The 72089-nt window shown below is 37.5% G+C and overlaps 2 protein-coding genes across 8 annotated transcripts; both read left to right on the forward strand.

Moving 5' to 3' along the window:
• Positions 1-17555: 17555 nt before the first annotated feature.
• LOC142556499 (uncharacterized) lies at positions 17556-56472 on the forward strand. 7 transcript variants are annotated; one of them, XM_075667951.1, is made up of 21 exons: positions 17556-17777; positions 17867-18159; positions 28007-28121; positions 28332-28414; positions 28955-29166; positions 29250-29394; positions 30356-30438; positions 30721-30927; positions 33344-33700; positions 33862-34033; positions 34245-34436; positions 34602-34799; positions 50995-51087; positions 51799-51968; positions 52106-52660; positions 52762-52842; positions 53119-53204; positions 53888-54634; positions 55276-55426; positions 55519-55658; positions 55957-56472. In XM_075667951.1, the coding sequence occupies exons 1-20, from the start codon at positions 17666-17668 to the stop codon at positions 55589-55591; spliced, it is 4125 nt and encodes a 1374-aa protein (XP_075524066.1). In that variant the 5' UTR covers positions 17556-17665; the 3' UTR covers positions 55592-55658; positions 55957-56472. The 7 variants fall into 7 exon arrangements, with proteins under 7 accessions (XP_075524066.1, XP_075524065.1, XP_075524062.1 ...); XM_075667950.1 differs by having other exon boundaries at positions 17557-17777; positions 53873-54634; positions 55925-56472; XM_075667947.1 differs by having other exon boundaries at positions 17557-17777; positions 53873-54634.
• On the forward strand, positions 38179-39160 carry LOC142554979 (uncharacterized; the record flags this gene model as incomplete). The annotated part of the gene is given in 2 exon segments (XM_075665602.1): positions 38179-38495; positions 38497-39160. Coding segments are annotated over 2 exon segments (966 nt in total), but the record flags the coding sequence as incomplete, so codon positions are not given.
• Positions 56473-72089: the final 15617 nt, after the last annotated feature.

Here is a 72089-nt window from a genome sequence, read left to right on the forward strand (position 1 = left end):
CAGTTACACGATGTTGCTAAGGACTGGTGGATTACTAGAAAGAGAGCCATGGAGCATAGAGGTACGACTATTACCTGGAATATATTTAGAACTGAATTTTATCAATGATTCTTTCCAGTGTCGTACCGGAAGGACAAAGGGGCGGAGTTTGCTAATCTCAGGCAGGGACAGATGAACATAGAAGAATACGTGTCCAAGTTCTCCACCTTGTTGAAATTTGCTCCACATGTGGCTGACAGCGAGGAAGCTACTGCTGATCAGTTCATCAATGGCTTGAACCCAGATATTTTCACATTGGTGAACACAGGGCGACCGAATAACTTTACTGACGCCCTGAACAGAGCTAAAGGAGCAGAAGCCGGTCTGTTGAGACAGAAAGGGGCTTCATTTGTGCTTCCAGCACCGAGACCACAGCAACCACCTCCCAAATTCGAGGGTGGCAGCAGCAGTGGAGGGAAGAAAGAATTTTTGAAAGCCAGAGGAAAGCAATTTAAGAAATCTGGCAGCAGTTCTTCTAGCTCCGGTGGTTTTCGACAGAGCCAAAGTTATACTGGAGTTTATTGTAAGACTTGCGGAGGAAGACATGCAACTGAGCAATGCCAGGGAGTAACTGGTAGTTGCAACATCTGTAAACAGCCGGGACACTTTTCTAAAGTGTGTTCACAGAGAGGGTCCCAAAGATCTCAGGGAGCCGAGTCATCGGGATCAGGAGCACAGACTGAGAGACGATCAGCTACCGTTCATACATTCCAGCCAGCGCCAGCTCAGTCACAGCAGAGGCCAGGAGGTAGCCAGACTGTTAGCCAGCCTCCTAGACAGCAGGCCAGAGTATTCGCTTTGACCGAGGAGCAGGCCCAGGAAGCACCAGATGACGTTGTGGCAGGTAACTGTTCTTTATGTGGTTACCCTGCTTATGTATTGATTGATACCGGTGCTTCACATACTTTTATTTCTGAACGATTTGCATTAAGTCTTGCATTGCCTGTAGAGTCTTTAGCTACTGTAGTGTCTGTCTCTTCTCCTTTAGGGACAGGTTTGGTATCCGTAAATTCTGTAAAACATTGTATACTACAGTATGACGGGCATGAGATTGAGTTAGAGTGTATTGTACTGGGGTTGTCTGATTTTGACTGTATTATCGGTATTGATATGCTGACCAAGTACAGAGCTACAGTTGATTGTTTCCACAAGATAGTGAGATTCAGACTAGATATGACGGAAGAGTGGAAATTCTACGGTAAGGGTTCAAGATCGAGAATTCCTTTAGTATCCGTATTATCTATGACTCGATTGTTACAGAAAGGAGCAGAGGGATTCCTTGTATATTCAGTACATTTACTGAAGTCGAGTCCATCATTGGCTGATTTGCCAGTGGTACGTGAGTTTGCTGACGGCTTTCCAGATGAGATCCCGGAATTACCTCCAGTTAGAGAGATAGACTTCAGCATTGAATTGATGCCAGGTACAGTTTCGATTTCTAGAGCCCCATACAGAATGGCACCAATTGAATTGAAAGAATTAAAAGATCAGCTGGAAGATTTACTGGCCAAGGGGTACATCAGACCGAGTGTTTCTCCTTGGGGTGCTCCAGTATTGTTTGTAAGAAAGAAAGACGGTTCGATGAGACTCTACATCGACTATCGGCAACTGAACAAGGCAACGATAAAGAATAAATATCTTTTGCCTCGTATTGATGATTTGTTTGATCAGTTGCAGGGTTCTTCTATATATTTCAAGATCGATTTGAGATCTGGATATCATCAGTTGAGAGTCAGAGATTCTGATATCTCAAAGACAACATTCAGAACCAGGTATGGACACTATGAATTTATTGTCATGCCGTTTGGTCTGACGAATGCTCCAGCTGTATTTATGGGATTGATGAACCGTGTATTCCAGAAATATCTCGATGATTTTGTGATTATTTTCATCAATGATATTTTGATTTATTCAAAGAATATGAGTGAGCATGCTGAGCATCTAAGAACTGTGTTGCGAATTTTAAGAGCTGAGAAATTATATGCTAAACTGTCGAAATGCGAGTTTTGATTAAGACAGGTAGTATTTCTGGGCCATATTATATCCGGAAATGGGATATCTGTGGATCCCAGTAAGGTTGAAGCCGTGATTTCTTGGCCAAGACCGATGTCAGTGCCCGAAATTCGCAGTTTCATGCGTTTAGCGGGATATTACCGTCGTTTTATTAAAGATTTCTCAAGTATTGCTAAACCAATTACTCAGCTGACTCAGAAGAATGCTCCATTTGTTTGGTCTGAAGAATGCGAGACCAGTTTTCTGGAATTGAAAAAGAGATTGACCAGTGCTCCGGTGTTGACTATCCCATCCGGTACTGGTGATTTTGTGGTTTATTGCGACGCCTCTCACAGAAGGTTGGGATGTGTTCTGACGCAGCGAGGGCATGTTATTGCTTATGCCTCAAGACAACTTAAACCACATGAGACCCGTTATCCAATTCATGACCTGGAATTGGCAGCCATTGTCTTTGCATTAAAGATATGGCGACACTATCTTTATGGTGAGAAGTTTGAGATATATTCTGATCATAAGAGTTTGAAATATCTGTTTGCACAGTCTGAATTGAATATGAGACAACGAAGATGGCTTGATTTGCTTAAAGACTTTGATTGTGAAATCAAATACTATCCAGGAAAGTCTAATGCAGCAGCTGATGCACTAAGTCGAAAGGTATGTTCTTTATCCTTGTCGAAGATCGGTGTTTCAAATTTGATAGAAGACTGCTGTTTGTCTGGATTAGCATTTGAAACCGATTATAGACCGTTGAAACTTTATACGGTGCAAGTGGAACCAGAGCTGATCTTAAGAATTAAGGCAGCTCAGAAAGTTGATCAGAATGTACAGAAATCAGTATCGATGATCGGAACAGGACATCGATCGGAATATCAGGTACGTGATAACGTCTTGTATGTAAATAATCGTTTGGTTGTGCCGAATGTTTCAGGTTTGAGACGACAGATATTGTCAGAAGCTCACAACAGTCGATTCAGTATTCATCCTGGTGGCAGAAAGATGTATAATGATTTGAAAAGACAGTTCTGGTGGAAACAAATGAAGACTGACATTGCCGAATTTGTTTCCAAATGTCTGAATTGCCAGCAGGTGAAAGTAGAAAGAAAGAAACCAGGAGGTTTATTACAGAGTTTGTCCATTCCTGAATGGAAATGGGATAACATTTCCATGGATTTTGTGACGCAGCTACCGCGTTCTTCCCGAGGTTGTGATGCGATTTGGGTCGTGATTGACAGATTGACCAAATCCGCATGTTTTATTCCGTACAAGATGACGTACAGATTTGACCAGATGGCAGATATCTATGTCAGAGAAGTGGTCAGATTGCATGGAGTGCCGAAGTCAATTGTATCAGACCGTGATCCTCGATTTACTTCGCACTTCTGGCAGAGTTTGCAGCAGGCTCTCGGTACGAAGTTACATCTGAGTACCGCATATCATCCACAGACCGACGGACAGTCAGAGCGGACTATCCAGACACTGGAGGATATGCTGAGAGCAGTGGTGCTTGATTTTAGCACTAATTGGCAAGATGCATTGCCACTTTGTGAGTTTTCGTACAACAACAGCTATCAGACGAGTATTGAGATGGCACCATTTGAAGCGTTGTATGGAAAGAAGTGTCGATCCCCTCTCTATTGGGATGATATCTCTGAAGTGCCTGAGATTGGACCTGATATGATCAGAGATATGACAGAAAAAGTGAAGCTAATTCAAAAAAAAATGAAGGCAGCACAAGACAGACAGGCCAAATATGCCAATGTTCGACGTAGACCGTTGGTATTTGAGGCAGGAGACCGAGTATTTTTAAAGATTTCACCTTTCAGAGGAGTTGTCAGATTTGGCAAGAAAGGAAAACTGTCTCCACGATATATTGGGCCTTATGAGATTCTCGAAAAGATAGGAGATCGTGCATATCGACTCGCGTTACCGCCTTCATTATCCGGGATACATGATGTCTTTCATGTATCGTTATTAAGGAAATACCTTCCTGATGCTTCACATGCTATTCATCCAGACGAGACCGAACTGGATGAGACGTTGAGCTATGTTGAAAAACCGATTCAGATTATTGATCGTAAAGAAAAACAGCTCAGAACGAAGACCATTCCACTTGTGAAAGTGCAATGGACTCGTCATGGCACTGAAGAAGCAACCTGGGAAACTGAATCAGATATGAAACAAGAATTCCCAGAGTTGTTTCGATAATGTAAATTTTATACAGTTTCTGTATATACTCCCTATTGATATAATTGAATGCCTGTGATTTCGAGGAAGAAATCGTATCTTAGGGGGGGAGAAATGTAATGCCCGAGATTTTATACCGTGTTAAATTACGATTATTGATTTTTAATCGAGATAATTATGAAAGGGCTAACCGAGGCACGAAATGAGATCGCGTGTGAAAATTGATGTGCGAGGACAGTAGCATCAGTGCACATGCGCGACCGGATGCGCGCACATGCGCCAAACAGGCAGAAGACCTCGCGCATATGCGCGGAAGATGTCGCGCATATGCGCGAAGCCTATGCGAGGAACTCCAGAGAGTCTCGCGCATATGCGCGGAGATGAGTCACGCATATGCGCGAGGCGATGTGCAGGATACGCGCGGAGATCGAGTGTCTCGCGCATATGCGCCGATTGGGGTCGCGCATATGCGCGAGACGTGTGCTACAAAGTTTAAGCCACTTGGCTTATTGCATGAATGTGCATATATATATATATACAAACGTTATAATCCTTCAGAAACGGGAAATCGAGAGAAATGCTATCAAAATTTTCCTGGAAGCTTAGAATCGCGATTGTGTAAAATCCGTCCGTTAGATTTTAAATTCGAATTCGGTACTGTGTTCCTATCGACGCAGGCTATAACTGGAAGTAAGTTTTACTACGTTTTGACATGTTTTGAAATTATGATATTGTTGGAATTGAATACATGTCATATATGTTGTTTTTGACATGTAAGACAGTGTAGAATCGAAGTCAGATTAAGAAACGGACTGAATATGGAATTGTTATGAATTTCAGAATGAGATTGACTAGAATTGATATTAGTTTTTGTACGGTGGTTGATTGTAAATGATTGGAATTGGTATAGACTGATTTAGTATTATCAGTATCGCAAGATTGTACGGTTGTACCGTCAGAATTTGATAAAATAGAGATGTTGTGATTTGATTAGAATATTGATACAGAATATTGATATTGTCATTGCCAGATTGAACATTGACTGAATTTGAGTCGAGACTTCGATGGTATCAGAGCGACAGAACGAAAGGTATAAATAAATGTGGATTCGGTATTGCACAACTCGAGTTAGGTTTGACTTGAGTTTCCCAAAATCACATACTTTATTTTATTGCATTGATATTTGCAGATTATCAGATTGATATGTTTAGTCTATTGAATTATAGCAGAGCCAGAGTTTAAGTCTAGGGCAGATCAGCCTAGCTAGGGCAGAACCGCCGAGTCTTTGTCAGAACCGCGTAGACTCTAGACTTACGGTGTATCGATGAGCTTAGATGTAGATCGACGTCTATTGTAGACATTTGATACAACATACCAAATCTAAATTAGATCGGGATCCCTAGGTTAGAAATAAGTTGAGATAAGATAATAAGTCATTGACTTAAATACAGATTCGTATTGGTTCATGTAGTCAGATTGGATACAAGTTTTAATGATTGTTTATGCTTTTATATATGTTTTATATGATTGCATTGATACATTGTTTATACTGGGATATTTATATCTCACCGGAGTTATCCGGCTGTTGTCTTGTCTGTATGTGTGCATGGCAACAGGTGGGACAGGGTCAGGGTCACAGAGGTGAAGTAAGATCGAATTAGAGTGGAGACTACGGACTTGGACTAGAGTTAAGGTTTAAACACTTGTTATATAGTTGTTAAACCTTAGTTGAGACTGATTGTATATAGTGCAAGATTTGTACTTTTAATACTGACGTGTATGTTAAGATGTATGTCATTACGTTCTGCATTTTAAAAAAAAAAAAATTAGACACTGTTTATTATAACTAATTAAATTAGTCCCAATGACGATTAATAAGATGATTAGCGCCCGGGTCCCCACATTATGGGTTTCAATTGTTTTGCTAGCAGGTGTTGCAACTCTTAATGGTTCACTAAGACTTTCATGCTCAAGTTTTAACTTTATAGAAAATCGTCTGGACACGAATGAGTGAGTAGCACCACAATCAAACAAGGCATAAACAGGCATTTCATTGAGTAAAATTGTACCTGCCACCACATCATTGGTGTTATCCGCTTCTTCTTGAGTTATAGTGTACACACGAGCGTTAGTCTTGTTTTCATTTGGTTTATTTGGTCGAGTCCCTTTATCTTTGTTCTCAAGACATTCTTTAATATGTTGTCCCAATTTTCCACATTTGAAGCAAGCTTCCGTATTTCTATAACATTCTCCAATATGATTTTGCCGACAAGTATAACACCAATTTCCTTATTTGTTGACAGCATTTTTAATGGTTCCTGACAGGATCGATTAGGGGGATCATCGTTGAGCTACAATAGCTCGGTTCTTGAAATATTGAACACCGATTAATTAAATTAAGTTTGATTTTCAAACCAAGCAGAAGACACTCGAAATAATCCTTCATAGAAACCGATAAAATATTTTGTAAAGCATTTAGAATATTTGCAAGTTGAATAAGTAAAAATATTTTGGTTGAATCATTTTATCAAACACTTGTATGCAATATTTTGGTATTTGAAGAACACATAAAATGCTTCAACAATGCATCTTTAAAACTATGAAAATGATAACTAAATGCAATAAATAAATAGACACGAATTTGTTTATGGATGTTCGGAGACTTCAAATGCTCCTACGTCACCCCTTCTTCCCCTTGGGAAGGATTCACTAGAAGACTTTGATTTATACAACTCTTTGTACAAACCCACTCAGCTTAGGACTTACACTACTGCCTAACTGAACTCCTAGCTCTCAAGATTGTAGGCAGCACCTCACAATCAGCATATTGTTTAGTGCCTCATATGCAAAGACTACATACACAAGTTTATTGTCTTTGTGCAAGACTCACTCAACTAATCATTGAAGTTCAACTTTCTTGTATATGTGTGAGTTATTGTGTGTGAGGAATTTTCCTTTACAGTGTACATCTCAAATGTATCCTCACACAAGGGCTTGTGCTCTCAACTAGCTGATTTATTCATGTTAACTGCTCATGCTTTGAATCCTCTTCAAAAGCTCTTGTTTGATCTTCAATATGTTGTATTTATAAGCCTCAACAATGATATATACATTAGACACAAGAATATGACCGTTTGGAAAGTCTATGTACTGTTTCTGAGATTGCAACAGTCAAATTCGTCTTGCTGGACAATTTCCCGACTGGTCAACTCTGGTTAATTCAGCTGGTCGTTCAGTTCTACTGGTCAGCAGCTGGTTCAGTTCAGTTGGTCTACTGCTGGTTCAGTTCAGTTCAGCTGGTCAGCAGCTGGTTCAGTTCAGTTCAGTTGATCAACTGCTGGTTCAGTTCAGTTTCAGCTGGTGTGCTGAAATCAGCCTAGCTGATTTCAGTTTGTGCAGAACCAGTAGTTTCATCGTCATTTATCAGCAACTTAAGCTTCGCTTCAGACTTTTACTTCTGAAGATGATTTGTAGATCATCATCTTATCTTTCTAACGCATACAGAATCGCTTAATTTCAATAACTGAGCTGAGAGATATGACCAAAATACCGCAACTGCTCAAACCCAACTGATTGTTGTTTTCGTGCAATCAGTTCCGTAATTCAGCGATCCGTTAGACAATGATAACATCCGATTTTGCCCGACTGACTTGAAATACGACTTGTTTCAAATTGAGTTTTATGATCAATCCAGTTGGCGGATTGTCATTTGGATTATCCAGCTGAGAGATATCTTCAAAACACTGAAGCTCGCCAGAAATTCAGTTTGGCTGAATTCCGTTTCAGTTTGCTTCTTGTATTTGCAACTTCACACTTGAGTAAATATATCAGAAACACAATAACAAATTTTGTTAACATCAAAATCAAGATTGAGAACATGAAATGTTCCAACAATCTCCCCATTTTTGATAATCACAAAACTTGGATAAACAATCAATTCAACTAACATATTTCTCCCGCTTTTTGTGTGAATCGAAAATCATATTTTCATAACATTTTAAGCACAAAATTTTCTCCCCCTCAATATTTAAAAATAATCTCTCCATTAAAATTATAATGAGTTCTCCCCCTATATTTTTGAAATTTTGAAAATTATAAAAGAAGAGAAATAACTAACCAATTTTGTCAATTGCTCATTTTCTGCCGCAACACATATGCTCTACCTTCAACGAATAAATTGATTTTTCTCGGGCATAAGTAGGATGCAAATTTTATACCGCTGTAATCCTATACAAGTCTAGTTTGCAACTCAAAAAGCGGTTTGTCGTTTGGACACTCGAGCAAAGAGATATGTCGTTTTTCCTACAGTCGCTGCAAGCTGCACGAAAATTCAATTTTGCATGTATATGTTTAAAAAATCTGAAATTTTCAAATTTTAAACCTCAAAATCAGTTTCAATGTTCTTTCAAAAACATCCGCTCTGATACCAATTGAAAGGATCGATTAGGGGGATCATCGTTGAGCTACAATAGCTCGGTTCTTGAAATATTGAACACCGATGAATTAAATCGAGTTTGATTTTCAAACCAAGCGGAAGACAGTCGAAATAATCCTTCGTAGAAACCGATTAAATATTTTGTAAAGCATTTAAATTATATGCAAGTTGAATAAGTAAAAATATTTTGATTGAAGCATTTTATCAAACACTTGTATGCAATATTTTGGTATTTGAAGAACACATAAAATGCTTCAACAATGCATCTTTAAAACTATGAAAATGATAACTAAATGCAGTAAATAAATAGACACGAATTTATTTATGGATGTTCGTAGATTTCAAATGCTCCTCCGTCACCCCTTCTTCCCCTTGGGAAGGATTCACTAGAAGACTTTGATTTATACAACTCTTTGTACAAACCCACTCAGCTTAGGACTTACACTACTGCCTAACTGAACTCCTAGCTCTTAAGATTGTAGGCAGTACCTCACAATCAACATATTGTTTAGTGTCTCATATGCAAAGACTACATATACAAGTTTATTGTCTTTGTGCAACACTCACTCAACTAATCATTGAAGTTCAACTCTCTTGTATATGTGTGAGTTATTGTGTGTGAGGAATTTTCCTTTACAGTGTACATCTCAAATGTATCCTCACACAAGGGCTTGTGCTCTCAACTAGCTGATTTCTTAATGCTAACTTCCCATACTTTGAATCCTCTTCAAAAGCTCTTGTTTGATCTTCAATATGTTGTATTTATAAGCCCCAACAATGGTATATACGTTAGACACAAGAATATGACCGTTTGAAAAGTTTCTGTACTGTTTCTGAGATTGCAACAGTCAAATTCGCCTTGCTGGACAATTTCCCGACTGGTAAACTCTGGTTAACTCAGCTGGTCGTTCATTTCAACTGATCAGCAGCTGGCTCAGTTCAGTTCAATTGGACAACTGCTGGTTCAGTTCTGTTCAGCTGGTCAGCAGCTGGTTCAGTTTAGCTGGTCAGCAGCTGATTCAGTTCAGTTCAGTTCAATTGGTCAACTGGTGGTTCAGTTCAGTTTCAGCTGGTGTGCTAAAATCAGTCTAGCTGATTTCTGTTTGTGCAGAATCAGTAGCTTCATAATCATTTATCAGCAACTTAAACTTCGATTCAGACTTTGAATTCTGAAGATGATTTGTAGATCATCGTCTTATCTTTCTAACACATACTGAATCGCTTAATTTCAATAACCGAGCTGAGAGATATGACTAAAATACCGCAACTGCTCAAACCAAACTGATCGCTGTTTTCGTGCAATCAGTTCGGAAATTCAGCGATCAGTTAGACCATGATAACATCCGATTTTGCCTAATTGACGTGAAATAAAATTGTTTCAAATTGAGTTTTCTGATCAATCCAGTTGGCATATTGTCATTTGGATCATCCAGCTGAGAGATATCTTCAAAACACCGAAGCTCGCCAGAAATTCAGTTTGGCTGAATTCCGTTTCAGTTTGCTTCTTGTGTTTGCAACTTCACATTTGAGTAAATATGTTACAAATACAATAACAAGTTTTGTTAACATCAAAATCAAGATTGAAAAAATGAAATGTTCCAACAGTTCCCTTTGAGGGGCCACTTGAATGGTTTGGCCTTTTGAATTTGGGGCCACTCTGAGCAGACGGATTGATGAAGAGTGTCTTGTTTTTGTTTTCCTCTTCACAGCGCTTGATGTATGTTTCTGCATTCATTGCCACTCCCATTAAGTCCACAAAATTACTTGGTCTGAATACAGCCAAAACAGACTGAATTCGGCTGTTCAGCCTTTCTTAAAACGTGCATTTTTAGGGTTTCATCTGACATGATAGTTGGAACATAGGTTCCAAGATAATTGAACTTTGATGTGTACTCCATCATTGTCATGTCTGATGTTTATTTAAATCATTCGAACTCGCTTAACTTTTGCAGACAAAATTCTGCTGGGTTGTATTGCTTCAAAAATTCCTTTATGAAGATTTGCCATGTGATTTGCTCAATCTTATCCAAAGATGGTGATATCGTTTCCCACCACTTGCATGCCCGATCTTCAAGAAATGGTGTCACTACTTAAACTCTAAGTTCTTCAGGTATTTCCAGTAAATGAAGTTGGGCTTCAACATTCTTAAGCCAGATATAACTAACTTCTGTATCAGGGTTCCCATCAAAGGTTGGGACCTGATTTCGTCGGAAGGATTCGTAGTGATACTTAATGCCACAAGGTTGTGGTTCTGGTGGTGGCTGAATGACGTTAGCGTTTGGGTTCACAATTCCTCGTAGTGTTGCAGCTACTATAGTAACTATTGCCATCATATCCTCTTGGCTAAGATTCACCCTCGGTGGTGATGGTGGATTTTCGTTTTGATTGGCGCCACGTGGGATACGGTTGTTTCTGGGTGGTCTTCCCGCCATTTTCTATAAACATATATTTTATTATTTGTTTGTAACAATGCATAATCAAAGAAATGTTTTCATCAATTTTTTAAAATGCATATAATCAGTCTTTTAATAACAAAAATGATTATCATAATTGGCCTAAATACAATCAATGTTTATCATAGGGATCATTCTACTAGTCCAGTATTTCACCATCCCCTACAGCTTCGTCAATTTCTTCTTCCATAAGGTTTCTTCCTTGCTTTTCTTCGAGTTCTCCCATTAGATCTTCCATATTGATCATGTCATTTTGGAATTGATGGATGTGGTGTTCCAAAGAGTGTTGTGATTTGTCAATGTTTCAGCTTCTTCTTGTAGCTGCTGAATTGTGGATTGATTTACGCTCTCATTGACTTCATGCTCTTCGATATGTTCTTCAAGGCGGCGTTGTGTTTTGAGACGACTGTCATCCCGAATTTGGAGCGTTAAAATCTTATCTTGCTCTTCGTCCAACTTTCGTTTGGTGATCTCGTGTTGTCATTTTGATTCTCGATGGTAGGCGGTATAGCGGCTGACGTCTTCTCATAACCTTTTTACTTCTTCACGTTTCTCGTAGGGATCATTATCTATTCATATATTATTTCAATCTAGTTGGTAGTTATCTCTCTCGAGCTTGTCATTTCTTACTTTCAATGTTTCAATTTCTCCTTCTTTTGCTTGGAGTTGTTTTTGGAGTTCGGTTATAATGGTTCGAGGGTCCATATTTGATTTTCTATAAAGGTTAAAAGAGTATTAATTTAATTGATAAATACTCATGCGATAATTTAAGGACAATAACAAAGTTTTTATTTAAAAATAAGTTATTACACTTATTGTTTTTCAAAGCTTAATTTTATTATAATCATAATTCTAATATAGCGTAGTTTATCATGTCTCCATCATCACTATCATCGTCAATCACATCCATAGGTGCTTCATCCCCCTTTTCCATGTTCTCCACCACGAGATGCAAATAATTATTCTGATCCTGGAGCCTATCCATGGCGCTATGAATCTTCAAGATGTATCGTTCTTGCTTGTTAGTGATTTTTTCTTGACGATGACGAGCACGAGTAGCACGGTCTCTCTCGGTCTCAACTCTCGCTAGTAACTCCCGGTTCAAGGTAGCTAGGCACTCTATACGGACTGAGTCGGTAGGGACCAAAAGAAGTTGGCTTTTGGCCAAGTTTAGGTGATGAATGAGTCGCTGCACATCCGTCTGTAGTAGGTTTTTGATCTCTATAAGTTCCTGTTTTTCTTGTTTCTCCCTGGTAAGTTGAGCCTTCAGAGTAGCGATTTCCCTAGCTTGATTGTCAATCGTGAGCTGTCGCATGCGAAGGGCGGCTTGAGAACGAGTTCGTGGAGCAGCCATTTCCTAGAATAAATTGAGGCAAAATTTTAGAACGATATTAAAATAAAGGATAGAAAGGTACAAAATCTGTATTGAAACAAAGTTTTTGTGGAATTTTCTATACTAGGAATTTCAGAATGATTGAAGGAGATAGACTTTGAATTTCGAAGGAAAATTTTGAGACGGCGACATAAGACGTGAATGAATTTGATAGGTGAGTTTACTTCAGATATGAATGCACTAGGATTTTGCTTCGTCAAATTTTTTCAATTAAAATCCCAGCGGGATTATGAACTTGACGGCTCTGATACCACTTAAATGTCACGCCCCGAGACCGAGGCGTCGGTGACATCCGGCATTGTTTATCCATTTTTATGAAAACAATTAATCCTCGTAGTAAATAGCCAAAAACCAGTCTTTTTCATAATAAATATTGTCTTTACAATGATGGGGGCCAGACAGAACACGGTTTTATACCCACTGATGGGGGCCACACATAACTTACAATCGTCGTTCCATGACCAACTCAAATCATAACAGTGAATTACAAAAAATCAGATTTATCAAACAGTTCGTATCAGAATTTTCAAAGGACTCAGGGGAATCAAAGATTATCGAAGACAGAAAGCATAAAACGTACATCGATCGAGATTTTAAAATATATGGTCATCAATTTTTGAAAATAACTAGACACATACAAGTATGTCATGATATTCTTACACAAGTTTTAAAATACAAATAATTACATAACCAAAAACCCACTTACTGTGTTCTCGAAGCTGTGGTTCGAAGCTCGCTTAAACTTGGAGGAATCGTGACCGAACTCGGACAGGAACCTAGCGACAATGTGGACAGCAATTCAAAGTATTGAATGGCTGGAACAACTCTTCCTTCTTCTTCTTTAGTTGCATCGACCGGGAGTTGTTTTGATAGGGAGGGGGCCGAATTTTAAGGGGCTTGTGAGGGATTCTTGGAGTGCAATTTGTGTGAGGCTTAAGGTGATATTTATAGGAAAAAAAAGTGGTTGTTGATCTCCCTCCATTCAGCCAAAATCTTGAAGCCCAATCATGTATATAAATGTGGTCAAAACTCTATCCATGGTCAAAATTTTATCCATCCTCAAGAGACACCTTGGTTTACTAAAGGGACAATTCTTGCACAATAAATTTGTCCAAGCCTCCTAACTCTTCTCTTAGCTACCTTTTTGGTTCTTTAGGACAATAAAGAATGAGCTTTCTTGAGCTAAAATCTTGGGTTCATGAGCTATGGATTTACTCCTCCGGTGGAGACACTTCGATTATTGCGGTTTTTCATAGCATAGATTCCCTTGAGCTAATCCTCGAGCTTTTGAGTTTCTCCCTCGAGCCGTGTTAGCTGAAATTTTAAGTTTATTGTTGAGTTTTATGGTTAAGTTTAAAGTTTTAAGATTCATGTCGAGTTTTATGACTTACATGATTTGCTTCAAAATTCCGAATCCTCACATAGGGTGCCGTGTTCTACAATCTCAAGACTATGGTTCGCCTATAAAGAGTGTTTAGGCCATAGCACGGACCTTCGCACACACTATGCCAACTCAACTATAGCTCCATACGTCCAACAAATCAAGGCGACCTCCACCATATCAAATCTGAATCGAAATGTGGCTCAAGATGCAATGCAATGGTGTAAATCAATATCATCAACTCGATATCATAATAAGCTTATCTCAAGACAACTATCATCAACAAATTACAAGAAATATTCGAGCCATAAAATTTAAAATTTAAAATAAAAATGATATTTTTACGTCGAATATTACCAACCGTAACATACCTTTCAAATATTACGAAAAGAGATCGAAAGGTGTGGTTGAGAAGACCCCCAAAGTCTATTATAATATCAACAAAAATACAATATCAACTAACTTCTTGTTCCATCCAAGATTTCGACCCAAAACAAAGTAAAAATATGATATACCGATAAATAAACCTAGATTCGCTACTAACCAACTTAAAGTAAATAATCTTGAGCCAATTCAAGTAAATACTTCAACCGAATCTGAAAATACAAAAGTCAAGAACTCAGATCATTTATCCAAATAGAGCAGTTTTTGTACACAATTCATAGTTAATTCAGCACTTCTTCAAATCAAGATCCGCAAATTGGATATTCAAGAAAACTCAAAGCCCGACAATTACTCTTCACAAAGTTTTGTAAATATAGTCATTTATCTAGTCGTTCATAACTTGAAACATATAACATAATTCTCACGAATTCTGCATCAGCACATATCTGGCACATTTTAGTATTTTGAGCATAACTTCCTCAATACCTAATGGAATCAAGCCAATCTGGTATCATTTTGAAGACAAGACAATGTTCTATAACTTTTGTTGGAACATAAAATCAAGAACCCCAACCAATTAATCCCAAAATTCGAATAAACAGAACGAATGGACGCAAATCTGCACTAACTCGAAATTCCAGACCAATTTTAGTAAAAACCACATATCTCTTTCATTTCTTCCTATAATTGAGTGATTCAAGACCAAATCGAAGCTAACTCGATGCTCTAAAAGTTTGATGAAGACCTTAGCATCAAAATCCAAATACAACAGTCCCATATACACGAAAATCAGAAGCTACAAAAGCTGTTTTTGCACAGAAACAAGGAACCATGCTCATATCCCTTTTTAATTCAAACCAACACAAATACATCTCCAACATCTTCATATCTCAAATATCAACTCAAATATCAATTCTAGACTTCAGCTCATTTTCAAACTTGAACAAAATTGGGAAATAGTTACCTCATCTTGAAGTCTATTGTGAGAGGATTACAAATCTGCCTTTATTTCATATTTTACTTGAGCAAATCACCCATAAAACAAGGAAGAGATTTCAAAAATGGAAGGAAAAAAAGGATGAGGGTTTCTTACGTGAAGAAGAAGGAGAAATAATGGTGTGGTGGAGGTGGGTTTACCTATTTTTTAATTGTGTAGTCAAAGTGTACACTTTAGTGGTCGAAATCCCCATCCTATCAGGTCCCACAACCGGTGCTTCAGATAAATCATCCCAGTACAGAGGAGATCGACGCTTTCTGTCATATGGTGCTTCATATGTTGATATTCCAATGCTCACTTGATAACTGTTGTTATAAGATAACTCGACAAATGGCAACGAATCCTGCCAACTAATACCAAAATCCATCACTACTTGACAAGTGACATAAATACATTGAACTAAAGCCTCATCACTAGATTTAATATGTTAACTAAAAATACATGCAATGTTGCAACAATATGTTAAAACTAAATGAAAAGGTAATAAACACCTGATAATTGGTCACTAACATCGTTAAAAAATTTCAAAATTTCACAAATAATAATGCATATGTTCCATTGATTCAAAACCAAATAAATATCACGTGTTTGAACATGTTGATGAAAAATACATAATAAATCTTTATATGTAAAAGATGATAATAAAAATTTATTTGTTGAATTTCAATGAGTTAGAATGTCTCGTGCAAACAGTTTAGGTCTCATACCATTTATTTTGCAAAATTTTCCTAATTGTTTCATAACTTGATAATGAATATCGTTCCTAATTGGTTGAATATGCGATGCTAAATTTTTTAATTCATCTTGAACACATAAATTTAAAATATTACATGTGCACCTAATATAAAAAATTTACCACCTAATGACGATTTACATATTTCAATAAGCTCACTAATACTAGAAGTATTTGCAATAACATTATCAAGATAAATTGAAAAAACTTGAGAAGTATGACCATCTTCTTCTAAAATAACAAACATAAGTTGAGAAATATGTTGTGTCATGTGTGTTATGTTAAAATATCTATATGCAATCAAATTTTTTTTAATATTACAAGAACTATCAATCCAATGACATGTAATACTCATAAATGAACAACTTTACCAATGATTACTCTAAAATATTAAAAGACAAAGAAACTTTGTTATTTAAACTAGCAAATTATTTAATTAATTATTTTTTGTTCAACGACTAATTTTTTAAGTGTGTTTTTGAGTGTATTTCATGGGATACATCTAATAGATGGATTTGCACTTGTAGAAAACCAATTTTAAATAGATAATTGATCACTAAAACTAAAATAAAGTTGTTCAACTGCATAAAATTTAGATGTTCTTCTCTAAATTTAGCTCCGGAAAATTTAAAAAGTTGAGAATCGTTAAACGATTGAGAAGAGAATGTCAAAATTTGAGTTTGAGAATGATCAACACCAATTTCCACGGGATAATTTTTCTCGACATGCCGCATTAAAATTCCATAACCACCTCCTTATTGAAATTTGTAAGTTATTGAACAATATTTACATTTGGCTTCCATATCACCGGAGGGAAGCACAAACTTTTCTAAAATTTGGTGAAGATATCAGATGTCGGGCGATGCACCTCTAGAGTTTTACTTTTAGGCGCCATCGGATTCTTCATACTTTCTTGACTTTGATGATGACGTGTTTGTTGATCCTCTTGTTCTCGTTCTTGATGTTCCTTCATCGGAAAAATCAAGATCATAGCTGTAGACATTGAATAAAGGAAAATTGCGATGCTCGAACTTGGGTGGTATGATGTATTTTCCCTTTTCTTTGCCACCCCTACAACTTGATCCGACTCCGATCATTTATGATTTGTATAAATATGAAATTGAAGAAATTATGAAAATAAATTAACAATTGACAACAAATCAATAATCGAGACTTGATATTTTGAGAATCAAAAGAATTGTAAATTAGAGATTGAGACAAAATTGTGTGAAGAAAATGAAGGGGGTGGAGGGTATTTATTAAAGAAAAATCGAAAAACAAAATTGCAATGATCCGCTCGTTGGTCCAGGTCGACTGTTGTGCAACAGCTGTGTCACAATGGCCACAAATCGTGTCCGTTGATTTCAAATACAATAATTTTTCAAAAAATTTATTGTCCGACCCGTACAACCTGGCGGATCACGTGTTTTTTTTCTCATAAACCGTAACCAGGCCTCCTCAGAGCGGTTTCGATAACAGTTTCGTGTCAACAGGTTAACCTAGTCGTTGAACGTGGGCCGCTCCGGTCCGGATCCGGGTCAAAGGGCTTGGAATAGGAACGAAAACGAAAAGTTGACCAAGGTTTTAGATTGGGGTTAGTCAGGGTTTAAGAACAATCCTTTAGATCGGAGCAGCGGAAACTTCACGAGGGGCATGGAGCAAAGCCACCGGGAGCTACGCCGCGGGCACTACCTCGGGGAAATATCAGCCCTCTGTCTTCTAAGCCTCCCTCCTCATCTCTCCTCGAGCCCTTTCCTCCTTGCCGGTTGTTTCCTCAACACTTGCGCTTAGACTTATTCTCACTGTTATCTTTCAAATGGATTCTGATTAACTTATACGATTTCTTTGCTGCAGGAACCGGTTCTCAGATCCTGGTGTATGACCTGGTGGATAGAAAGGTAACAAAGTCGTTTGAAGTCTTCCAAGGAATTCGCGTTCATGGAATCTCGTTGGACCCTGGTCACGAACAGTTGGCGGACTCTAATATCTCTTTTCGAATCGCTATATTTGGGGAAAGGAGTGTGAGAATTTTTAAGTTGCAAATTGGATCAGATAATCCTCGTCAACCATTTCTAAATACGCAGCTTGATTTTGTTCACTCGCTTCCAAAATTTGGTCACTGGGTCTTGGATGTCTGCTTCTTGAAGGTGTGGTTACTTTTACATTCATAAAGGAGGTTTTTTTTTTTTTTTTTTTTTTGTAATCACAAAAGGTTTTAGTTTTCGCATATGGGATTGGCTGGTTCTGATAGTTTTATCAGAATGTAAATTCAACCATATACGATGAAACTTCAGGAAACAAGCAGAGAGAAAAGTTTATTTGTTGATGTTACTCTCTTGAAGAAGAATTCATTTATGTGCAACAGTCAAATATAAATAGTAATTGGGTCATGTAACCCACTAACTAACCAGCTAAGTCAATATTTACAGCTCATCAATTATGCTAATACATTGTTAATTCTAACACTGCCCCGCCAGATGGAGTGTGGATATCTTTGACACCCACATTGGCTAGTAGTAGAATGAGCACTGCCAAAGATAATGGCTTGGTAAATGCATCTGCTAATTGATATCGTGAGCGGATGCTCATGAGTTTGATGATCCCATATGTAACATTGTCCATGATGAAATGACAATCGTTTTCAACAAGCTAAGTGCGTTGGGGAAATGTGGAGTTGAGGCAATATGAAATAGTAGCTTGATTGTCACAATATAGATGAGCTGGAGTATTGATGTTGATGTAAATTTTGTGCAGAAGCTAGTGAAGCCATATTAATTCAGCATCGAGGGTGGCCGTGGGCCCATGGCGTGACATTCAGCTTTGTTGGATGATCTAGCAGTGTTGGATTGCTTCTTTGCCTTCCAAGAGATTAAAGATTCACCAAAGAATGCACATAAACCTATGGTATACATTTGAGTGAAAAGACATGAACCCCAACCAGCATAAAAATAACTATAGTTGCAATGTAGAGAAAGCGGAAAAGAGTAAACCTTGACCAGGGTGTTGGTTGAGATATCGCAGAAGCTGGAACGCAACCCGAAGATGAGATTTACTTGAGTGCACAAAAAATGACTTAACTTGTGAACCACATACATGACGTTTGGCCTAGTTTGGAAATCAAGTCTTCAAATAATAGAGAGCTCTTGTAAAGATATCAGCAACCTATAACTTAGTAGGATGTAACTGAGGCTAACGATTCTTTCCTCAACCTTTTCACTTATGAAATGGCGATCAATCCCAATGTGCTTTGTTCGATCATGATGAACCAGATTTTTGGCGATGCTTATTGCTGCTTGATTGTCACACATGAGTTCCATCGATTGATGTCCTTCCAATTGTAATTCCTTGAGTAGCTTTTGAGCCGCATTTCTTTGTAAATCCCTTGAACTAAAGCTCGAATTCTGTTTCTGCACTACTTCGAGCAACTACAAATTGTTTCTTGCTTTGCTAGGTTACTAAATTTCCCCACACAAACGTGCAATAGCCAGAAGTGAAATGCGTGTGACCAGGAGAACCAACCTGAAGAAGTGAGTGAAATTCTTTATTGTTTTTATTCGAAGACAGTTTGTACAACTCTAATTTAAAGACATAGATTAAGACAAATAAGGACAGATAAACTATCAAATCTCCTGAAAACAGAAATGATGTAATATACATATATAAGGAATTATCGGCCCATATTCTCAAGATTTGATGGGAGACCGATTTGTTAATGAAACATTCTCAATATCCTACGTTCCCCCTCAACCTGGGCTGTAAATGTTGATTGCACCTATCTTGGAGCTCAAATCTTCAAAATTCATCCTTGGAAGTGCCTTACTTAGGATGTCGGCAGTTTGAAGACTAGTAGAAAGATATATTAACTTGTTTATTCCTTCCTCTATCTTCTCTTTTATGAAACAACAATCAATTTCAACATGCTTCATCCTATCATGATGCACTGGGTTCTTTGCGATTATAATAGTTGACCGATTGTCGCAGAACAACTTCATAGGTTCTTCAAAATTTTTTTTAGTTCATTCGTAAGTCTTTGTAGCCACATCCCTTCACCTATGCCGAGTGTCAATGCTCGAAATTCAGCTTCAGCGCTACTTCTTGATACAACCAGCTGTTTCTTGCTACACCAAGTAAGTAAATTTCCCCAAACATACATGCAATATCTAGAAGTTGACCTTCTATCCACCGTTGATCCAGCCCAATCAGCATCGCTCTATAATTTGATGTCGTTGTATGCTGATTTTCCAAAGTATAATTCTTTTTCCAAGTGTTAGCTTCAAGTATCTGAGGATCCTATAAATTGCCTCCATGTGCTCTTCATTTGGATTATTCATAAATTGACTTACCAAGCTCACATAGTAAGTTATATCAGGCCTCGTGTGAGTTAAGTGTACGAATCTGCCCACAAGTTTTTGAAAGCTCCCTCTATCAACTGGTGCACATTTTTCTTTGGTTTTTAGTTTCCTCGTTGAGTCCATAGGAGTGCCTGCTGGTTTGCACCCAAGCATTCCTGTTTCATCTAGAAGATCCAAAGTATATTTTCGTGGGGAAACAAAAATTCCTGATTGTGACCGAGCTATTTCCATCCCTAGGAAATATCTAAGGCTCCCCAAGTCCTTGATTTCAAACTCTTTGGCTTTGAGAGTACTTATCTCTTGCACACGATCCTCCGTTAAAATAATGTCATCCACATATACAATGAGGATAGGAATTTTCACATGTGGTGTGAGTTCAGCAAAGGAGGGTATCATCTGCCTGACATTGCTTGTACCCATACTACTTGATCACTTTTGTAAATATGTCAAACCAGGCCCTTGGGGATTGTTTAAGTCTATATAATGACCATTTCAGCTTGCAAACTTTGTTGGCCGTGGCTTGAGACTCAAATCCAGGGGGAATGCTCATGTAAACTTCTTCCGCAAGGTCTCTATCGAGGAATGCGTTCTTGACATCTATTTGATGTAGTGACCAATTTAAATTTGCAGCGAGAGATAGGAGAACTCTAACTGTATGTAGTTGGCTACCCGGGTAAACGTTTCTTCATAATCAATTCCGTAGGATTGTGTGAAACATGTCGCAACAAGACGGGCTTTTTATCTATCAACACTTCCATTTTCCCTATATTTAATGGTGAATACAGCCAACATGCCGTTTTCCACAGGGCAACTCGGTGATTTCCCATGTCCCATTTTTCTCCAGTGCTCGGATTTCATTCTGTACAACAGCTTTCCACTTTATTATTGCAAGGGCCTCTTGTATGGATTTAGGAATCTGTGCTTGATCCAAGCTTGCCACAAAAGCCCTGTATTTGTTAGATAATCCCCGATATGATACAAATTTAGAAATTGAATGCTTTGTGCACTCTCGGACACCCTTCCTCAATGCAGTAGGTAAATTAATATCTTTTGCACAAGGATGAACGGACTTACTTTGCGAATCTTTTGGTTCCATTTTTGATTCCAATTTTTGGTTATACTCAAGTGATGCTCGATGCCTATCTCTTTTTGGTTCCTGATTCTCCTAGAGTAGGTAATAAGTTCGTCATTTGCATTGGGTTGGGTAGTGTCATCGTGGGGAACATCTAAGTCACTGATAAGGGATCTGGAATTTTAGGACTCGAGAAGGTATTTTGTTAATAAGATAGGCTGCAGTGAGAATGGCTTCTCCCCAAAAATGTTTCGGTACATCTGTGGAAAACATAAGAGATCGAGCCATGCCCAAAAGGTGTCGTTTTTTTTCCCTCGGTCACCCCATATTGTTGGGGTGTATCAACACATGAGCTTAGGTGAACAATACCTTGACTTGTGAGATAATCCCTGAGGATGGATGCAAAATATTCCCTGACATTATCCATTTTCAGAATTTGTACTTTAGTGTGGAATTGACTTTGAATCATAGTATTGAATTTCTGAAATATCGGACTCCCCTTAGGTTTTTCTTTCATTAAGAACACCCATGTCAGCCTGGTGTGATCATCTATAAAGGTTATGAATCACCGAGATCCAATTATTTTTTTTTTCCTTAGAAGGTCCCCATACGCCACTGTGGATTAATGCAAAGGGTGTAATTCTTTGTAAGGTAGGATAGGATAAGAATTTCGAACATGTTTAGCATATTGACAAATCACACAATGAAACTCATTGAAAAAGTTTCTCGAGATACATAAAATTGGGATGTCCTAACCTATAATGTCATAACATGAAATCGTTCTCCCCTTTTTGGAAAATAGAAGTTTGATCTTGACTAACAGAAACTAGACAACTAGGGTTATGACCTTCCCCTTTGGAAGAATTGTTTGCCTCAAGTAGATAGAGCCCCAAGCATTCTTTAGCATTTCCAATCACCTTCCCCGAATAAAAGACCTGAAATTCACAAGATTTTGGAGAAAAATTAGCAATGCAAGTGGGGTTCTGTCTGGGTCTACTAACAGATAGTAAATTGCAATTCAATTCAGGCACCAAAAGGATAGCTTAAGTGTAAAATCCTTTGAGATTATCACTGCACCAGTTCCAATTACTTTGGAGAATGATCCTTCTGCGATACTGATTGTTTTATTCTCATGGCAAGGGCTGAACTTAACGAGAATATCTCCATCTCCAGTCATGGGATCTGAAGCTCCCGAGTCTACAACCCAAGAATTCAGCATATTCCTCTTGACACATGGGGCATTCAAGAAATTACTTTTTTGTGCTAATGTACCCAGTCCCAATATTTTGAGTAGAATTGGCTGTCTGAGATTGGTTGATCATCCGCTTCAAAATCTCAAGCTGCTCTTTGCTAAGCAGATTAAACTCTGGATGCTGAATTCTCTTCCTTTACTGCAGTATTGCCACGGTTTTGCGGGCGTAGAGGTTTCCAATTCTCTGGCTTCCTATGAATTTTCCAGAAATTTTCAATTGTGTGGTTTGGCTTCTCGAAACGTTCACGATATCGGCGTTCCTTCTTTTTGCATTTGTCTTGACTGTAATTTTTAGGGACACGAGCAGCTAGGGCAGAATTTTCAGGCTGTGAATTAATGGCAGGACTCGAGTCCCAAGCATCATTTTCTTTCTACTTTCCTCTCTTCGGACCTCTTACAATGCTTCTTGCAGGCTCATTTGTTGTTTCATTCCTTGAATCTTTCCACAAATGTCATCAAGATTTTTTTTGAGCCCAAATAGAAATTTGTAGACTCGCTTCTTCTCAACAATCTGCTGATATGTTTTGCCATCATCAGGACATTTCCATGAGTGCTCTTCATACATATCAACCTGCTGCCAATAGCGAGTGAGAGTATTAAAATATTGGGTCACCGTCAAATCACCTCGCCATAGATCATGAAGGATACTCTGTACTTCAAATAATGCTGAGGTATTTTCTTTATTTGAGTAGGTTTCCTTCACTACATTCCAGATTTCTTTTGCTGTACTCCTGTACCATAGAGAAGAAAGTTTTCTCCTGTTTTGTTGGTCGAAATTAATTAACCATGTCATAACCATGCTGTTTTCTGCTTTCCAGATCTTGAACTTCGGGTCATCTGCCTTTGGACGAGCCGTTGGCCCAGATAAGTAGTCATCTTATCCTTTTCCACATACAAGCATCATTACTGATTGAGACCAATGGATATAGTTATTTTCATTAAGTTTATGGCCAGTAATGAGAATTTGAACACTGTCTTGAGTTCCACTCGAGTTGGAGACAATGGAGTCTTGAGGAGAGGTGACATTGGAGTTTGATGAAGAACTCGACATTCCGAATTTCACCATAGGAACAATCGGTACGCAGATTGTAGAACCTCTCTGATACCATGAAGAAGTGAATGGAATTCTTTATTCTTCTTTATTCGAAGGCTGTTTGTACAACTCTAATTTAAAGACAGGTATTACAACAAATATGGAAAGATAACCTATCAAATCTCCTAGAAATAGAAATAACCTAATATACATATTAAGGAATCGACTTCCCATATACTCAAGATTTGATGGGAGACTAATTTGTTAATCAAATATTCTCAATATCCTGCACAAGCCAATCAGGGGCGAAACCAAAATCTTGTTTCAGTGTAGCCAACGATATACTATAATTAATAAAGCAAAAAAAGGGCGTTGGTTAATCGACAACCATAAATAACGTATCATAAGGTTCGAACACAAGCTACACATGGCCAGAATCACCTATCAGTTGATGGGAAACGCCATAAAATTGCGAAGAACTCGTAAAGAACCCAAAATCGAAAATAAAATTTGATAAAAAATATAAACTCTACAACACGAATTCGTTCCCGAAAGCAAAAAAGACACAAAATTTAAAAACAATCGAATTATCGAAAAACGTTGAAAGAAAAAGCGAACCTAAATTTTTTTTAATTTGTGGATTTGTAGAAAATATGGAAGATGAAACTGTAAATAGTTTGAATTGGAATGCCTGTTGATCAAAGCATATGAAGTTCGTGGCTCATGAGGAGAAAACACTGTATAGAAGGTTACAGATTGTCTGCCTGAGCAGTAATAGCGAATATAAAAATTTAAAGATTTGAGTCTAAAATTTGGGTCAATAAATTATTATGGAAATTTTTTTTATTGTTTTTTTTGGCTTTAGAGTGGGGAACTAGACACGTAATATTAGCAGATAAAAATTTAAAATTGCTAGTCTAAAAATTATAATGTATTTATGTGTGTGTGTGTGTTTGGGCCTGAGCTAGCTCCGCCCGTGAACCCAATCAGCATCTCTGTAAACTCTGATATTTTTGTGTGTAGTTTTTTCTGAAGAGTAGTCCTTGTCCTGGGTCTTTTTTAGATACCAATGTTTGGAACCCTTCCTTGTGTACTCTTGATCACCATTCACTTCTCCAAGGTTATGATTGGGATCACTTAGAGTAGAAGCAAGTTTACATGCTAATTATTGGTTTCCTTCAAGAGGTCAACCACATACTTCTCTTGGGAGATGAAGATACCTGCCAAGATCGAGCCATATACCGGAAAGTCAGCAACTTCCCTTGAATCCGTTTTTTTGATAAATTGATAACCTAGACTCTACTTGTGTCAGATATTTGATCATTGTAGGGGTGTTCATCGGTCGGTTCGGTTATGTTTTCGGTTTTTTAATTCGGTTTTTTCGGTTTTCGATTTTAAAAATATATAATCCGATATCCGAACCATTTTCCTTCGGTTCGGTTCGGTTTTCTACCAAAACGGGTCGGTTAATTCGGTTTAATATAATTATTTAAATTAATAATATAAATATATTGTAAAATATAATATGTTAACTTTTTACATGTTTTCTTAGTGAAATATTTAAATATAATGTCTAAATTAATTAAACAAACAAAAATCATCTAAAAATTGTTCAAAATAGTTCTTCGTTCACTAAATATCATATCAAAATATATAATATCAATAAAAATATAAAAAAATTTATTAATTTAACGAAATTTTGGTTTTTTCGGTTTTAACATATATAATCCGAAACCGAACCAAATAAACTTCGGTTTTAACATTTATATCCGAATTACTAAATTCGGATTTCGGTTCGGTTCCATTTTCGGTGTTTTCGGTTTGGATTTTCGGTTTTTTCGGTTTTATCCGAAGTTTGAACACCCCTAGATCATTGCCTTCCCAAAACCAGCCAAAGCAATATCTCCGAGTTTGCTTGAATTCGTATAATGCATCGTTTTCAGTATGCAAACCTTAACATTCTTCACATCAAACTTTTGTAAATCCTAGTTGAAATTTGCGGCCAAGTATAATAAAACCCTCACTATATCAATCTTAGCTACCGATGAAAATGTCTTTTGATAGTCCATTCCATTGGTTTGTATATAGCCCTTAACAACCAACCTCGCCTGTTATCCCTCTAGAGGCCCGTCTGATATGTAATTCGGTTCAAACATCAATTTGCTGGCAGCTCCACGATTTCCCATGTTCTGTGAATCTCAAGTGCCTCCATCTCTAGTCTCATAGCTTCTCTCGACTTCTCATCAGATAAAGCCTCAGATAAGGTATTAGGAATTGGGACGTCGTTTAAGTTGGCCAAGAAACTTTTGTGAGATGGAGAGAACCTGTGGAAAACACGGATTTGGCCAACGGATACTTTGGATGTTTAGTGCAATCGCTTGTCCCTTTTCTTAGGGCATTGGGGAAATCATAATCAGATGAAGAAGAAATTGAATTTGTGTATACCTCATTTTCATGAGTAGGAGTTGAGTTTCGGGTTGGAACATTATGAGATTCTCTTTCTCGATTACACCTGTGTATACCTCCTAGTGTCAAGCAGGTTATTGGTAGGGACTGTTTCAACTGTTCGGGGTTAGGTTCTTGTGGGGATATTTCGGGCTACAAGGATACCTTCTGAGATGAGTATGGGAGATGTGTATGTCAAGGAAGAATAAGTCTTCAGCTTTATCTTCCCAATAGAGTTAGATCCCCCCTGATAATTAGGTTGAAAGAAAAAAATTTGGCCCCTCTCAAGTGTAACATCAGCAGTGGTGTAAAATTTTCAGGTTGGTGGGTGATAGCGTTTGTAGCCTTTTTGTGTCGGAGAACACCCAACAAACACACATTTGATTGTTCATGGATCTAATTTACCTCTGTTGTGGTTAGACACATGAACAAAAGCAGTAGTACCAAAGACTTGAGGAGTGACAATATTTTTGGTTCAAATATTAGGTTAACACTAAAAGATAATTTGCATAGGGGTTTGATTGCCCCGGGTTTTGGATAATGTGGGTTGCAGTAAGGACAACTTCCCTCAGTTTAATTTTGAAACTTGGTTTTGGAAGAGCAAAACACGCGTTGAGATCCTTTATTCCTCCGTACATTTGTCACAAGATTGTGGTGGTCGGTAATCACTAAGCTCTTCTCACAACGCTTTCAATTTCGAAAAATACTAACCGACATAATCTTGATGTAGATTGGTTAGTTCTCTGCGTAATTGAAATACATGTGGTTCGGTGCTATGTTGAAATTGATCCCTAAGATCGATCCAAATGTCCACGGTAGATTCTGTGAATGTGATGCTTGTGGAAATCTCCTTGGACACTGAATTCAACATCCATGGTATCATGACATTGTTGTTCGTGATCCAAGAAGAAGAGCAACATCAGTTCCTTCAGGCTTCTTCGCTGATCCATCTATAAGCCCTATCTTGTTTTTAACTGGGTCTGCTTAATTTTCACTCATAAGAAGCTGTGAGATGAGGATTAACCTAGGGTGTCTGAGTGATGGAGAAAATAGTGACCTGTTGGATCATCATCGCGGTTTTGCCATTGGAGGAGCTCGAAGAGCTTGTATTCGTCAGCTCCTGACATTTTGACTGCAGAATTGATTGAAGAAAAATTCAACAATCAATCAATGATAAATCTAACTGATCGGAGTGAGCTTTGTTTCGCATGGACCTTTCCACGAAGGTCCCGGGATTTATTTATCATGGAGCCTTCTTTCACAAACGGCAACAGGAACAACAGCTTCTGGTATTTGGTTGTTCACGGCATCTTTTGGTCGCTTTGGTTAGAGAGGAATAGTAGAATTTTTGCGGATTCGGCAGAGTCTTTGGACAACGTATGGTCAAAGATCAAATTCAGGGTCGCGACTTGGACAACACTGCTGCCGGAGTTTAAACATTTACTTATTGCGGATGTAGTTAGGGATTGGAAGTTTGTATGCTGCTGATTTAAGCTTATAAGTTTTCTTTTGTTCTCTTTTCGTAATCTAGTTCTAAGGATTATTATCCTTTGTAATCCAACTTAATATTTTAATAAAGCAAAGTTTCGTATAAAAAAAAAGATAGTTGATCCAATGTCAAATTATAAATTCGACCATATTCGATTAAAATTCAGGAAACCAGGAGAGAGAAAAATTCATTCATTGATGTTAATCTCTTGAAGAAGTCAGTTATGTCCAACTGTGAATTATAAGTAGTAATTGGGTTGTATAACCAGCTAACTAACCAACTAAGCAAATATTTACAATTCATTATTTATGCTAACATATTTTTAATTTTAATAAGTTTTGATTCTACTAGGATAGTGCAACTTCAAGCTCGGAGACATCCTATCTTGCCATTGGGTGTAGTGACAACTCTTTGCACCTGTGGGATATTTTAAGAGTCAATATACTCTCTGAAGTTGAGTGCTCAGGTTAGTTGGTTAAAATATTTTTCTTATTTTTGAAATATAGTTACAATATATTGATATTCCGAAAAAGTTGAAACAAAGAGGCATAACGAAGGGATATTTAGAAGCTACACATTTGATTAAGAAAGCTAATAAATCCTTATTGTTTTTAAGTTTCTTAACATAATACTTTTTAGATTCACTTAACTCTTTCTCTAACCATGCGATTTATAGAGAGATGCCTGTTGTTTTCCATGCGAATGATTGGGAACGAAATTGAATCTCTCCTTATTGCATCTGGTACGATCTTCAATGAGGTATCTTACCTTCCTTTTCCTCATGCATATATACTGACCATGAACTCCTCTATGTGAAAGCGACAACATGCATTTCCACATGTTTAGATTGTTATGTACTTAGTTTTGTTTTTCTATTGTTTCCCCAACTTGTCCTTTTTCTCCCACTGTCATTTAATTAAGTTCTTGCCTTCTTGGGTTCATCCAAGTTTCATCCCAGGTATCTCGAAGGTACTTACATGGCCTCCGGGTTAGATTCAATGCTTTGTGCATAGAAATCTGTGCGACGCGGATCTCACAAATTTTTGCCTTGAGAAATTGAAATTTCATTGTGATAAAAGTTTCATGAATGGGCTTTGCATGAGTTATGTTACAAATTATCTATGTACCTCTTTCTCCCATTGCAGTACCCTTTGTTCATAATATAATTTTTTTCCACCATTGCTGTGACTTCCAGTATTTTTTAGAATTTTTATGTTGCATAAAAATTATTTATTTCAAGTTTCATTTGTTAAAAAGCTTATTGATTGTGAAGCCGGAGAATCTATTTGATATTGGCAGATTATTGTATGGAAAGTGGTTTGTAAGAAATATGCCACAATTCATGGAGATAGCGCCGAAGAACTCGTTCAGATCAATGAGGACTCCCTGCTTCATGGTGTGGAGTATGAGGATTATCTCATTACCAGGCTTATTGGACATGAAGGTTCAATCTTCAGAATTGCATGGTTCTCTAATGGATCAAAACTTGTATCAGTTTCTGATGATCGTAGGTATATAATCTCTTAGGTTCATACTCTCTATTCAAGGAGCTAGATACCCATGACATCCGTATGTGATCTCTTCATTTGTGCAGTGCTCGAATTTGGGAAATTCATGCGGAAAAAGGACCTCTTGGATTTATTTCTGACTGTTCTGTGCAGAATGGGGCCAATCAATCTGGAGGCCTTGTTCTATTTGGCCACAATGCCAGAATTTGGGACTGTTGTATATTTGACTCTGTAAGTTTGCGGTTATAAATCTGTGATTTCCTGTATGAAAAAATTTCTTATTTGTATGTTAGTTGTCCCACATCGGTTGGATAAAATACCTGGGAGTTGTATATATGGTCTTGGACAATCTTTCCACTTTGAGCTAGCTTTTGGGGTTGAGTTAGGTCTAAGTTCCAATCTTAACATGGTATCAGAGCTCAGGTTCCACCGTTATGTGTTGGACTGCCCATAGTTGGGTCACCCGTTCTGCCCATAATTGGGTCATTTGTAAACTTCACGCTCTAGATGTTCATTCCTGGGCGTGAGGGGGTGTGTTAGTTGTCCCACATCGGTTGGATAAAATACCTAGGAGTTGTATATATGGTCTTGGACAATCCTCCCCCCTTGAGCTAGCTTTTTGGGATTGAGTTTGGTCCAAGTTCCAATCTTAACATTTGTATCATGGTTGCCGCGAAAAGTAAATCTTTACAATGTATGAACTCCTTTAACGAGTTACCTCAGTATTTTTTTACACCTTTCAATTTCTTTCCTTTTTCATATTGTGTGAATTCAATAGCCTTTCACTGACATTCGTATTATTTATTCTTATTGCGTTGACTCTTGTGTTTTTATTTTGCATCAAGAAAGTAAGCCAAAATTCTTGCATGTTCTGGAGTTGACTGAAGTAAGTTTATTAAGTGACATTTCAAATTGAAAATTTGTGTCATAAGCATTCATATCTCGTGGTTAGGAGAGTATATGAACGGACTTAGCAAAGGAATTGACCAAGGAGGCTTGACTGGGGGTGTTCAAGTGTGCCCAGTCTGTAGTTTGAACTCAATCAGTTGGATCTTTGTTGTACTGCATAAAAGCTTCTAGCTGTAGGAAGCAAACTGGATGCAATAACTTCATGATTTAATTGCTTACATTTTGCATATGGAGCAAAGGATTTTTATAGTCCAGATTTATTTACTTATTTAATTGGATTCAGTTCATCATCACCGCTGGTGAGGACTGTACATGCCGAGTCTGGGATCACGATGGTAGAGAACTTAATGTGATCAAGGAGCATACGTAAGTTTTGCAATATTGATTAAAACTTGGTCGTTATGGATACCTATTCATGGTCCTTTATTTGTTTTATTTATAATCAATTGATTTATTTTATTCTTCGTGCAAAGCATTTAAATTTATTGCACCTCAAGTATTCTCAACACATCATGCTCTTTAAGTCAAATTTCATTGTTTTGTTTGATTTTGTGAAAGAGGTTTGTTGGGACTGGCACCTACTTGTTCACTCGATACTTAATAATTAGACTCATCAACCAACCTTAGACTCCTATTGTATTTTTACAGTGGGAGGGGAGTATGGCGTTGTTTGTATGAACCCAGCTCTTCGATTCTTATCACAGCTGGTTTCGATTCTGCCATAAAAGTCCGCCATCTTTACGAATCTCATAAAGGTTCGGATGCTACCATGGTCACAGAGGATTTCAGTGCGGGGAAGAAACTCTTGGCTCTTTCAACACCCAGATCTTCTGGGCATGCTGGCCTCACTGACAGGTATAATTTTTAATCTCGTTATCAAAGTTCTAGACATTTCTCATGCACTTAAATCATATTTGTATTGTAAAGTAAGTGTTGAAATGATGATCAACCCACCAAATCAATTATCAACTCAGTTGAAGCATATAATACTTATTTTCTATTGAAGTGTCTGTGTTCATTGATGCTGCTATCTTACTCTAGTGTGATTAGAGCAAGATTGCCCTTTTTTACCGGATTTTGTATATTATGTTTGGATTTGTTAGTTGGGAAATTTTAGGCTAGTGAATGCCTTCGGTGAGGCTTTTTGAGTTGTTTATGATGTATTTTGATAGTGTTATGCGTAGTTGTAAATGAGAGGCGCCACTAGACGAGACTACCGCGCCTGGATATGCACCCAAGCACGCGCCTGGACTTGCCTGGGAAGCTTTTCTCTGGCACACCTGAGGAAATACATTAATTGTTTACTTTTTTTAATTTAATTAATTGAAGGCTTTATTTCCTAAAATATTGGATCGCGCCTGGGAAGCTTTCTTAGGCGCGCTCGAGGAACCGAGTTAAGTTACATTTTTTAATCTTATCGAGGCTTTATTTCGAGCTTCCCAGGCGTGCTTGAGGAAAGGCATTAAGTTCCTTTTTTAAATCTTATTAAGGATTTATTCCCTAAAATATTCAAAATACATACATAGAGATAGGTTGTTGTCCTGCAGCTATAAACTAGGATCTAAATTGAATGAGAAGACAAATTACTGGAGAAAATTCCTACACTAACTACGTAAGAAAGAAATATAAAAGTAAAGAAGAAATCTGTTGGTAATGGCAGATTCCCTTATAACATACTCAAGTAAAATTCCAATAAACTGGATAAGAAAAATAAAAGTAAGAAGAGATCTGCCAATAATGAAAGTTTCGATTAATTTCTGCTTATTGAAAATATGTATTTCTGCCATAAAATAGCAGTCGATAAATATATTTTTCTAAACAGTTATTTTTGCCATATAATAGTAGTTGATAAATATATTTTTGCCGTATAATATATTTGTGCGAAGCTTAATAGCCGTAATTGTTTCAATAGAGTATTTTCCCCATAGAATAATAGTAGATAAATATATCTTTCTAAATTTAATAGTGCACGTTGCTTCGATAGGCGTGCCTCGGGTTCCAAGAACCCTTTGCGCCTATTACAACTATGGTGTTATTTCAAGGCAAGATTTTGGGAAGACATTTGGTGGAGAGATTATTCCTTTAAAGACCTTTTTCCTGCTTTATTTCAGCTATCCGCGGTTCATAATTTGCCTATATCACACTTTGTTCAATTTGACAATTCGTCTCCTTTCCAATCATGGGATTTGCATTTTCGAAGGGGTGTGAGAGATGAGGAGTTTTTAGAGTTGACCGAGTTATTAGGTTTGTTAGATAGGATTAGATTGATTGAAGGGGTAGATGACTATCGAGTGTAGAGTGAGGATCTTTCTAGTCTTTTCTCAGTAAAATCTTTCTTTGAGTTTTTTTCCCCAAAGTCGTTTTCCCGTTTTTCCTTATTTCCATGTTAGTTGGAAGGTCCCGGTTTCAACAAAGATTCAAGTATTCTCGTGGACAGCGATCCTGGGTAAGCTGCCGACCTCGGAGATGATGCAAAAAAAGTAGCCCTCAGTTGCTATGAGCCCCAATTGGTGTGTGTTTGTGTAGGAATGATACAGAAACACAGGATCATATGCTAATTCATTGTGCATTCATGAGCGGCTTGTGGGCTAGAGCTTTGAAAGAAATGGACTTGGTTTGGGTGGTGCCTAAGTCAACGAATGATTTATTCGCTAGGGATCTAGAACAATTAACTGGTAGCAGACGAAAAACTTTTTTGGCAAGTGGTGGTTCAAGGCGTATGTTGGACAATATGACTGGAAAGAAATCGAGAATTTTCGAAGACACGAAAGATAATAGTGACGAGTGCTGGAATAAAATCAAGATCAAAGTTGTTATGTGAATTGACGCTTATGATGAATTTAAGAACGTGCCGATCTCAGATATATTGAGAGTTTGGGCTTATGTGTATCATGTACTTTCTGTTGAAAGTGGACCACTAGCCCACTGATTGTAATTAACTCTTATTATATTATTAATAAAATATCGTTTCTTATAAAAAAAACTATGGTGTTATGCACAAATACAATTAAACCTTTTTGTTTATGTTAAGTATTTGTTTCGGAGTTAAAAAAGCGCCCTTTCAATTTAACTGGAGCTCTTTCATGATTCTATACGTGAGCTATTTTATGATTTTATAATTATACAGGCATTAGTTTCATGCCCTTTCCTTTTCCATTTCTGTATAACTAATGTTTTAGTTCTAAAACTACACTCAGATATTTTGGTGCTTTTATTCTGCTGTTGCTACACCCTCACATCGATACTACTTACCTCCTATGTGTTGTTGCAGCAAAAGTGAATATGTGCGATGCTTGCATTTCTCCCGTGAAGATTCTCTTTATGTTGCAACCAATAATGGTTATCTGTATCACGCCTGTCTGTGTAACGATAGGGCCGTCAAATGGACTGAACTTGTGCGTATCCGTGAGGAGGCGCCTATCATTTGCATGGACTTGTTATCAAACTGTTCGGACCTCTCTGATGGATTTGAAGATTGGGTTGCTGTTGGAGATGGTAAAGGAACTATGACAGTTGTCCTGGTTGTTGGATGTGTTTCAGGGCCAAATGTTGAACTTACTTTTAGTTGGTCTGCTGAAGAGGAGAGACATCTCTTGGGTATCTTTTGGTGCCGGTCTGCAAAAAATAGGTATTGATAATTTAATTACAGGTAGATTTTGAGATAAGCCAATATTTGCTTTTCTTCAAATGTCAAGCGTATAAAGGATTAATGTTGATCACAATGTTCTTTATTTTGATTAATACATTGAAAATATCAGACTTTATTTCTTTGGTAACTCTGTTACCCAGGTTCATCTTCACCACTAATCATGGAGGTAGATTGAAGCTCTGGAGTATATACCAAAAGATGCCTTTTCCGATTCTCAATGGTGCAAGAAGTTATGATGTGTGCTTGTTTGCAGAATTTGTTTCATGCTTTGGATTGCGAATAATGTGTGTGGATGTATCATTTGATGAGAAGGTGACTTTTCTTTCATTTCCCCGTCAGTTTTTGGTGATATTATGCCCCATCGTTTATGGAAGGTGTTAGTTTTTTCAGTTTAGTTACTATGTCACATCCTATGAATGCTACATGTACAATGGCCTCTACTGGGATGCCTAAACATGAAAGCATGGGCGCATGCTACTACCTACAATATGTTTTTCCACGTTGATCTCTTAATTGTCTACAGGTTCTAGTTTGTGGGGACATACGCGGTAATTTGCTACTGTTCTCTTTGCCAAGGAGAGAACTGAGTGGTCACTCGGCTGCTGCAGATATAGACATATCTCCAGTGAACTATTTCAAGGGAGCCCATGGAGTATCAAGTGTATGCAGTGTTTCTGTTGCAGGTTTTTGTTATGATCAAGTGGAAATACGTTCGGTATGGCATGATTCTGGAGTCCTGATACTGAATATCACGAATTTAAGAATATTATATTATTCTTGCGGTCTTGCGTGTGAGATATAAATGTTGTACATTTATTTTTTACTTTTGTGTGGGAATTTGATTCACTTGGTTATTCTCCTTTTTGCTTTTCATCCACAGACTGGAGCAGATGGATGTATATGCTACTTGAAGCATGACAAACATCTTCTTAATTTGGAATTTCTAGGGATGAAACAAGTGAAAGAATTAAGTGTCATCCGAGCAGCTGAGCAATTTGATGATTCTACCTTTGGCAACTATGCAATTGGTTTTGTGTCAGCAAAATTTGTAATATGGAACTTAGCTGCTGAGACAAAGGTGCTCTTTCTTCCTAGCTTCCTCCCTTCTCTCCCAATGTCTCAAGTGCTCGTGCAACTTCCTTATTTTGTCTGTATATAACTGGTAACCTATTGTTATCTTAAAGAAATGTCGATAAATTAGGAATTTTCATATTTTTTGTAAAATAGCAATTTACCATAAAATCAGAATTTGTCACTACTATGTAGGCTAGAATTGTTCCATGAATTACTCTTTTTTGGCCATTGTACACATCTTTAACCGACGAATAATAAAAAATAATATTGTCTTACCCATGTTTTCTCCTCTCTATTCGACATGGTATCAAGAGCCACAACTCAATTAAAAAAACTAGGGTTTGCAAATTTGCAAAGCAACCGCAGAGTTGGTGTTCTAAATGACGGCCGCGGTGCCTAGGCGGTAGGCGGCCCTCGACCGCACCGCCTATGCATGAGGCGAGTGTTTTAGGCGGCCCAAGCTATACGACGTTGGGGAGGCGGGTCGAGGCGGCGAGCAGGCGGGGCGAGGTGGCGAGCAGGCAGTCAAGATTTTTAAGTTGTAGTCAACATTTTTAAAAACCTGGTCAAAGTCAACTAATTTTAAATATTAAAACCCTAACACACCTCACTTTCTTTATTTTATTTTTGGTTTTCACTCTCAACTTAACTCTCAACCACCACACAATCCGCCCGCCGCCGCCGCCGCCTACTGCCGCCAGCAGTCAGAATATTTAGGTTAGGCATTGCATATTTATTATTTATCATACTTTTTTTATAATATTTCAGATTTTGTGATTTAAAAAATCAATTTTTTTTCCTATTATTAATTTTTTATTGATTTATTGTTGAAGATTAATGGCAGAAAAAGATAAACAACCGGAGTTGTAATTTAAGCCAAAGTCTAATGATTTGTGGTCTAGGGCTTTGGAAGAACTGAAATTGGTTTGGGTCATACCGAAAACAACACAAGATTTGTTTATTGCGGATCTTGGACAGTTGGTTGGCAACAGAGGAAGAATTTTTTGGAGGGTGGTGATCCATGGCATTTGTTGGGGTATATGGTTAGAGAGAAATAGAAGAATTTTTGAAGAATTGGAAGACAGCGCAGAGGAGTGTTGGGAAAAAATCAAGATTAGGATAGCAAACTGGATTGGAAACATTAAAGAGTTTCAAAGTTTATGGGATAATACCCATTTTCATCCTTATTGTTTACCGCTTTTCCCATTTCAGTTCCTCTCATTTTTGACTGCTTAATTAATCCTTCAAGTTTTCAAAATCTTCCCGAATTGGTCTCTGTCGTTATCTTGACGTTAATATTAACGTTGACCCACATCATGTGCCTCTCACATGCTCATTTCTTTGTGAAGTCAGTCGATTACTCCTTTTCTTTTTTTCTCCCCACATGTAGAACAACCCTAATCCCCAAATCAAACGATGGAAGGAAAGGAAAGGGTGAATGGTTGGAGACACCACTGATTGCTTGAAGAAGTACACTGTTTTCAAAGAAGTATCATGTCAACTTATCTTTGTTGGCCTTCGTTCTTCACCAAGGCTTACCAGTTGGAAACGGCCGTGTTTTCTTCGGATTGAAATACCGATCGTGCTTCGATTTCTTGAACTAGATTTAAAAGTTCGTTTCTGTTACATTATGCAAATCCTTGCAAAATGCTGAAAAGGGATGTCCTCGATTCTTAAATCTTAGAATTGTACAATATCCCATTTCCTCTCTGAATCGTTCGACACCTTTTTTCTGTTCCTTTTGTCCAACTATCTTGGCATATGTATGTTTTGAAGAAGGATGGCGCTTGTACATAACTTCAAATCCTAATCCTGTCACGTAATCTATCATATTAAATGAATCTGTCATCTTTTTTATGTGTAAGATGATTATTTTTGAAAGAATCCACTTTTGACTTATTCCATTTAACGAGCTCGTAATAAGCCATAAAAGCTTCAGTTTTAAACAGAGTCACGTAGAATGTGAAATAAACTGAAATCTCTAAAAAGTTGAAATACAATTATTGAAAACAACGATGGCGTAAAACAATATACCCACGTTTATTACTCCATATCTACCATGAAACCATACAATGACTTTGAATTTCTTCAAGAAACTCTCACTTCTTTCGTGTAATCTTACAGAAAATGCAGTTTCTTCACAATCTAGCAACAGCGAAGGGGTTTGCACCTATGATCAATCCGGCAGGATCATATTGGCAAACAACATACAAACCTTTGCCATCGCAATAAACGGCACCGCTGCATCCCACCCGCTTCGTTGTGCCCCACACCACGTTCAAAAAATGCCCGAATTCGCAGCCGTTTCTCTCCGGCAGACACTGGCAAACGTTATTTGGAGCATCGTAAAACTGCTGCTCGTTGAACCAAGATTGAACCACCTGTGCTGGCGTGTGAACGTTGTAATCCATCCAATACAGGTTCTCGTCGTATCCGTTTGGAGAGTGGTGGCGGTAATCGAAGTCCACGCGGTGTTGCTCCGCCCAAGCGTGGGCTAAAGCAGTCAAGGTGGAATCAAACGTCAATGGGGGAACCCCAACCTTCTGGCGTAGAAAATTGTGCGCATTGAGGTATTCTTCTTGCTCCCAGTTGAATGCGGGTGCGAATTGCTGCGGCGGCGGAAGGGGTTTGATTGGGTTGCGCCTTTTCAGCTTGTTTTTCGGGATAGAGTGCACCACCCCCGCGGCCGGGGAAGCAATGAAGGCGGCGGCAATGATCAAGAATACGAGTAAGGGTTGAAAAGGAGAGTAAACAATACGGATGTGTTAATCGAGCCTTCACAAATAAATGAACATGTGAGAGGCATATAATGTGGGTCAACGTTTATATTAACGTCAAGATAACGACGTGGACTAATTCGGGAAGATTTTGAAAACTTAAAGGATTAAATAAGCAGTCAGAAATGAAAAAGGACTGAAATGAGAAAAGCGGTAAATAATAAGGACGAAAATGGGTATTATCCCCAAAGTTTATCCATTCTAGATCTTTTGAGAGATTGGAGTTATGTTTATTGCTAATAGCATGATTTTATCTTTCTTGGTAGTGGACCACTAGTCCACTTCATGTAAAAGAAACACTCTTTTTTTATTAATAATATTAACAAGTTTCTTATAAAAAAAAAGATTGAATCACATGCAAGTTGTGTAAGAGGCTTATTAAAGGAGGAGTTTATAGGATGAATCATCATATTGCGGGTATTGTAGGATAAGTTGAAGCATGTCGTAAAGCATCCGATGAGGACAAAAAAGAGTGAGAGACTATCTTGAAAATATCAAGAATAAAAAGCGTCAAAGGGTGGAAGAATTAAAAGAAGAAAGGGCGGAGGTAAACATATGTGTTGATGAAGAGGATGGTGATTGTCAAGTGATGAGAGATAATTAAAAAAAAAGCCAAAGAATCTCGGGCCTATTGATAAGTGGACATCCGCAATCGATCCAACGAAGGCAAGACAACAAAACATAAATGATGCCTTGAAGTTAAAGTTTACAAATGATGTGCATGAGTATGTTGCTAGATGGATATACGAAACGGGGATTCCTTTTCATTCAATTGACTATCAAAGTTTTAGACAACTTGTAGAGGCGATTGGCCAATTCGGTCCGGGCTACAAACCTCCAAGTCAATATCTTTTAAGAGAGCCACTTTTGAAGCAAGAAGTTGAGAAGACCAAATTTTCTCTATAAAAACATGAAGAAGAATGGATGTTTAATAATGACCGACGCATGGACCGATCGCAAGAGGAGAAGCATTATGAATATATGTGTTAATTGCAAGCTAGGCACTTCATTCCTTGGTTCTATTGAAGAATCCATGGAGGCACACACCGGGGTTTATATATTTGAGTTTGTTGAAAAGTATATCATTGAGATTGGCCCGCAACATGTTGTTCAAGTAGTGACGGACAATGCAACAAACAATATGGCGGCGGCGGATTTATTGAAGGTTACACAACCTCAAATTTTTTGGACTTCTTGTGCGACTCATACAATCAACCTCATGCTTGAAGCAATTGGAAAACTACTCAAGTTTAGCGGAATACTTGAGAAAGCAAAGGCCTTGACTATATTCATCTATGCACATCATAGAACTTTGGCTATTATGAGAAAATATACCAAGAAGACTGATATTGTGAGGCCCGGGATGACTAGATTTGCTACTTCATTTTTGACTTTGGAAAGTCTCAAAGACAAGAAAGATCAATTGAGACTCATGTTTACAGCCGATGAATGGAGCAAAACAAAGTTAAGGAGTAGTGTGAAGGGGAAAGCGGCGGAAGCCACGGTAACAAGTATATCTTTTTGGAATGGTGTTTCTTTGGCTTTGAATGTCTTCACCCCTACGTCTTGTTGACGGTGATAAGAAGCCCTCCATGACATTCTTATTGGGTGCTCTTAAACAAGCCAAAGAAGACATTAAAAAGTCTTTCAAAAAAGAGGAAAATGCCATCCCTGTTTTGAAGATTATTGATGAGAAGTCTTAAGGGTAGACTTGATAGTCCTTTGCATTATGCCGCTTATTTATTGAATCCGTTTTTTTAATTCAAAGATTCAAGCATATCAAATGACACCAATGTCATGAATGAGTTTTTGAATTGTGTTGAGATAATTTTTGCCACTGACGAGGACATGCAATCTACCATTGCTAATGATGAATTGCTGAAGTATAAGAGTAAATCTGGAAACTTTGGAAGAAAAATGGCGGTCGCGGCATATGAGAAGATGGATGTTACCATGACTTTGACCTGGGTAAATCTTTTTTCCTTTATTTTTATTCATGTCAGTACATGTATTTTTTTACCCATCTTTGGTTTAATTATTTTTTCCTCTTTGCTTTTTTAAGTTGGATGGTGGTCGAATTATGGTGGTGACACTCCAAACTTACAAAAAATGGCAATGAGATTTCTCTCTTTGACAAGTACTTCATCGGGGTGTGAAAGAAATTGAAGTCAATTTGAAGGGGTAAATATTGAGAACTAATTTATAAATTATGTTATCTATCATTTTTTCTTAACAATGGTTTTAAATTTTTAGATACAAACTAAGAAGAGGAATAGGCTTGAGACATCAAGATTGAATGATCTTGTATATGTCAAATTCAATGCTAATCTTATGAAGAAGAAGAGTAAAAGAGAAATGGGTGGAGATTTGCTTCTATCCTCTCAAGCTAGTGAAGCTCAAGGTTGGCTTGTCGATGATGGTGATGAAGATGAGGTCGAGCCGGGTTCAGGACTTACTTGGAGAATGGTAGCGGAGGCCTCGGGAGCGGATGAAGTGCTACATCCAAGGAGGAGTGCAAGGAACATCCCCATTAGAGAACTTGACGAAGATTTAGATACATCGGAGGAGGAGAATGAAGAAAATGTTGATTTTGAGTCCGATGATGAGAGGATCATGGATGTAGTAGATGGTGCATATGTAGATGATTTGGAATATTAGTTATGTTTAGTCTACTACTTGTTTTAATGATGATAATCGATTGAAACTTTTAAATTTAAACTTAGTTTTTTGGTAAAAATAATTATATTTCTTTTTTAGCATAATAGCATTAATATGATGATGAATCTTTATTAATTGCACATTATCTAGATGATATTATATTTTGTGCTTAAACATTATTTAATTGCACATTTTATATAAAAATGATTATATTGCATGATTATCTATAAAAAAATTACTTAAAAAAATTCAACCGCCTAGGCGGCCGAGGCGGTAGGCGGTCACCGACTGCCCCGCCACTGCCTCCCGCCATTTACAACCTTGCGCATAGCCCTTCAATTTGATGTTCTCGGTCTTCCTGAAAAACACAAAACCCTACCCAGCGTTGTGTCGCACTTCTTCCGCGCTTCTTATGTGTTACGCTGCCAATTTCTTTGCACAAATGACGCTGGTTTTCTTCTGCTGCAAGATGCAACCTGTTGCTTTATCCCAATAAGCCCAGCATCGCATTATTTAAAAAAGAGCCCAGAAACATCAGGAAAAAAATGGACTATACAACAGCGATGATGGGCTCAAGCTCTCGAACATCCAACAGTGATGCTGAGTTACTTCAGCAAGGACGGTTTCGCAACCATCACAGACCATGCCAATTTCTGAAACTTCTCTGCAAATTACCATTCATAAATTGAATGGCAGTAACTACTTGGAATGGGCTCAATTTGTCCGGCTAGTGATTGATGGAAAGTGAAAATCGGGCTTCTTGACCGGGGAAACAAATTCTCCAGCCATCGATGATCCCAAATATCTCCAATGACGCTCGGAAGACTCCATGATCACTGCTTGGCTTATTAAATCCATGGAACCTACTGTGGGAAAGCCATTCCTTTTTTTGCCCACTACCTGTGACGTTTGGGAAGCAGTAAAGGAAATCATTCCCACTTATTCGAATTAAACACAAAGATGTGGAGGATGCAACAAGGTAACAAAAATGTAAACACATATTACAATGAAGTGATGATTTTGTGGCAGGAATTGGATATGTTTGAAGAAGAAAAATGAGAAATCCTCATGACAGCTCTAGGTACAAGAAGAAAGTTGAAAGGAGTAGAGTTTTTGTTTTCTTGGCTGGCCTAAACAAAGAACTCGATGAGGTCAGCGGCTGGATTCTGGGTCGCAAGCCTCTGCCCTTTATTCGTGAAGTTTTTTCTGAAATTTGGAGAGAAGAGGCTCGTTGATTTGTAATGCTAAAGGGAATAACCTACCAGAAAGTTGAAGAGTTCAGCCCTTATATCTCAGTCTTAATCGTTAATACAACGAGATCGAAATCATAATCATGCATGAGAATACGAGAAACCAAATAAAATCTCTACTGGATCACCACCGAAAAGCTAACTGCTCTAGCCACTGTCCTGGCCGTCCGAACCGTGGAATGAGGTGTCCAAGATGAAAACAAGGACGTTAGTGACAATTCACCAATATGAGAATGTACGAGTATACAAACCGATATAATGTATGTGATGCAATATGCTCAGATATCAAGGATGTCAAAAATCTCATGCTCAGTCTAGTGGCGCCTAAGTATGTAGTCTCTGATCTGCTTTAGGCATGTTTTGGCTCTCATACTCATCATTAAGACGTGAACCTACAATGTCTAGGGTCATCAGAGCCTACGGGTCTCGTGAGACATTGTAGCTCTCGATACCCAACCGTCTACGATGGAGAAGAAGGCTGAACGGCCCCAACGAACGAGGTATATCTCTAAAGATATCAGATCCAACGTGCTATGTCATGCATAATATATCAAAACAGTAAAACATGTATCATGCAACAGATAAATATGGAGCATATAAGTGTGTATACTACGCTTGGATATCTCAGTCAGTACATCACGTACCTCACAAGCAATCTGACAGAAAGTTTACTCGTCTGAACCTTGACCATAGCAACATATTGAAATTACTATCATTCCAGATCCAGAATTACTAAATATGCTTCAAAGTTCTTCCTAATGATCCTTAAATCACTAATTAAGCCTTTAAGATTATACCTGCGTCCGTCGTCAGCCCGCTGATGACGTCTCGATCTGCGTGTCCTAGTTCATCGACCCTTCCTCGAGTAGACACTAGCTTCAAAGCTTCCCAACACCAAACTGCCCTATAATCTGGCCACAAAACCTGACGTCTCGATCTGCGTGTCCTAGTTCATCGATCCTTCATCGAGTCGACACTAGCTCCAAAGCTTCCCAACACTAAACTGCCCTATAAACTGGCTAGAAAACCTAAAGTATATGGTTTGAACTCTAGAGAAGCCGAGGAAAAGCAGTGTAAAAAACAAATTAAATCAGCTTCCATTTATAGAATGCATTCGGACTAGTTCAGAAGATCTGAACTCAATCCACGTATTATAATCTCATTCGTTTAGTTGGATTTCACGGGATAATGTAATCTGAAGTTGATTGAGCAGTTCATTTTAAATTCGATGGGTCCTAAATGTTGATCCTCAATTAATGAATTCTTTAATAATGCTTAATTAACAACTCTTTAATTATGTCTTTATTAGTATTTCATTCTAAATAAAGAATCGGGTCATTACATCCTCCTCTCTTTACAAAGATTTCGTCCTCGAAATCAGAGCTGATGTACAATACTGACGTACAATACAACTGAATAATATACAACTCATGATTACAACGGCACAACTCGAAACAAATGCGGATACTCTGAGCACATACGGTTCTCTAACTCTCAAGTCGCCTCTGCAGTACCTCGGCATGGCCATTGCACTAGAACAAGTGGAATAGTCTTGTTTCTGAGCTTCTTCTCTTTCCTACTCAGGTGTAAGAGCGGCTGCTCGACATAAGTCAAGCCTTCTTCAAGTTGAACATCTGTCGGATCAAAAACGTGATATTCATCTACTACATACCTTCGTAGCAACTATACATGAAAGACATTGTGAATGCTGGAGAGATACAATGGTAAAGCCAATCGATACGCCCAATTTCCAACACATTCCAATATCTCGGAAGGTCCAAGGACTCTTGGGGCTAATTTTCCCTTGAGTCCAAATCTCATCGACCTGCGGAATGATGAAACTTTAAGGAATACTTTTTCTTCTAGCTGAAATTGTAGGGATCTACGCTTGGTATTTGCGTAACTCGCTTGACGATCTTGTGCAGTTTTAATTATCTTCTTGATCAGTTCCACTTGTTCAATCGCTTGTTGCACTAATTCAGGTCCTTGCACTTGTAGTCCTTCTGCTTCATCCCAAAACAATGGAGTACGACAACGTCTACCATACAATGCTTCGAATGGAGCCATACCGATGCTGCTATGGTAGCTATTGTTATACGCAAACTCCATAAGCAGTAGATGAGCATGTCATGCTGGTCCAAAATCCATAGTACAAGCACGTAGGATGATAGGTTGTACTCAGGCTAAATGTCGTTCCCAACGCTTTCTGAAAACTTCCCCAGAACCTTGAGGTAAAACGTGGGTCTCTGTCACTGACTATACTTGTTGGCACAATATTAAGAATATCTTGGATGTATAGTCTTGCCATACTATCGAAACTATATCTCCGACTACACGGAATGAAATATACTGACTTAGTCAGTCGGTCTACGACCACCCAAATGACGTCACAATTCTTGGAAGACAACGACAAGTGGGTGACAAAATCCATCACATGCTCCCACTTCCATTTAGGGATAGGAAGATTTTGAAATAATCCTCCTGGTCGTTGATGTTCAGCTATCACTTGCTGATAAACCAAACACTTGGTTACAAATTGGTAAACACAACTTCTCTTCATACCTTTCCACCAAACCTAGTCTTCAAATCCTTATACATTTTCATGCTTCCAGTGTGGATACTCAACTTACTCCTATGGGTTTGAGATAAAATCTCGTCTTTTAAATTAGAATCCTCTGGAACTACAATTCTCTCTGACAGAAACAAGGTTCCATCTGTTTGAAACGCAAACCCAGATGTGTTGTCTCTGTTAGCTGATCTTGCTAAATTTTACAGCTTCGTGTCAGAAAATTGTGCTTATCTGATTCTGGCATACAATGCCGGTTGAGTTAAATGCTCGTTACTTGAATGTCTTCCATTTTTTTATGACAGAAGTGAAAACCCAGAGAACAACAATCTTGGATTACACTTGTTTCTATGGACGTAACATTCTTTGAGGGTCAATCATACTATCACGATACTCATCTTCGGGGGGCGAAGGGTTTTAGTGAAGATGATTGTAAAGATAGTATATTTTTAAATGAATCTGACTTATCCATTGAATTTAAAGAAAATGACATTAATTTGGGATCCTCTCCGTTAATTCCATATCAAAATCGAACTGCTGAAATATCAGAGACGTGTGGGGAACGATTCAAAGTCTTTGTCTACTAAAAGGAATACCTTAAAAACAAGAGAAAGGAGAACACTCTCTTCTAGCATGACTGAGAATCTGACAAGAGGATAAATCATAAAGTTCATTCTTTAGGTAATCCTGACTCCAATCAAAGTGATTCCTACGCTCTCAGAAACGGTGTTAGGTTATGCACTATCCATACTTTGCCCAATTTTGTCTCTTATGATCATGTGTCAACTCCCTTTCTAGCTTTTCTCACAAATCTCGAGTGTGGTCATTCCAAAAACTGTACATAAAGCTGTAAATGTACCTGAGTGGAGGGAATGCCTTTAGGTGGAAATCCGTTACAAGCTTCGTTTTGGGATCTCATCGTGGCTAATATGTCGAAAAAATTGGCAAGTTGGAAAAAATATTTTTTTATCAAGAGGGGGAAGATTAACATCGATATCATCGGTTTTAAATGCAATTCCGATAGTTTGGAGCTCGAGCTAGCAGCAGATCCATAAGTTGATTCAGCCACCACAGTGGATATGTTTTAGGGTGCCTAAAGGTATAGCGGAGTTGATGGAGAAGATTTCAAGAAACTTTTTATGGGATGGAGCGGATGGTGATGTACATAACCACTTGGTTGCGTGGGAACATGTGCGCAAACCTAAGGAAAAAGGCGGATTGGGTGTTGGGAATATTATATTGAGAAACAAGGCCTTGTTGGGGAAGTGGTGGTGGAGATTTTATGCGGAAAATGGTACGTTGTGGAAGAATATCATTGTAAGTATATATGGTTTACAAGATAATGGGTGGGATGCAGGGTTGGCAAGAAAGGTTACGTTTAGGTGCCCATAGAAGTTTATTTCTCGAATATACCCGACTTTTCAACAGCGTATTTCAATTAAGGTTAGAGGAGGTAACAAGGCTAGATTTTGGGGGGACATGTGGTGGGGGGATTCTTCTTTTAAAGAACTTTTTCCGGCATTATTTCAGTTATCAGAAGTTCATAATTTGCCTATTTGTCATTTTGTCCAATTTGATAATGCCCACGTCTATTCAATCATGGGATTTTCATTTTAGAAGGGCTGTTAGAGATGTAGAGCTTTTTCAGGTGTCCGAGTTATTAGGTGTGTTAAAGAGAACTAGGTTGATTGAAGGGGTAGATGATTTTCGTGTGTGGACAGGGGATTTTTCTGGTATTTTCTCAGTCAAATCCTTCTTCGAGTTTTTTTTTCCACACACTCGTTTTCGCGTTTTTCCTCTTTTCCATCATGTTTGGAAGGTTCCGATTCCAAAAAGATTCAAGTATTTTCGTGGACAGCGACTCAGGGTAAGCTACGACCTCGGAGATGATGCAAAAAAGATGTCCTTCAATTGCTGTGTCCAAATTGGTGTGTGTTGTGTAGAAATGAAACAGAAACCCAGGATCATATGCTCATCCATTGTCCATTCACGACCGGATTGTGGTCTAGAGCCTTGCAAGAGTTTGGATTGGTTTGGGTGATGCCGAAGTCAACGAGGGATCTATTCTCTTTGGATTTAGGACAGCTAACCGGTACGAGGGGAAGGATTTTTTGGCAATTCGTGGTTCATTACATATGCTGGATCGTATGACTGGAAAGAAATAGAAGAATTTTTGATGATAAGGAAGAAACTAGAGAAGATTGCTGGGAAAGAATCAAGATCAGAGTTGCTATGGGGATTGGCAATCATGATGATTTCAAGAATGTCTCCATATTAGATATATTGCGAGATTGGGCTTATGTATATCATTAAGATAAATTTGATATTATGTATTTCATGATGAAAGTGGACCACTAGTCCACTGATGTACTCAGTACTTATCATATGATTAATAAAATAAAGTTTCTTATATAAAAAAAAGACTATACACAAATATATGGGGTTACTCGATCGAGAGAAGGAATAGTGTATTCACAACGGAAGTACATTTGGACCTCTTAGAGGAGACGTGTGAGCGGATGCAAGCCTGCTGATACTCCAATAAAGACCAATGTGAATCTTGGAGAGGTGAAAGGAGGTCTTGCTTACTGGCATATATCAAAGATTAGTTGGGAAGTTAATTTATTTGTCTCATATTCGACCAGATATAGCTTTTGCTGTGAGTTTGATAAGCCAGTTCATGCATTCTCCTTATAAGCAACATCTTGAAGTTGTATTTCGTATTCTTCGATATCTGAAGGCCACTCCTTGAAAATGTTTGTTCTTTAAGAAAAACAGGGCAAAAAAGTTGAAATCTATACTGATGTTGACTGGGCTGGGTTAATCACCGATAAAAGATCTATATCGGGATATACGCTTCTATGGGGCAACATAGTTACTTGGAGAAGCAAAAACAAAGTGTTGTTTCTAGAATTAGTGCAGAAGCTGAATTTCGATCAATGACCCAAGTAGTGTGTGAAGGATTGTGGTTAAAAAAGGTTCTCGAAGATCTTAGACAAACATTTAATCTTCCCATGAGATTTTATTTTTTACATAACAAATCTGCTATGAGCATTGCTCATAATCCCGTGTCACAAGACGTGACGAAACATGTTGAAATTGATAGACATTTCGTCAAGGAGAAACTTGATGGAATAATTTGTACTCCCTTTGTTCCTACCTTGAAACAGCTCTCAGATATATTCACCAAAGGTTTTATGAGACGGTCTTCGAGTTTCATATCATCAAGTTGGGCATGATTGATATCTTTGCACCAACTTGAGGGGAAATGTCGATATATTAGGGATTTTAATATTTTTGTAAAATGGCAATTTACCATAAAATTAGAATGTCACTACTATTTAGGCTAGAACTGTTCCATGAATTACTCTTTTTTGGCCTATTTATTGTACACATATTTAACCTAGAATAATGAAAAATAATATTTTCTCCTCTATCCGACAAGAAGCTTCAATGCTGTTTGAATTATTACGCTAAGATTAGGATGGTAACATCTATATCCTTTTTGAACCAGAGAATACCCAAAAAAAACACACTTTAGAGATTTGGGATCAAGTTTTGTGAGATGAGGACGAATATCCCGCAGAAAGCAAGTACAACCAAATGTTCTAGGTTTAATGGGAAGCAATGGCATATTTGGGAAAAAGACATGGTAAGGAGACTCACCATGAAGAACAGACGACGACATACGATTGATTAGAAAACAAGCTGTGGAAACTGCATCAGCCCAAAATTGTTTAGGAATGTGCATTTGGAATAATAAAGCTCTTGCAGTTTCAAGAAGGTGTCTATTCTCTCTCTCCGCAACCCCATTTTGAGATTGTATGACAAGAGGTTTGATGAAGAATGACATGTTGAGTCACGTAAGTTTGAAAAGATTCTGAGAAGTATTCCTTAGCATTATCACTTCACAATATTTGTAAAAAAAATTTTAAATTGAGTTAGAATCTCAGCTTAAAGAGCTGAGAAACAAAAGAATAACTCAAGACGACTGTTCATTAAATATAACCATGTCATACGGGAATAATCGTCAACAAAATTAACAATATCTAAACTCACTTTGAGACATAACAGGACATGGTTCCCAAACATATAAATGAACTAATTCAAAAGGAGTACTCGCTCGTTTAGTGACTCTTGGGCTGGAGCTAAGACGGTGTTTAGCAAACTGACAAGAAACACAATCTAATGAGGATAGTCTATAAAATTCTGGACAAAGTTTCTTCAACCCTAGGAGAGAAGGATGACCCAACTGAGAACGAGCTTCGCATGGGGTGGTTATTCTAGAACCGACGATGGACTTTGGTACTTGTATATCAAGAATGTGGAGGCCCCCAGACTCATGTCCTTTACCAATAATCTTCTTCGTCGTTAGATCCTGAAATAAACAGTAGTTTGGAAATAACAAGACACGACAGTTAAGATCACGGGTGAGTTTGAGTACAAAAATTAAATTAAAGACAATTGAGGTAAGCTTAAGACGGAGTATTAGGGAATTGAAGGAGTGAGAGTAATTGTGCCCGACCCTAGAACAGCGGAGGTTGACCCATCTGCTAAAATAACTGTAAAAGTAGAGGTATGTGACTGAAATGTAGAGGACAATTTTGATTTACCTGTCATATGATTTGTGGCACGAGAATCAATGACCCACCCGGTGGACGAGAAACAAGACATGTATTTTGTTTACTTGATTTAGCGATGGCAGTAACTAGTGGAGATTTTAATGATCGTCAGCGGAAATCGTGACAGACTGCTCAGAACCCAATTGCGAGGTATGCTGACTCTGGTTTTTTCCTACAATTTCCCGCAATCACATTCCATATGGCCCGACTTATGACAATAATGGCAAACAATACCTCTGAATTCTTGTCCTCGAGTGTCAAGATTGTCATAGTTGCTTGTCCTTACTCCTATACCACCATTTTTGTGTTGCTGTTTTCCAGATTCAGATATGTTATTTCGACCAACAAGAGCACTATTATATCCAACATGTGAAGAATTCTCTGTACACAACACCTTACTAGATGCCTCTTGCAGATATGAAATCTTAGAACTAGAGAGAATATGAGATATAGCAGTTTCAAACTCATGAGGAAGCCCAGTTAAAAAATTCATTACAGCCTTTTTCTCTCGTTGAGCTTGTTGAACTTTCACAACAGAGCTGAGAATGGTAATAACATGTTAAGTTCTTCATAAGTCCTTTTAACCTTCATAAAATTGGTTATAAGAGACCTATCTTGTTTTCTGCAGGATAAAAGGCTTTATACACCTCATAAATGCGAGAAATATTCCCCTTTCCAGAATACAAGAAATCTGGATATTCCATTAGTTCTTCAACAAATTCACAGTGATTAATCAGACCAATTACCTCACAATCAATGGAATTTAGTATTTGTAAAAAAATAACCGAGCGTCCTCTTTCAACCACGTCTATTTTGACTCATCTGTAGGTGGGTTGTTATCAAGGTTCTAAAAGTCGCTAGGCGCTAGTCGGACGGGTGGGGATTAGGCGCCGCTAGGCGGATTTCACAGTATCAACATAATAAGATGAAGTTTGGTTTGCTAAATATACTTTCATTATTTTTAATTGGGCTTCAATTTAAGTTAAAAGTCCAAAAAATGTTAAAAAAAAGACCAAAAAAAAGTATGATTATCTGTATCAATGCTCCGCAGATAAAGACGAACTGTCTTACTCCAATCAAGATAGTTAGAGCCATTTAGTTTATGTTCCGTGATTTTTGCGTACACAGGAACAACGTTAGACACCACTACAGATTTCTTCTCAGCCATATCACCAAAGGGCAGTAAGAACAAAGAAAATAAAGGACTAAATCTGAAATATCAAAAAATAAACTTGAACCTGATGCACAAAAAGTCCCACACCCAAACAGATGCTGACCCAACAAGGTATACTGGAGTGGTATATGGAACAGTGTGAGCGGAATAGTGAAAGCCGAAGACAGGACAAGAAATGTACCTTGATGCGCCGGTGACGCAGCAATGGACCGAAATCTGGGCGATTGCAGATCGGCGAGCGGCGCTTCTTCCTATACCGGTGGTGAAAACAAATTATCACTAAAACATGTGACCTAAATTTCCTTACCCCTGCCACTATTTGTTTGTGCTCTCTGATACCATGTGACAAAATATGAAAGAAGAATACATTTCAGTGTATCTTATTCATTAGTAATATGCACATATATAAAAAGACTTTTAGTCCTATTTAGGAAAGTGGATTAATCAAATCCCTACAAACAATTCCTAAAATCAAGGTAAATCATATTTACATATTTCCTATTTCTATATAGAATCTATAACAGTAAATACTAGTCCTCACATTGTGTTTCTACAATTGGTTTTTTGTGGATAATAATATTTGAAGTTAAAAGTTACTTTTTATACCAAATTATCAATAGTTAATGTGTTAGAGATTAACTGCAGTTGCTATAACAACTCTTATATCTTTTGTGAGGCTCTTGTATTATGTTTTATTGGGCCTAAAGACCGATGAAATTGAAATGAGCCTACTTGCCGATATATCCTTTAGGCTTAAAAAAAGTTGCAGGAAAAAATGAAGGGGCGGTATGATAATTTCATTCAAGTTCATACCAATATATCAAATTGCCTGTCTCCTACCCTCACCCTTAATGTAATAAGAATAATAATAATAACAAAGATATGATGCAGATGCATGGAAACCTTGTAATTGATGATATTATGATTTTAAATCTTCTGTCATCCTTAAATTCTGTGCTAGGATAATATGCTCACATACAAAATGAAAGGCTGTCCATTAACCTCGAAAATATTGTGTGCTAGATCGATTTAAATTACAAATAAAATATTTGCAAATCCAATTTTATTTAAATATTCAATCATTTTAGCAAATGTTATGATTTTGTTGTTGCACCACCCTATTCATTTGTTTTTGGTTCCATCTCTATATAGGTGGTGCAAATTACATGCGGTGGATGGAGGCGTCCTTATTCATTTTTTCTTGGTGATGTGCCAGAGATGAAAAACTGTTTTTCTTTTGTTAAGGTTTGCTCTTTTGTGCCTTTTAATGCAAGTTATCTTGCTTTGAATCTCCTCTTTGTCTTTCTTCCTGGGGGATCATAGGTGTCATATCATTTGATTAATTTTGCATAAGTGAAGTTTCTTTGCCGATAAAGTCATGGGTTTAAGGTATGTCTATTTTGTAGTATTATGAAAAGTCAAAGGTGTATGCATTTGTGGATTGCCTGTGAGAGATTAACTGAACATATTCTGCATTTTACACAAGGCAATCCACCATCAGAGGAACTTTTTTATCTTCTATATATTCATCAAGAACTCATGCTTTCTTACTATGTGTCCATGCTTTCTTGTTATGTATCAAACAAGAGCTAACTTTCAGAAATCTAAAACTTAAGAAATAAGCTTTTTTCTGTTTTTTTTTCAGACTCGCTATTCTTTTCGGAAAACTTTGTGCCATGTTTATGCTTCGACATACACTGGGATTAAATTGGCGAAGAACTAGACAGGGAAAATTGATGTTGTGATGTTAAATGCAAACAAAACCACCTAGTTGATTCTTTTCTTGCTCAAAAATACTGAACTTTTTTTTTATTGGATCAACTCATTTCTATACTGCATTATGATAATCCAGTGTTGAAGATTGTGTATTATAGGTTCAGTGATAGCGTTCTCTGCATGGTTGCTTTAATTTTTTATTAATATTAATACCACTAATCTCTCTATGACTTCTGGCAGGATGATACTATTTATGTTCATAGACATTGGATTCCTGAAAATTGTAGAAAGTTGTATCCTCGAAATCTGCATATCCAGTTTCATGGGAGGGAGATACATTCTTTGTGCTTTATCTCTTCCTCTAGTTGGATTGCAACAGGTTGTGAAGATGGAACTGTGCGCTTGACAAGGTATGCCAACTTTTTCTCCATAGCAGAACAAAGATATCCAATGCCAAGTGGATAAATTGTCATTTGCAGCCAAGTCATCAATCATCTTTACCAAATTTTCAGTCTTTTGCAAGGTAATATTGTGATAAATGTTTCAGGTATGAACCAGATACAAGGACTTGGTCAGTTTCAAAGCTTCTTGGGGAACATGTTGGAGGATCAGCTGTACGATCCATAGCCTGCGTGTCAGAGTCATTTATGTTTATTCCAGATGGGGTTTGTGAAAACACTGAGGCCTTTGAGGACCAAGAGAATATTTTTATTTTAATTTCTGTTGGCGCAAAAAGGGTTATAACTGCATGGAAACAAACAACTGGGATGAGCAAAATACCCTTTGACACTCAATCTAGTGAATCAAATAAAATAGTTGGAAATAACTTCACTAGTTCATTTACCGCAGAAACCCCGTCTTTGTCCTTTCAGTGGCTTTCCACTGATATGCCACTCAAATTGTCTACTTATGGGAAGATACAAAACACAAAGAAAGTTCATGGTACCGCTGAAAATCTTAGTTTGATGACGGTTGGCATTATTTCTGGTGAATCACTTTCATCAAAATACAGGAAAACAGACTTAAACCTTGAAGATAATCATGAAAATGACTGGAGATACCTTGGTGCCTCTGCTTTTCTCGTTAAAGATGCTAGATCCAGGTCTATTTAAAGTAACAAGCGTACATTTATTTCTGTTATTTTCTTTGTCCATTATCTATCTGGTGTATTATATATAAGAATCATGATCTCTTCTTCTGCAGGATTTCTGTCTGTTTTGTTGTTGTTGCTTGCTCAGACGCCACAGTTACATTACGGGCTCTTGTGATGCCTATTCAACGTTGGTTCGTGTTGAATTCCCCCCAATTAGTTCCTTTACATTTCGATGGATTTTTTGTGTTTGTTCTTCTTAATTTTGTTTCTTTTGTTCTTTTTACTTCGAAATATATTCATGTCTTTTCTGGAAAATGCTACTTCTGTTGATGAGTTATTGTTCAAATAATTAAATTTTTAGATTGGATTTTCTGCAACTTCCATTGGTGTCTCGGAATCTTTTGAAGTGGGAAATAATTAGGATTTTTCCCCCTAATTTTCTTTCGCTTCTATATATTTCACGGCAGGTTTGTTGTTGCCTTGTTGTCCCCTTTGCCGTCACCTGTGCTAGCTTTGCAGCATGTTGTCATTCCTAAGCTTCCACCATCTAAAGGTTAGTTAAAGTATTAATCTAGCAAAAACAGGTCCAAGATTTTAATCATATAGTTTGTGTTAGTCAAAGTTGCATCTTACCACTTCTTTACTTATTCATAATAGCTCAATTTCAAATTCATAATATCTTGATCCTGGCATTATAGTGATGCTATGGTTTAGCTCATGCATCTTACTGTCTCCTCTTTCAAAAAATTATTTATTTGACAGGTTTAAACAAATATGTGAATAAAAATGGTTAGTCCAATTCGAGGACTAAAGTGTATAATCAAATCCTAATAGTTAATGTTATTCACAGAGCTTCCAAGTTGGTATTTTAGTTGAATGATATGCGTATATGTTTTACATGTGTAGTGTTTTGGAAGTTAAAAATGGGATGAAATACTTTATTGATCTATGTTGAATGAATAGATTTACAGAATTTTTATAGATTCTAGTTCTACCTGATTCCCCTAAACTAAGGAATCTAATCAGATATCAATCTAATAAAAAATAAAAAATTTGAAATTAAGATAAAAGACCATCTTAACTACCAATTATTTAAAATAATTATCTTAATAAACAACCTGCACTTAGTATTTCAATTTGTGTAGTTGGAAATTATGACAGATGATTCACCCAGATTTTTTCTCCTTGAAGTCCAATGAGGTTTTTCTTGCTGCTTTTCAGCGTCCAATTTTTCAGGAAACATGCTGTTTGGAAGTCTTTACTTGGCAATCTGTGGATCCACTGATGGAAGCATTTCATTTTGGGATCTGACTGAATCTGTCGAAAACTTTATGCTGCGGATATCAAGTCTTCAGACAGAAAGCTACATGGAATTACAGAAAAGGCCACGCACTGGTAGGGGAAGTCAAGGGGGTCGATGGTGGCGATCCATGTATACTCCAAATAATTTTAAGAAGATATCAGGTGAACCTAATGTTTTGAGAAAACAAAGTAGCCCTGGTTTATTCTCTTTGCAACCCCAGGAACCTGAAATGCAAAGTCACGTGTGTGGAGCATCTGAAATCTCTCTTTCTGAACAAACAAAGCCTCGGGTATCTCCCCAAGTCAGAGAGCAGGCTTCAGAACAGAAAAAGAATGAATCAATCCCTGAAACAACAATATTGGCTGCTGCACATGTCTTAAATAATGTCCACCAGTCTGGGGTCAATTGCCTTCATGTCTCAGATGTTAAGCACCTCCAACTTTCTGACTCTAGGTTCTGTTTCTATGTTGTAAGTGGCGGTGATGATCAAGCAGTTAATTTATTTAAATGTGACTTGGAAAGAAATTACAGTCAGAACTCTGAGACTATCACCGCTAAATTAGATTGTGTTCTGCCGACTATCTTGAGCAATTACACTAACCGTTGTCGAATCCTAAACCATCAGATGAAGGTTTTCTGTCTGGATAAGATCATCTCTGCTCACAGCTCTGCTGTCAAAGGTACTTTTATCTTTATTCAACCAGAAGTCTTTCAACTTTTCCCTTCTTCTCCTTATTTTTTTAGAGCAACTTAGTTGTTAAAGACAAATTTTGAGGAGCTTGTTGTTTATCATGATAATTTAATTTAACAAGATAAATTTGTTAGGATTGGAAGTAGGTTTGTTGATAGTTGGCGTATGAACAAGGGTGTAAACAAACCAAATTGAGCAGAATATGAATAAAATTTTAAAGTTTAAATTAGATATATTTTAGTTAGAGTACGATTCAAACCTCGAATAGTTAAAAAAATTTGGCTCGAATAAGAGCTCGAGTTCAGCTCGAAAGCTTCAAACATGTTCACAACCTATTATCAAAAGGTTCAAAATATATTTATTTAATATATAATTGTATTATGTTCAAAAAATATTAAAGCTCACTAGCAGCTCAAATTTAATTATTTAGAATACAAATCAAATTTTTTTAAATAGACTTGAAAAACTCGCGAATTGGCTCGATACATTTACACCCATCATATTATACCCTTCATTTGCACAGCAGTCTTGTAACATTGTGCACAAAATATTTCGTAAGGAAACAATGGTGGATGCTGAAACATTTTTTTTTAATATATTTTTTCCCCCTTACTCCCCACTAAACCAAAGGTGTATGGACGGATGGGAGCTGGGTTTTTTCTACTAGTGTTGACCAGCGAGTCAGGTGCTGGAAGCTTGACCAAGGTAGACTCATCGAGTTCGCACATCTCATTATTAGCGTGCCTGAGCCAGAGGCAATGGATGTCAATACTTGTGGCAGGTGATTATTTTTATTGTTTGCTGTAGTTTTACCTTATGTTTCATACTTGTTTAGCTGATTTTTGACTCTTTTTTTTGCCACTGTGATTCTAGAAATCATTATCAGATTACAGTTGCTGGAAGAGGAATGCAGATGGTTGAATTCTATGCGGAGAATGAAGTATAGATAGTTTTGGTTTGGGGCAGGAGACGAGCCCTTTTTCCCAGCCATGATAAAGTTAAACTTGTTTTATGTATGTTCTATTATTGGGTGTTTTAAAATCACCGCTTAGTCTGCATGCTACTCTTGAACTCTTGTCAAGGAATGAATTGATTTCCTGTCTGCGATGGGAAAATATATTATAATAAACTGATTTATATCCTAAATTATAGCCTACATTTAAAAAAAATCTACTTCTGTACAAAACGAAAAGAATGCATCGTAATAAATTTTAAGGATAGGAGGATGTCTTAGATTTAGTGCATTTCTTGACAACGTGTTCCTTGACAATCCCTTGAGTTTTGGATATAATGATGGTTTCTGACTTGCAGATTCCTGTCGAGAATTGTGAAGAACTCAGAGGCTTTGTAAAGTATTAGTTGGATGGTTTATCATGAATGCGTGGCCCAGCTTGATCAGTCCTTGTACCTGCTCTCTTGCAAAGTGATGCTCAGTTCCTAGATGGTTTGTCTGGTTATGAAGGGTTGGGATGGAACCAATACGTAGTACTGCTTGATGGTCATGAAATAAGTTGGCATGGTGTAACTGATCAATGACAAAATCTTGGAGAATTGCCCTTGAGCAGATAATTTGGCATGTAGTGGCCATGGACCAGTAATCCAGCTTTGACATTGGACGTGCACTGTCTCTTGCTTCTTGGTTTTCAAGGAAACTAATTAATTTGGTAGGAAATGCAATCTATCACGAAATTTAGGCAGTGCTTCCAAATGCTTAAAAAAATGATTATGGGTTTTTAATTTACAAAATTTGTGTCCATAATCATTTTTTTCGTTTACAAACACCATTTTAATCCAGTTTGAATCTCAAAAGGCATTTCCTTGGTTGAAATTTTTTATATTATAGAACTTTCTTGTCCCGGTGTTTGGTTCACATATAGATTTCTGTATATTATTAATTTTTTTAATTATATCAAATCTAATATTAATTTGTAACAGTTAAATCTTTTCAAGTTGTTTGAAAAATTAATCATAATTTTAATCATAATAAATCAAACTACACACGATAAAAAGTATGACTTATCCATAAATAATTCTATCAGCCAAAAAAAAAAGGAAAAGAAAAAATTATATCAGCCAAAGTAAAGGCAACCTTGGTTTATTTGGGGGACTCGTTTTGGAAGACTTGTATATTTATTTCACTTTTTGAAGGTTATGTTTTCATTATTGGCTTGTTTTTTTTTCTTTCCCCATAGATTTTAGACTAATACTCTTGTGATTCTCTAAATATTTCTCCCCAAAAGAATTCTTATGTTCCGAAGATCCAAATCTCTTTTCGAATGCTGTTAAAAAACTCTTTCCAGGTTGCAATCAATTGGTTTCTTCTAAGCCAATCGTACCATTTTAGGGCATCCCCATAAAAATGAAATGAAGCAATGATTAATCGTCGAGGATTTGGAGTATCATAGAAACCAAAATACCTTTTTTATGCAACCAAAAATTTTCTAAGGTCCGATTTGGTGAGTAAATCTTCAACACCTCTGGGTGTTGGTCAGAAATAAAAGGGTCTGTGAAACTCTTACTTAAAAACATATAGTAATTTCGAAAATGTTTAGTTTAAATAGAGAAAATAAAATATTAAAATTTCGGCAGAGTTTCTATATAATTAAAACTTGTCACATGTATCAAACAACACCATTGAAAACTTAAACATTCAAACTCAACTATTAATTATCAAAATAAGGAAGTTTTTCTTCAAAACTAACCATATAATTCTATTATTATTCATATACATTACGAGCAAAATATATTATTCTTTGCAAAATTAACAAAAAACATTCTTCTCTCTTTCCTCCGTACTATGCATATGCTTCCTTCTACTTCGACGATCTAGGAGAAAAGCTAATCTTTCTTATCTGCATCACATGAAAATAACTGGAATGAGTTTATAAAACTCAACGAATAGGAATCTACAAATCAGTATGATATGTACATATTTTTAGTTAATTGATCAATAACGATATTGCGGGTTACCTGAACTTCGTGGCAAAACCGCCATTTATATTCCACTCATTATCAAGCCAAAACATTTAATTCATTGAAACATTTAATCAAACACCTTGTAAACATCATTTTATATGGCTTCTTTTCAATACAAGTTACATCAAACCTTTTCTTTCTTTCATATTATACATAATATAGCTTTGAACATCAATAACATCACTATAGGAAGAAGTAATACTTTGAAAACATTGCAATATATATCATAGTTCATGTGAGCATTAATGAAAGAATTTCAACTTACAACCAAACAGAGATACACTAGCCTTGACACTTGGTGATGATTCTACAAGATAAAACCGTAATTAATATCACTTCTTAAGCTTTCAATTCCCCTTAAAACTTGCCAATACAAGCTTATAACTCTAGGAATCTAAGAACAAGACATAGTAATAGCTTACCTTGATCCTCCTCTTAGCTTAGATGAAGATACCAACTTGGATTGAAGGAATAAATCAACAGATGATAGCAGGAGAAGAAGAAAAATGGAAGAACCCTAGCTTCTAACCGATGGAGTGGGAAAATGAAGGAGAAAAATGAGACAAAACACTCCCCAAATACATATTTATGCTATCCCAACCTCAAAACTCGTGTTTTCATCTGTACTGGGCGCTAGTTCGCCGATTCCGACCACCCTAGAGCGGCCCTTTCGGCAAATACCCAAAAGGATCAGTACAAGGCGCTGGGGCGCGAGTTCTGGCGTTGGAGTGCGCGGTAATCTGCCAAAAATTCATTTTTCCTTTCCGAATTTGCGAAAGTGTTCAACGTGAAAGTTATAGTCCTATGTATTTTCTTGCATAAAAATTGGCCTCATGTCATTTGAATAACTGAGTAAAACATTATGCTTATTCTACCAAAATGTGTCAGTGCAAGAACGACGATACACACGACACAATTCGGGACGCTTTTAGCTTGTCTTCCACATAGATTTGGACAAAACCCAAATTATAAAAGTTGTAACCTTATATCTTAGCTTTCTAATGGTAGTGACCTCACATAATTTGGATCAATATCCAAATTATTATGCTAAAACCCGTAACCATGGCCGCACTTCAATATCATTTTTGCACATCAAAAATTCCAATTCCACTTACCATTTACTCGACTTCATTTTCTCCCATCTAAATTATCATATTTACATCAACAATTCAATATTCAACTTACACAACCAAACAACCAAGTGAACATGAAATCAAGAATTTAGCCAACATGATAACATAACACCATAACTTTTCTTCTAAATCATGCTCTTCATAATATGCTCAATTAATCCAAGTATACAACATATCAACATCATGATGACCTAACTCAATATAAATGAAATTAGGGAAATTGAGATATTACAATTCTCTCCTCCTTAAAAAAATTTCGTCCCCGAAATTACAATTACCTCGCAAATAACTCGGGATACCGTTGCTTCATCTCTTCCTACGGTTCCCAAGTCGCTTCTTCAACCACTTGATTCCTCCATAATACTTTAACAGTGCCTATCTCTTTGTTCCTCAACACCTTAACCTTTCGATCAAAAATCTGAACTGGTGTAACGCCCGAAAACCCGAACATACTAACCACATGCATGCATGAAAAATTTATTTGAAATTATTTACATGAGTGGTCTAGAAGCATGTTTAATTATTTGCATGGTTTGATTATTATTTAATTGAATGTTATGAATGTGAACTTTCTGTAGTCGAATACGCGATGTACGGCAAAGGCGACAGAATCGAGGACGATTTTGATAAAGTTTCTACTTTTAGAAAGTTATAAATAGAAACTCTATATTTAGTAAGTCCAAATTTGGAAAGCGGCAATCTGTTTATAGTAAGGGAGGAACTTAATCCGTAACGAACTTTTGTTAGGAAATAAGGAGTTCCGGACGTACGATACTAGAAACGAGTGGCACCAAATATTTTCTTAATATTGTTGGAACTTTTTAATGGACAAATTAAGTATTATTTAATTTTTTAATTGAGCCTAGATTAGCAATGAATTAATTAATTAATTAGGGCCCTTTAGGTCTAAAGCCATTAAGAACTAATTAAATAGAATCCTACCCTATCACAAATCCTCATTCACGCCACTCACACACACAAAACACACACTAGGACTCCTAGAGGTGGCCGAACCATAGGGGAGAGGAAGGAAGGAAAAAATTCGCACCCCGTTCATCTCTTGTCGTGCCGTCGCTCGTATATCGTAAGAATAAAGGAACAATGCATGTTATCAAACCCTTTTTCAAGCACCATTCAATCCATATTATTGCATGTATGCTGATGTGTGTGAAAAATTTATAAAATTTATTGTCTTTAATCTCATGCATGTGTATCTCATGTTTCCATAAAAGATTGTTGATGTTTTTTGAAAATTACCGAGGTAAGGATGCAAACCAAGGTGTTCAAGGGCTGGTCTAGATGTTAGGAAGAAGATTGAAGGGACAAAAAGGTGAACCAAATAGCCGCAAGTGGGCTGTGGTCCCTGTACGCCAATCGCGTGCAGGACGAGGGGAGGAGGGCACGGCTTGGGGGATCAAACGACCATGGGGGCTGCATGGGATCCTAGCCATGGTCTTGAAGGGAGGATAAAGGTCTTAGGAAGGTCTAGGGAAGGTTAGATCAGGGCTTGGTTGGGTTGGTTGAGCGCTGTAGCCGAAACACCACAAACATGCACATGTGGTGCTATTTTGGTTCGTGGGGATTCTTAGGGCTGATGGTTTGGTTTAAGGGCTGGTCCAGGGGCTAGGGATGTGCCTTAGGGACCTGGTGAGGGGATGGTATGGGCTAAGGGGCGAGCCAAGGTCCGGGACAACATCTGGTGTGCAAGGAAGCCAAGGTGAGCGTGAGGATACGTTTTACGTGTTGCTGGTGCGTGAGCTTTAGGGCCTTGAGCGTCGGGTTTGTGTCTAAAAGGGTTTGACCATGGTCTTATTTAGTGTCTAAGGAAAGGGTCTAGGGCATGGTTTGAGGTCTTTTTGAGCCGTGGTCTATTCGGGGTCATAAATTGCCCGAACCTGTCAAAATAGGAGCAAAGTGAGCCTAGGTTAACTTCTAAATCCATGTTTTCGGTTTTAGCTTGGGCTTGGGGACTTCCAGAAACTTATATTGAGTCTTAGGATGTTAATAAAGGTTTGGTCTCAGGTTGGTGAAAGTCGTAAGGGTAGTCTGGTCATTTGTTTAACCAAAAACGCGAAAATGGTACTAAAAGAGTCATCTGATAAGCGAATCGAGTCATTTTTTAAACGTAGGTCCTAAGATTGAATTTCCAGCAAGATACTGGATATTGTTGGGTGTTTTGAAAGTCTTAAAAATCGAGTCGTCTCCTTGAGTCAAAGTTTAAGGTCGTCCGGGTACGTATAGCGTTGAATCGTGAGCGGTCGGTTCGAGGGAAGGCAAGAGCGGTTTGCAACTTCATAAAACAATTCCACATAATGAAAAATGTAATTTTTAGAAGTTTTAAAATATATGCAGGATACATGTTATTTTTAGAAGTTTTAACATATTTTACACGTATATGCTATTTTTAGCAATCTCGACGTATATGAATGATATAAAACATATTTTGGGAATTTTTTAAGAATATGGAAAGTTATGAATGTTTTATGAAATGATAAAGTAAAGGAAAATATTTTTGAGGAATGTGAATTGATTGTGACGAAAAAGTAGTAAGGGATCCGTTGAAAATGGGAACGGTGAACTTGGAATGAAAAGGGACTGAACCGTCGAAAACGGGGGTGAGAATCTCCATGATAATGGATCCGTTGCAAAAGTGAACAGTGAAGTTATTTTTTGATAGTCAGTGGGATCGTCGAAAAAGTGGACGTTGAACCCGCCAGACTAGTATTATGGTTTAGAAATTGATCAATCGAATGAATGATGTCCTTTCGAGGATCGGACTTCACATAAAAAAGGATGATTTTAAATGGAAAATGTTCATATGTAAGCATGGTTTAAAAAGTTACGTATTTTGGAAAGTTTCACGATTGCATGGAAAAATCTATTTTTAGTAAAAGTAATTTTATGCATGTGATTGTATATGTATGTACTTGCTATGTTAGGTTTGAGCATGCTGAGTCATTAGGTTCACTAGGTTTGAATGGTTGCATGTGATGATGATATTGAGGGAGGCGCTGACGTTTGAGTGGATCGAGTCCGGCAATACACTCTCGAGGGACTTTATTTTCCGCATTAGCTTGATAATCAAAGTTTTAAAGATGTTGTTAATGATTTTATTAGAGATTTTTATGCTTTATTTTGAAGTTAGTATGATCATGTTAAAGGTTAGAGTTGAATTTTGTTAATTGACGATTAAGGATTTTTATGCACTTGAGATTTTAAATATAAAACTATTTTGATTTATGAAAATTTTAAATTATTTTAAATAATGGAATTCAAAATTAAGTATGAAAAAAAGTTCTAGTAGAATTTTAAAGTTTAAAAGTAGTAGACGTTTCAACCGGCAACTCTTGATAAGTGAAATTAGGCATCATGTCTAAATGTTTGTGATGAAAAACATGCTCCGGACTTGCTAAATACTTTCGAAGTATAGAAACATGAAATACAATATGGACTCGATCCAAACCCGGCGGCAGGGCTAATCGATAAGCCCGTTCACCAACTCTGTCCAGAATCTCAAATGGTCCAACCATGATCCCAAACTTTAAATTCTAATGGACTTCTACGAACATCAGCGTAAATTTTCTGCCTCGATTGAGCCGCTTTCATTCTTTTTTGGATCAAACCTACAACATCAGCTGTCTGATGGACCAACTTTGGTCCCAACATATTTCTTTCACCGACTTCATCCCAAAATAATAGCGATCTACACTTTCTCCCATACAAAGCTTCATACGGTGCCATTCAAATCGTCGCTTGGTAACTGTTATTGTATGTGAATTCTACCAGAAGCAACTTAGAATCCCAGTTACTAGAATAATCAATGGTACAAGCTCTTAGCATATCCTTAAGAATCTGAATAATACGTTCTGATTGTCCATCGTTATGAGGATGATGTATATTGATAATCGGCCGAGAGAATAGATGAGAAAAAAAAAATTCTAGTATATTTTAAAGTAAAACGAATAGTAGACATTTCAGTGTAAGACCAACTGAAGTGGGTTATTACAATTTGTTGTAATCTTTCAATGTATTTTAGTGAAATCCTATTCTCGTGATAGAAGGGGTGACGTAGGAGTATTTGAAGTCTCCGAACATCCAGAACAATTCTCGTGTTCATTTCAGTTATCAGTTCTGTTAATTTTAAGTATTCAATCAATATTTCAGTCTTATTCCACACTTGTTTAAGTTGACTGTTTTATACCGAACACAAGATTTTTGGATTAGTTTTTCAAAGAGCTGATTCACATTTTAATTTTTTTTAATAAACCAAGGTGTTTATTCAACCCCCATTCTAAACACCTTACCCATATTAATCGATCCTAACATGTGGTATCAGAACGGTTAATCTAGTTTTAAATACTTTCAAATGCACAAACTGATACAGAACACCATGTCTTCTTTCAATAAAATTCTCATGTTTTCCAAAGAAGAATTTGATGATTGGAAAATAAGAATACAGACTCATCTGTCTGCTCATGATGATGACATGTGGTAAGTCATCACAGACGGACCAATGAAAATCATGAAAGGCAACACAGATGTTCCTCTGAATGATGGAGCACCACACCGAATAGAGAAGCCACGAGATGAGTGGACTTCTGAAGACAAAAGAAATGATAACTTGGATAATTTAGCCAATGACATAATGTACAAAGTCAAGAACACTTTTAGCAAGATCAAGATGTGCAAAATAGCTAAAGAAATTTGGGAGAAGTTGATTCAGCTATGTGAAGGAAACGAGAAAACAAAAGAAAAAAGGCTTTATGTTGCTGTTCAGAATTTTCACAACATAAAAATGAAAGCGGGGGAATCTATGAATGATTTTGATGAAAGAGTTAGCATCATAGTAAATGAACTAAATGCACTTGGAAAAGTGCACTCAAATAAAGAGATTGCTCTGAAAGTGATGCACGATCTTCCCAAAGAATGGGATGTTAAGCTAATGACAATGAGGGAATCTAAGAACTTGAATAAGGTGGAATTGCAAGATCTACTTGCAGATTTAAAAGCCTACGAATTTGAGATGCAAACTGGAGAAGGCGAGCCAATTATTCCACCAGTCACAACTGATGTAAGTGCAATGAAACTAGAACCATCAGTTTCAACTGAAAAGTCAACAGAACAATTAATCAATGATGCCATATCATTGTTTGTAAGAAAATCTGAGAAGTTAATGAGAAAGAACCAAGGATACTACGAAATAAACTATCAAATGAGTGAACCAAAGAGGAACTAAATGCATGTTTCAAATGTGAAAAACTGGTCACTTTATTGCTGACTGTCCAAAGCCTAAAAAGGACAGTAGAAGATCAGTCGAGAAGGGTAAAAAGCCCTTCGAGCACAGAAGAAGGTTCCGCGATTAAAAGAAGTCATCTAGGAAGAATAATTAAGCTTTGGTAGCGGAAAAAAACAAGTCAAAGTGGGAAGACTCAGACAGCGAAGCATCTGAAACTGAAGGTTATAGCAGCTCAAGTGATGAAGAAGATGTGAAATGCCTCATAGCTGATGATGCTGATCTTGAATCCTGCAGTAATCAGGTATTTGATTTTAGCTCCACTGACTTTACCAAAGAAGAGCTTATCTCTACAATACATGAAATGGTAAATGAGTATTGCAAACTAGATATCTCCTTTGAGGAAGCTAAAGTAAAGCAAGATGATCCCTCAACCGACACAGTTGATAGTATTAAATCAGTTGTAAGCTTAAAAATCAAAGAGAAGATTGCTGAGCTGAAAGCTAAAAAGGAAGAAAGAGATTTGGTGATTCAGAAGCTAAGAGCAGAAAGCCCAAAACTGATGGAAGTAATTCAGGCTTGGAACAAGTCGTCAGTCACACTGACTGAAATGCAGGGTTTGCAAAAATCAGTTGGAGATAAAACTGGTCTGGGGTTTGGTAGCCAAGATGGACCCTCAACTAGTGGTACAATGCCAAAACTGAATACAAGTAAGAGAAATATATTCACTTTATCAAATCAGTCATGGTATATGAAAATCCGGAGTTCAAGAATAAGGTAAAAAATCCAACTGAAAAATCAGTTGAAAATATGAACAAGGCAAGGTGACATGGAATTGAGTATAGTCCCAAAAGTCCAGCTGAATCAAATAACTGTTCACCTAAAAGGTCCAGTTATGTCAAAAGAAGGTCATCCATAAGCTATTACATAATTATTATAATAGCAAGCCTGGTCAGAAGCGATATGTTGTATCAACCTCAATGCATTTACAAACCACACACACATCAGGAAAGGTTATTTAGAACACAGAAACTAGTAGATCAATTCGACTAATCAAAATCTGGGTTCCCAAAGAACTAATAAGTTCTAGACCCAAATAGATATGGGAACCAAATTCATTTATTATTTGTGATAGCAGGTTACTGGTAAAGTGATTAAAGATTCAGTATGATACTTGGACAGTAGATGTTTAAGAAATATGATTGAAAATGCTGAACCGATATCAAAACTGATCAAATATTCTGGACCTAAGATCAGTTTTCTAAGATCAGTTTTGGTGATGTCTCTCAAGGTAAAATCGTGGGTAAGGGTAAAATTATCCATGGTAACATAATCATCGAAGATGTATTACTTGCTGACAACTTAAAATACAATTTAATCAGCATAGGTCAACTATGCGATAATGACTATATAGTAGAATTCAGTAAGCATGCATGTTCAGTTACAAATGCAACTGGTGATTTAATCCTGATAGGAAACAGATGTGGAAACACATACAAAGTGAGTTGGAGCATTCCACCCGATAAGCCAGTTTGCTTAGTAGCCTCTAATCAAGCTCAGAACAGGCTATGACACAAGATATTAAACCATCTAAATTTTCAAGCCATTGTATAACTGAGCAAACACCAGCTGTTAACTGGCTTGCCCAAAAGTTATTTTTCAAAAGATAAGATTTGTTCAGCCTGTCAGTTTGGAAATCAAGCTCCTCTTTTAAAAACAAAGGTAGTAAATCTTAACTGATGCATATGGATTTATTTGATCCGATACCAGTCATGAGCTTAGTGGAAATGAAATACACCCTCATGATTTGATATTACGTAACCCATATGATCCGGTGAAAACCAGAAATCAGATGTTGAATTTATTTATTCATTTTGCCTTTATATCGCAATTGGAACCCAAGAAAACTGAAGAAGCTCTATCTTATCCCATTTGGATAACTACTATGCAAGAAAAAGTAAATCAGTTCACACATAACAATGTCTGGACATTAATTCCAAGACCCTCTTTGAAATCTATTATAGGTACCAAGTGGGTATACCGGAACAAACTGAATGAAGACGGTTCAGTTGTGCGCAATAAAACAAGACTGGTTGCACAAAGATACATGCAAGAGGAATGAATCGATATGATGAGACCTATGCTCCAGTTGCTAGACTGGAAGCAATCAGAATATTTCTAGCCTACGCATCCTACAAAAACTTCAATGAGTACGAGATGGATGTCAAAAGCGCATTTATGAATCGTTAGTTGCAAGAAGAGGTGTATGTAGAACAACTTCCAGGTTTTGTTAACCACTTACTCCCTAATCATGTTTATCATTTCAATAAAGCATTATATGGTGTGAAACAAGATCCTCGAGCTTGGTGAGACCTATCAAAATTCTTGGTCGATCACGATTTCACAGTGGGAACAATTGATAAAACACTGTTCAAATCACCAAGAAAGACCATTCATTAATTGTTCAAATCTATGTTGACGAAATCATATTTGGGTCCTACTAACCCCAAATTATGTTATAAGTTTGTTAAGCTGATGCAGGAGAAATTCGAGATGAGAATGATGGGTGAACTGAAATTTTTCTTAGGCTTGCAAGTGAAGCAACTGGGGCTGATATCTTTATCAGTCAAATCAAATATACGAAGGAATTGCTAAAGGAATTTTACATGGAAACAAGTTCAGCTGCATTCACTCCCATGACCTTATCAGTTAAATTAGACAAAGATGAAGGGGGAATTGAGATAACACTATACATAGGTTTAATAGGTTCCCTATTATACCTAACTTCTAGCGTCCTTATATTATGTTTGCTGTCTTTTTAAGTGCTAGATTTCAGGCTAATCCTTAACAATCGCATTTCCTAGCTGCCAAATGCATATTGAAATATATAAAAAGGCACACAAAATGTGGGCATACCAATGCCAAGGACTCATCTTTTAATTTAGTTGGTTATTTAGATGCAGCCTATGCAGGATGCAAGCTTGATCACAAAAGTATAAGTGGATTATGTCAGTTTCTAGGCGACAGACTGATATCATTGTTCAGTAAAAAGCAAAAATCCATAGCTACTTCTACAACTGAAGCTGAATACTTAGTTGCTGGAAGTTGTTGTGCTAAACTGCTCTGGATTCAGCAGCAACTGAAAGATTATGGAGAAATAGATGAAGAGTCACGGATCTTTAGTGACAACACTAGTTCCATTGCGATTACAAACAATCCAGTTCTTCATTCTAGAACCGAGCACATTGATGTCAGACACCATTTCATCAGAGACTATGCTCTAAAGAATAATATCAGACTGAAGTATATTTCAACTGAACAACAAGCACCAGATATCTTCACCAAACCTCTGTCGGACGCTAAGTTTTCTTATTTCCAAATATTCTTTGATTAATTGATTTATCTTGATTCTTTTTTAGTAAAAGAATTACTTACAGAATTAAGCATTGGATATAATAACAGAAAACTTAAACACATAAACAAATATTAAACAAAATAATCATTTGTTCATTAAGTCAGAACTTCGAAAAGTAGTACAACTAATGGGAATCAACTCTAGCATTCTACATTACAATAGAAAACAAACTACTATAATGCTAGAAAAATCGCTTTGCACCATCATAGTTGGTGAAATGGATGATTCCGTGGCTTAGCCCTACTAAGAAAGAACAATCTAACTTCTTTCTGTTGGGGCTTTTACATTATTTATTTCCGTATCTACAGCTGCCCTCCAGAGAGCCATCCAGGCACCCGTCCCACCGGTGCTGGTCCTCGCAAATTCACTTGAGAACGAAATCCTTCTGAGGACCTTTTGCTCTTTATAGAGCATCAGGAGGTACACACTTTCATCTCTAAATGTTTCTGCACCATGGGAGACATCGAGATGGCCCTGGTATTTTCTTTCCCGTGCCACAAGTTTCCATGTGGCAACAGTTCCTCTACAAGGGAGACCTATCTCCCTTTAGAACTGCAGTTCCTGGAGCTTGAACCAGGTTAACAGTGTCTTCTCCAAGACACTTTCTTCATACTTTTGTTTGCGACTGGCCACTATGGCCCTTTGAAAATCTTCGTACTTTCCTGAAAATTTGTTTTCATATAAAAAGCCTCAAATGATTTCATCTTTAATCTGTTTGATATCATTATAGACTCAAACCTTACGAAAGGTCGCAATCATTATTGTAATAGCCAAGCTTGGTGAACGCGTCGTTGCGATTTAATTCATGGTAATTTGTATGTTGAGCCAATTGGTATGAGGTCAATGGGAGTGGTTAGATATGACATAGAGGTTCAACTTTCATATTGAGAGTGTTGCAGAATTATGAGGAGAAGCGACGTTGCGATTCGATTTTATTGCATAGAGTTTGTTGTTGGCTACAGAGGTGACCGCACCCGCAGTCAGATAGCTACCGCCCCCGCGGTATTTGGACAGTGGGGTGACCGCACCCGCGGTCATTTGAGCACCGCACCCGCGGTGGATTGGCAGAGGCGGCACCGCATCCGCGGTCAGTTTTGTAGCGCACCTGCAGTCGACGTTTTCAGATTTTCGGTGGTTGTCCAGTACGCTCAGCGTACCCACGGTGATGAAGTTAGCGCACCCGCGGTGCATGTACAGTAAAAGCGTGTTTTCGAGATTTAAGTGATATAAGACAAGAGTTAGCTCATTATTTCCTCATTCTCTCCACTCTTTTCGTTTTGCAGCTCAAGGGAGACTAGGGTTCCTACATTTCTTTCTTTCCTTTCTTTGATTCAAGCTTTTTGTTGGAGTATTGAAGTGAGAACAAGGTTCTTTTTGGTTCAAGGAGCTAAGGTAAGCTTTTGGTTTAGTTATTCTTGGATTTTGGTGTTGGGGAGAAATCATGGGTTTGTTGATTGGGTTGGTTTTATGGATGTTATGGTTTGGTTGTTGGATTATTGAGTTGTTGATGGTGCAATATATGGTTTATTGTTGTAGGTTTTGTACCAAGAGTTTTGAATCAAGTGCTCCAAGTGTAGTAAGTGGAATTCATTTTCTTGTGCTCACATGATAGTATATGTATTGTATTTCAATGGTTTTAACATGTTATTCCCTTACAATTGATTCATATTATGTATAAATACATTTTGTTGTATATTAGAGGCTTTTATATGTCTCAATTGTGTAAAAAAGGAATACAAAAGAGAAGAGTATGCAAAGTGTTTGATTTAATGCCAAAGAGAGAGTTCAAATTGATTTATTGGATTGATAGAGAGATAGTCAGAGATTGCATGCAATGAGTTGATCAACAACCATAGGCTTATATCCCAACAGAGTAATCGATTTATATCGATGGTATATAGGTTCAGAGACAGAGATACTATTGAAATATCAATCCATCAGAGAAAAGAGAAATATCATCGTTATTGTTATTCATGCTATGATATTTATGTTTCAGAGTTGATGGTATTTAATGATTTCAAAGCCATGTTTTACAGAGTATGATATGTACAGATTGTTATGTAAGAGTTCCACTTGCTGAGTTTTATACTCATTCCAGTTATTCATGTGATGCAGATAAGAGGGACGGGCCAGGACGTTGATTGGAGCCGAGGTCATATGCATAGAAGATGGAAGGAAGAAGGCTATTTTGCTAGCATTTTGGACATGATCACAAAAATGATATTTTGTATTTTGATGCAACACTTGATTGATCATGTTTATACTTTGGATTGTAAATGTTTTATGTCAAGAGAATTTTAAATCATTCTTCCCTCTAAGTAAATTTTTAATTTTCCGCTGTGTTATTTTATTAAAATCGGTCAGAGGTGTTACATTTAGTGGTATCAGAGCAACGTTCTTCGGACCAATGCATATGACTTCGTCTACTTTCAACAGTCCGGGTATCTCTTCTTCTTCATCTATTTATTGTTATGGTTGATATGTATTATGTGAGCACATTGTAGGAGTAATGCCTCCTAAGAGAAAAGCTACAGAGGGTGAGGATAGCTCCTCATCAAGAGTTGTCGATGAGTTCGGCAAGTTACTGAAAGAGCAAGCCAAGGTTCACAGTGAACAGATTCAACAGTTGCTACGTATGCAATGATCAGGTCAAGGTAGAGGCCAAGTGAGAGGCCAAGTGGTTCAAGCAGTTGGGACTGATGGGATCTTTACTGCTTTCAAGAGGATGGATCCACCCGCGTTTGCAGGAAGCACTGATCCATTGATGGCTGTAGAGTGGATTAAAGCACTTGAGGCGATATTTGATCATCTCAAGTATGAAGATAATGATAGAGTTGGTTGTGCAGTTTTCATGCTAGTCAAAGCTGCACGTATTTGGTGGAATGCCACTAAGGTAGCTGTTGATGTTCCGACATTAAAGTGGCAAGATTTCACGGATCTTTTCTACGACAAGTATTTCCCGGATGCACTTCGAGCTCGGAAGGTGACTGAATTTTTAGAGCTTTGGCAAGGAGGTATGAATGTTGATGAGTACATTTTGAAGTTCGAGGAGGGCTGTCTGTTTGCCCCATACATTGCCTCAAATGACAAAGACAAGGGTGCTCATTTTATTAGGGGACTTCGAGCAGAGATCTGAAGGGACATCAATATGTCTAAGGCGGTGACATTTAAAGAGATTGTGGCTAAAGCATTGTTAGCCGAGCAAGATGAGAAGGATATTGCTAGAGAGAGACAAGCGAGGCACCAGGATATTGCTCAAAGAGGTCAAGGTTTAAGCCAAAGAGGACAAGGCAGTTACAAGGGGAAAGGCAAGATAGAGCCGAGTTCTAAAGCACCTATAGTCCCGTTTGACCCAGAGAAGTCATTGTTTCCCAAGTGCAGTAGGCCTCATAGGGGTGAATGCAGGTTTGGTACTTACACATGCTACCGATGTGGTACTGCAGGCCATATCGCCAAGGACTGTCCGAGAGGATCGAGTAAAGAGAAGGTGCAGGGTCGCATCTTTACCATGACGAAGGAAGGTATAAATCCCGATTCTTCTGTGATCTCTAGCACTATTCTAATTTCAGGCAGAGTAGCTACGACATTGATTGATACAGGTGCTACTCATTCTTTTATGTCTGAACTATTTTTGAGATCTTCGGGTTTAGTTCCTTATGTTCTTCCCCTCCAGTTTAATGTTGTATTGCCTTCGGGAGATGTGTTATGCCCGACGTCTATTATGTATGCGTGTACTGTTCAAATTGATGAACGAGTGGTTTATGCCGATTTGATTGTTATTCCGATGGTTGCGTTTGATATTATACTTGGCATGGATTGGCTATCAACTTACCGTGCAGTGATTGATTGCGTTGCCAAGAAGGTGAAATTTGTAGATGATGGAAATAAGGAAGGTATGCTCGCCAGTGCAGGTACTTCGCTGGTCCTACCTTTTATTTCATGTCTTGAGGCTAAGAAGTTGTTGTTTAGATGTTGTGATGGGTTTTTGGCTTCGATTGTTGATACGGATAGAATGGTGAAGTTGAATATTGATGATATTGATGTTGTAAGAGAGTTCCCTGATGTATTTGAGGATGATGTGCCGGGTTTATCGCTGGACAGAGATGTAGAGTTTGTGATTGATTTAGTCCCCGGAACGGTTCCTATTTCCAAAGCTCCATATAGAATGGCCCCGACAGAAATGAAAGAATTGAAGACGCAGTTGCAGGATCTATTGGATCAAGGTTTTATTCGACCGAGTTCTTCGCCTTGGGGAGCTCCGGTTCTTTTCGTTAAAAAGAAAGATGGGTCTTTGCTGCTTTGCATTGACTACAGAGAAATCAACAAAGTGACGATTAAGAATAAATATCCATTGCCGCGAATAGATGATCTTTTTGATCAACTGCAGGGAGTTACAGTATTTTCGAAGATTGATTTTTGATCTGGCTATTATTAGTTGAAAGTCAGGGAGTCTGATATCCCTAAGACGGCGTTTTGGACCAGGTACGATCATTACGAATTTCTCGTGATGTCGTTCGGTCTGACTAATGCTCCTTCAGTCTTCATGGATCTTATGAACCGAGTGTTCAAGCCGTATTTGGATAGCTTTGTCATTGTTTTTATCGATGACATTTTGATTTATTCCAAGACCAGAGAGTTTCATGCAGAACACCTCAGAGTTGTTCTTCATTTGTTGAGGGAGAAGAGG

The sequence above is a fragment of the Primulina tabacum genome, chromosome 9 (genome assembly GCF_025594145.1).
Source record: "Primulina tabacum isolate GXHZ01 chromosome 9, ASM2559414v2, whole genome shotgun sequence".
NCBI lineage: Eukaryota > Viridiplantae > Streptophyta > Magnoliopsida > Lamiales > Gesneriaceae > Primulina > Primulina tabacum.

Coding starts and splice junctions, on each gene's coding strand:
- LOC142556499 (XM_075667950.1), top strand. CDS start 17,666: ATGGAGCAAAGCCACCGGGAGCTACGCCGCGGGCACTACCTCGGGGAA. Junction 28,415..28,954: donor CTGGTACGATCTTCAATGAG/GTATCTTACCTT, acceptor TGATATTGGCAG/ATTATTGTATGGAAAGTGGT. Junction 55,427..55,518: donor GATGTCAATACTTGTGGCAG/GTGATTATTTTT, acceptor CTGTGATTCTAG/AAATCATTATCAGATTACAG.